Source organism: Gastrolobium bilobum, unplaced genomic scaffold (assembly GCF_033153095.1).
Source record: "Gastrolobium bilobum isolate Gb01-03AN ecotype WA unplaced genomic scaffold, APGP_CSIRO_Gbil_v1 utg15136, whole genome shotgun sequence".
In the NCBI taxonomy this organism is placed as follows: Eukaryota; Viridiplantae; Streptophyta; class Magnoliopsida; order Fabales; family Fabaceae; genus Gastrolobium; species Gastrolobium bilobum.
In genome coordinates this window covers 17,160-89,248 of record NW_026895502.1, presented here as the reverse complement: position 1 = coordinate 89,248, position 72,089 = coordinate 17,160, and the positions used below count along the sequence as shown (strand labels likewise).

Sequence of the window (72,089 nt, the reverse complement as noted above, 5' to 3'; positions counted from 1 at the left end):
AGAACACGATAAGAAACTTATTATTATTATTATTTTGTTTTACTTTGCAATTCATACGACGCCTACTTATATAGAATTTCAAAAATTGTGACGTACTTCCATGATACCAAATTTTAAGGAAGTAATTCCTAATTAGTGTACTATCGTATTTGTTAGAATTAGTGCTTGGATTTATGGAATAAAAATATGCATTGTGACTCTAGAAATTTCAAAATTAATTCCTAAAACTCCCTCTTAATTCTTAAAATTCGAGAACTCAAGTTATTCACAAAGTGAAAAAACTGATCCTGAGAAATTAGAATTGAGAAGACATTCGCAACCTAATCGCGGAAAAACTTTACCTACTGTTCCAGATGCCTCAAGTACTGGAGCCCAATCCTCAACCTTGTTCCGCGTCAGCCCTTAGGGCTGACGTGGACCCTCACGACCTCCAAGACTGTAGCACGTCCAAGAGATGCACCAAAATATCCCACTTTGGGACATTAACCACAAAAGGCAGTCGCCATAAGCACCGCAAAAGGAATCTGCCCCTTTGCTCAGTGCTGACATCGCCTGATGCAGTGGGTGCAACGCTGCCATTGTGGCAGCGCCAACCGCGCCTAACACTGCCATCAAGGGAGCACATCCCAAGGAGGGTTGACCCCCACCTCACCAACCCACACCATTTTTCTTATAAATAGCCCTCATGGGCACGGCAAAATCTTTTCTTTTATGTACTGTTATTATACCCGTTTATCTTAAGTCATATACTTGTTATCCACCATTAATATTTGCTTGCTTATACTTGGAGCAATACCCTCTAGCCTGGTCATTACCTCAGCTAGGGGTACCATCCATACAGTAACATTATCCTCAAAGGGTACATAGTAGGCTTATAGATTCCAACGGTACATTGGCGCCGTCTGTGGGAAGCTATAAACTTCTATTCCCATTCTCTTACCAAAGATCCATCTGACGGATTATTTCCATTTTTACTACCAAACAATCGCCGGACGCTTCTTGCAACTCTACATGGTTGTCATCACCAGGAGAGCGGAGCACGCCAGAGCCATGACGTCAGAAGGACACGTACAGACAGTACAACCAAGCTCCCCTCCATCCATGCAGTCAGCCCCAGCCGAGCAGGCCGCTGGAGAGGTCCAACCTCCTATACTACAAACCATAGGCCCACAGTTGCCAACGACTGATGCTAGGATCGCCCTGCAACATCATCAAGTACCCATGTGAGATGCAGGGCGAAAATGTAGTCCTAAACCAGCCATCACCCCCCGGAGTTCATTTTGGAATGCTATAACACCTCACAATTTTAAATCAAGTAATTAAAATATTAAGTGAGCAATCAAGTGATGGATTAGTGAAAATCCTAAAGATTATGCCAAAATACAAAGAAAGGGCAAAACAGTAATTAGCCAACACGCAACCCTAAGAGGATAAAAAAATTGAGTAGAAGGTCTCAGATGATAAAAATAACCCTGGAAATGGATTCAGAACGAAAAATTGAGTTGACAGGCAAGTTTCAGAAAAATCAGTGAATAGTGTTTTTCGCGGGTAAAAATATCGCGTTACGATTGCACCGTAAAATGTGCCAGTTGAATTTGAGCTCTAGGTTTCAAATATGAGTTATAAATGGTCTATAAAACTAGGAAATATGATTTCTGATAATATTTGGTATAATTAAGTCTGTTTGGGGAAGCGTGTCAATCGCGCACGCAACAGCTTAAAACAGTGTTTTCTCCGAACGACCGGAAAACTCCGGATTCATCTGATCAAGTATAATAAAAGGACAATGGTTAATGTTAAAAATTAGAGTTTCTAAATAAGTTTTGAATTTATGGACGTTTAGTGAAATCAGAGGAAAATTCAAATGAGTTTGAAATCGCGTGAGGTGGCGATGGGATCCACCTCACTTAAACCACTTAAGCCACATCACCCTACCACTATTCATCATCACCCTTCCCTCCCCTTCTCATGCCAAAACCGTGCTCCTCCCCCCAAATAACCCCATTTTTCATTCAAATTTCAATTCCTTCTAAATCCATCATTTCTTAACCAAATCAAGCGATTTTTGTGTTGAAATTTGTTGGAAACAACTTTCCAAACACATTGGTGGTATCCATTAACCTTGAAACCCTCTCATTGGTGAGTTATGGGCAGTTTTCAGTCACGAATTTGGTGGGAGTTTTGATGTTCATGGAGTTGTTTGGAGCTCCAATGGTTTAGGATAGCTTGGAGGAGTCTTGTGCCAAGCTTTTGAGTAAGTTTCTTCACCATTTTAACAGTTTAATTCTTGGATTGAATTCATGAACCCTAAGGGGGAATTTGATGATTTGTGTTGTTAGAGAGCTCAATTTGAAAATGTGTATTAGATGATAATGTGTTAGAATGATGTATTAGAGCTAGAAATGCGATGAAATTTATTGGTAAAAATTGATGAATTTAACTTAGAAAAATTTGATGATCATGATTTTGGACTTGTGAATTTTGGTGTTGAGACTTGTTTGATGAATTGTGGCATGATGGTATGATGATATAATAGGTTGTATGAAGGTTGGAGTGATTAAAATTGAATGGAAATTCCTTGGAATGTCATAGGGCAAGATTCGAACCTTTGAGGAAAAATGAGTGAAATGATGTTGAAAAATGATTTGGATGATGATTTGTGTAGTTATATGATGCTTAGATGGGTTGTGTTGTGATTGGCAAGTGTTTGAATCAATGGGAAAATTAAATTGTGTTTAGAGACCTAAATGAGCCCAAAGTGAAATATTTCGCAAAACGATGCGTAAATGTCGTAAAATGGAAAAACGACGGTTGAACTAGCCTCTAAACAACCTAAAGGAGTGTAATAAAATGAGAAAGAAAATTTAGAAAAAATAAATCCCCAATTAACACATGCTTGGCCGAACCTCCAAGGGAAAAGGGGGGATTTTGCGGTTTTCGCGTTCTGATGTAATCCGACGCGAAAATGACGAACCAGCACTTGAACTGGCCTATTGACAACCTTATTAGACGTAACAAAATGAGAAAGAAAATTTAGAAAAATAAATCTCAAAATAACACTTCATTGGCCGAACCATCAAGGGAGGATGGGGAGGATTTTTGTGATTTTGCGTTTTGTTGATATTTGACGCGTATTGATGGATGTACGTAATTGTATAGGTTGCCGTACATTGACTTGAATCCCGAAACGTGAATCTGGGAGTTACCCTTGGTCTTGGACCAAGTGGATTGAGGTATGTATTTAGTTCAAGGCATGTATAATTATAAATTAGCATGTATTGTTTGAATTATAAGAGATTGGGAATGTCCTCTATGTAGGCATTTCACTGTGTACCAAGTTGTGGGATAAGCTGTTGCAAAGCTAGTGAGGAAATTACTTAAGGTAACCTCTTGGTACTGGGGCTTGTTCCCCTTTTTTGTTCCACCTTGCCAGTTGATGGCAACGGTAGGAAGTGTGTATGAATAGTATAGAACACATGAGCATGCATGCATTATTGCTATGGGTACTGCGGTACCGAGTCTCTGGCCAGTAGACAGTTTTATTAGCCTTCGGGCATTTTCGGACTTCCGCTGGATAGGTCTCCAGGAGGGAGTTCCAGTTGACTGCGTGTCATGGTGTGTGATCCGGGTAGGAGCACACTAGGAATGTCTTTGGCGTTTTGGTTGGTTTGGGCATCATGGTTGTGGTTTCTGTGAACACACCTTGGATGATACCCATAGGCTTATATATGCCCAGGGCGTACGTGGAATTGGAGTTACCATCCCGTATCGTTGTAGTTTGTTTCTTTATATTCCACATTTCTCTAAATCCCTTGCTATATCCCGTTTTCAAAGTGGTTGTTTTATTCTATTGATATGCATCGAAGTGAACCATTGGGTGGAGTTTTCTCCAGAACCTCTTGGTTACTGAGATATATTCGTATATCTCACCCCGTCTCGGGGCATTTATTTCAGGATGTACCTGTAGCGTTGGAGCAGCGGGCAAGAGGCCCGCAGAGTGATAGAGGAACATTTTCAGTATTTGGCATATTGTTCATGTTGGCATGCCTAGGTCTAGCAGTTTGTATCATTTAAATTTATGTTTAAATTTGTAATTGGTGTTGTAATATTGTAAGAGGCAATTTGAAGTTAAAGTCGTAAGTTGTAATATTTAAGTGTATGTTGTAAATGTAAGAGAGGCATGATGTAAAAAATGGAAGGATTTTAGGCCTATGTTAGAGTTATGATTACATGATTATATTGTGAAACTACATGTGAATGGGACCTATGTGATTGAAACAAGTAAGAAATATAATGTGAGCTCTATTGTATAAACTGTGTAATGACTATAAACTGGATTGGGTTGTAAGTGCCCCAAGGCGTTGTTGGTCCTTGTGTGTGCCACCCATTGGATTATTACCGTATTATCATGTGTTTATTAGGTACATTTAAGGTTTAAATGATCGTTTACAATTTTGGGATTATTGGAAAAACAAAGGAAACTCTGGCGAAATTTCTGTAGAATTGGAAGATTTTAGGCGAACTTCGGGAGAGCATATCTCCCTCCATAGAGGTCCAATAGGGACGTGCCATACGCCATTTTGAAGGTTGAGATGTCCTCTACCTTGTGTCAAAATTTGAGGAAATTCTGGATTGATCTTCGGCCTGAAAAAAATAGAGAAACACGGACTGCTCATGTGCCCCTGCACCTGAGGCAGATTCTGGACCGGATTTGGGAAATTAATTCCCGCTTCGTTTCTCAGTCAAATTAAGCGTGTGATATATCAAAATGAAGTTTGAGATGTCTAGTTTGTAGGATAAAAATTTGAGAGCAAATGGTTGAATGGATTGAGTGAAGTAAATCGAGTAAGGTGAGTGGTTTGGAGCTGTTTTTGGGGTTGTTTGGCTATTTGCTGATCCAACTTCAAACGGCGATAACGGGAGATAATGAGCTCCGAATTGAGCATATGATAGCTTGTTGAAAAGGGAACTAAGTAAGACAAAGATCTAATCCGAGAAGAAGGTTTGGTTGCGAGCGGTGTGGTCGCAGAAAAATTAAGAGTGAAACATGTCCGAATAGGTAAAAACGTAAAGTTTGGAATTTGGCTAAGTGAGTTTATGGGAACTCCTTAGTAACTTATAATAAGTAAAGTAAGTTATACAAATAGTTTAAATAAGTCTTCCGCAAGATTTTACGGTTACGGTCACATCTTTTAATTATTACGCTTTTTATGTTTTAAATGCTCGCGTAATAATCGAAAAAAGTTTATTCGCATTTTTATAAATGAATTGCTGTGATTGTAACTGCGCTTAATATCATAATTAATGTTAACAATACCGGTGTACAACGGGCTGTTATAAATGCTATTTCCAGCAGTTGTCCCACGACATGCATATCTCGCCCGTCCTCCGTTACCAGCCCAAAGTCAACCACTGCCAGTATACAATGACCGCCAGGTACCCATGGTCGCCCCATACCTTCCTAGGCCATACACGCATAACATGGCTATTCCTTTTCAGCTACCTCACCAAGCTGGTTTCCCTTTCCATGGTTACGTCATGCAACCCCATAACGCAGCCATTCCACAACCTCAGGCATCTTGTCCGAATCCTAACCAACAACCATATGGCGCTCAACAAGCTTTCCACCAAGCTCCAGCCCTCTCATACTTCGTTGAAGCCCCACAAATACCTCGTCCACAACAAGAACAACATATCAGAATAACGCCTGCTCACACGTCAGGGCGTAACAAGCCTTTGACCGATAGCCTGAGGCTAACTCCCATACCCCTCGATTTCAAGGGTCCCTCTAACATCACCATATATGTTGGCGATACCAATCCGTTTGAGTGGATCCAGAAATTTGAAGCAGCAATGACACTCCACGGCGAAACGGATATACTCATGTGCAGAACTTTCCCAACATTGTTGGGAGGGAGAGCCCTTACTTGGTACACCACCCTGCCAACAGGAAGCATTGCATCATGGGACGATTTAACAAGCAAGTTTCAGTCCCATTTTGCAACTAGTCGCCCCGTGCCCAAATCTGTGCACGCCCTTGAAAAGGTCCGGCAGCATTCTAGCGAGACCCACCGGTCCTTCCTAGATCGTTTTGATAAAGAGGCCTTACAAGTGCAAGGCCTAGACCCCAAAGTACAGGTACATATACTCTTGTCAGGCTTGCGACAAGGAGAGTTCGCTTACGAGCTCGCACGACATGAAATTACTGACTTAGAGGAAGTCAAGAAAAAGGCGCAAGAATTTATGAGAATTGAAGAATACAAAGGGAGTTGAGCTAGTGACTCCTACAGTAAAGAAAAGGCGACCAACAAGGGAAGGAACCACGTTGATGAAAGTAGGAAAGGATACCAAGCATCCTTACGTTCCACTCGCCATTCGAGGCGAGACACATCCGAACGACGGTCACACAGTGTCTTACAAACAGACTACAAAGAGGATCCCAAAAGCAGCCAACGGTCCCAGCAGCCAAGCAAAGAGGTCGCGCCATACTGCAAGTTTCATCGCAGTAGTGGCCACAGCACAGAAGAATGCAGGCGCCTCAAGGATGAGATTGACGAACTCATCAAAGGCGGTACGCAAAAATGCGGAGGAGATAATACTCGCTCCTCCAGATCAGGCGGGCGATACCGTGACCGAAGCAAGTCGCCAGAAAGGAGGAAAACCAATCAGTCCAACACTCGGTCCTGCCAAGAACGAGGCCACAGAGAAGACTCACCTCAAAGAACCAGAACACAGGCAAGCCCGAGCCGAGGAGGAAGGCGCGTTGAAGAAGAAGAAGACTCTGCAGCCATCAAGCACGGAGTAATTAATATGATCTCTGGAGGATTAAGCGGCAGGGGCGAAACACCTAACACCAGGAAGAAGCATCTAAAACAATGCCTGGCGGTTGCAGGAAAGGTGATCAGCAAGGATAAAGGGCACCCTGGACCACCCAGGCCAAACATAGTTTGGGATAGTAGCGAGTTGGGGGACGTTCTCCCCGGGCATGACGACCCACTTGTCATCCAAGCGATAATCGCCAATTATGGCGTCAACCGTGTATTTGTTGACCACGACAGCTCAGCCGATATTTTATTCTTGCCATGTTTCGAAGCATTAGGTTTCACAATTAACGATTTAACTCCTGTCGCAGGTGAACTTTCAGGTTTCAATGCTACCACCACCAAGCCTTTGGGGGTGATAAACTTGCGTCTCTCGCTTGGAACGCCGCCAACGTCACGATCTGCAGACATCCAATTCCTAGTGTTGGATACACCATCCGCTTACAACGTCATCCTAGGCAGGAGGATGTTTGCAGCCTTTGAGGCGAGCGTATCACACCCCCACCTGGCAATGAAGTTCATAGCCAGAGATAATAACATAGCCACTGTGCGAGGAGATCAAATTGTTGCCCAAAGTTGTTACAACATTTCTTTGCGGCCAATGACAAAGGTTACCTTCAAAGAAGAAGTGACACCCCAGCAGAAGGAGATATCCCCAGCGGAAGAAAATCCCGGCAGAAGGGGGAAAGAACACAACCAGTGCTTCTTGGTAGATTTTGACGCCAGGGACGATCCTAGAGTGGAGCACGCCAGACCCACACCTGACGGAGCGCTAGAACATGTGGTGTTAGGTGAGGCAGATCACCAGACGACAACAGTCGGGGCCACCATCGACCCGAAGGTCAAAGACAAGCTGATCCAGCTGTTAAAAGCAAATAAAGATTTGTTCGCCTGGAAACCATCGGATATGCCAGGCATTGACCCAAACATATGCTGCCACCGTTTGTCAGTGGATCCTAAAGCAAAACCAGTTTCGCAAAAGAAAAGGAAATTTAGCTTCGACCGCCAGAAAGTCATCGATGAAGAAATCAAGAGGCTCCATGACGCCGGATTCATAAGGGAAATCAAATACACAACGTGGTTGTCCAATCCAGTGTTAGTGAAGAAATTAAATGGTGCATGGCGAATGTGCGTTGACTACACTGACCTCAACAAAGTCTGTCCCAAGGACGCCTATCCTTTCCCGAGCATCGACCAGTTGGTTGACAACGCCTCAGGTTTCCAAATGTTGTCTTTTATGGACGCATATTCAGGATATAATCAAATTCCGTTGCTGGAGGAAGATCAAGACAAAACGGCGTTCATTACTCAGAACGTCAACTATTGTTATACAATGATGCCCTTTGGTTTGAAAAACGCGGGCGCCACGTATCAAAGGATGATGAATGAGGTGTTCAGAGATCTGATCGGCAATTGCATCGAAGTTTACATTGATGACATGATCGTCAAATCCAAAACGCCAGACCAGCATTTAGCAGATCTCCAGGGCGTCTTCGGAAGACTGAGAAAGTTTAACATGCGCCTCAACCCCAGCAAGTGCGCTTTTGGGGTTCCTGCGGGAAAATTCCTAGGCTTCATGCTTACGGAGCGAGGCATAGAGGTCAACCCAGACAAGTGTAAGGCGATCATTGAAATGTGAAGCCCGCGAACCATCAAGGAGGTTCAACAACTGACTGGAAGGTTAGTAGCCCTCACCCGTTTTCTGGCAAACTCGGCACACAAATCTCTCCCCCTTTTTAGCTTGCTTAAGAAGGGGACCGCCTTTCAGTGGTCAAAAAAATGTGAGAGCGCCTTTCAAGAATTCAAAAGGGCTCTCTCATGCCCACCAGTACTCACCAAACCAGACCACGGCGAGATGTTGTATTTGTACCTCGCCGTTAGAACCGAAGCGATCAGCGCAGCTCTAGTCAAAGAGTCAAAACAAGGACAAAGGCCTGTCTATTTTATTAGCAAAGTTTTGCAAGGAGCCGAGCTTCGGTACCAACAAGTTGAAAAGGTGGCATTGACACTCATTTTTGCTGCAAGGCGATTAAGGCCATATTTTCAGTGCCATCCAATCACTGTCAGAACAAATCAGCCAATCTGTCAAGTTTTACATAAGCCAGACTTGGCTGGAAGAATGATTTCCTGGGCGATAGAACTGTCAGAATACCAAATCGCCTATGAACCGAGGACAGCCATTAAGGCTCAAGCCTTGACAGATTTCCTCGCAGAAATGACGCAAAGCCCCCCCTTGAGAATCATGCAACAGAAACGCCTTCAGCCGGAGTCTGGAAACTATATGTCGATGGCTCATTCAACGCCAAAGGATCGGGTGCAGGAATGATAATTGAAAACCCAGTTGGTGTAGCACTCGAACATTCTCTGTCTTTTGACTTCAACGCCACAAACAACCAAGCATAATATGAGGTCATGATAGCTGGCCTGCTCCAAGCAAAAGAAATGGGCGCCAGACACCTCAAAGTCTTCACTGACTCGCAGCTAGTGACCTTTCAAATCTCAGGTGAATACCAAACCAAAGGACCATTGATGTGCAGGTACCTAGAGAAGGTCAAAGAATTGATTGAAAGCTTTGAAGCCGTTGAAGTGGAGCATATAAGGCGAGCTGAGAATACCCGGGCAGATATCCTCGCCAAATTGGCCAGCACCAAAAGCCCAGGAAACAACCGATCAGTAATCCAGCATAACATGCCAAGCCCATACATCGTAATGAGCATTTCAAACTCGCCAGCGGAGGTCGCCGAAGAAACCTGGACAACACCAATCATCAACTACTTGGCTGAAGGAGCGTTACCCCAAGATAGAAAAGAAGGTCGAAAGCTAGTACGACGATGCGCACATTTCTGCCTAGTGAAAGGATGCTTATACAAGTGTGGACTATCTTCCCCACTCCTGAAATGTTTGAATCCTAGTGATGTGCAATACGTGATAGAAGAAATCCATGAAGGGATTAACGACCACCACATGGGCGGTCACTCGTTAGTAAAAAAGGCACTAAAAGCATGATTTTACTGGCCCACCATGGAGCATGACGCCCACGAGCATGTCAGGAAGTGCGAGAAGTGTCAGAGATTCGCAGATGTATACAGAGCACCACCAGAAGAGCTGACGTCAATCACCTCGCCATGGCCCTTCTACAAATGGGGAATTGACATTCTGGGCCCTTTCCCCATGGCGGTTGGTCGAGTCCAATGGTTGATAGTCGCCATTGACTACTTCACCAAATGGGTAGAAGCGGAACCCCTAGCCACGATTACGTCCCAAAAAGCAAGGAGATTCTTCTGGAGAAGCTTTGTCTACCGATTCGGCATCCCCGGAGAAGTCATCACAGATAACGGTACTCAATATACCGATGCCAAATTCCAGGAGCTGATGAGCAGCCTACAGATCCGACATCATTACTCCGTAGTAGAACACCCACAATCCAATGGCTTGGTGGAGTCGGCCAACAAAATGTTGGGAAAGGGAATCAAGAAGAGAGTGGAAGCACAGAAAGGAGCTTGGTTAGACAACCTCGACAACGTCCTATGGGGATACAGGACAACCGTCCAGTCTGCCACCAACGAAACGCCTTTCAGGCTGACCTACGGTACCGAAGCTATGATTCCGGTAGAAATTGGTGAACCCTCTTGGCGACGCGAGAACGTGACCGAGGTCGCCAACACTCAAAATTTGCGGGAAGCTTTGGACTTGCTAGACGAGATTAGAGGATATGCCGCCAAGTCCGATCACCAGACGAAAGAAAGATCAGCTACTAAACACAACAAGAAGGTCATTTCGCGAAGGTTTGAAGAAAAAGACCTAGTTCTCAGAAGGGCAGACATTGGAAACAAGAACGCCCAAGAAGGAAAGCTCGCCCCAAACTGGGAAGGTCCTTATCGGGTTGCAAACAAACTAGGAAAAAGAGCTTACTCCATCGAGACACTAGAAGGAAAGGAAATCCCAAGGGCATGGAACGCGGACAAACTCAAGAAGTATTATAGTTGAATTGACATGTAACATGGACTGCACTCTTTTCCTTCCCTATGTTTTTATCCCAATGGGTTTTACTAGGGAAGGTTTTTAACGAGACATGGATTTCCAATAAATTTAAATGTCAGTCTCCCTACAATATCTTTGTCAAAATAACTTGATCAACTAACGGGATGGTTCTCACCCCCGCCACAACTGGGATGGTGGGATGGTGGTCTCACCCCCAGCCAACGCCCAACAAGCGAGATGGTTCTCACCCTCGCCGCAGTTGGACTGGGATGGTCCTCACCCCCAGCCACCGCCCAATAAGCGAGATGGTTCTCACCCTCGCCGCAGTTGGACTGTGATGGTCCTCACCCCCAGCCACCGCCCAACAAGCGAGATGGTTCTCACCCTCGCCGCAGTTGGACTGGGATGGTCCTCACCCCCAGCCAACGCCCAACAAGCGAGATGGTTCTCACCCTCGTCGCAGCTGGACTGGGATGGTCCTCACCCCCAGACAACGCCCAACAACCGAGATGGTTCTAACCCCCGCCGCGGGTGGACTGGGATGATCCTCACCCCAGCCAACGCCCTAAAATCAGACTTAGTTCTCAGGAAAAACAAGAAAAGATAAAGTGGTCCTTTAAATAAAGCTGGAAAGACGACAAGTGCAAAGAAAATCCATTCGTTGATATTGATAGTTTTTATACATTAAAGGTCGCGGTTGACATACCAACCGCGCCAAGAAAAAAAAGAAGAAGTCTTAAGTCCTAAGGGAATGTCGCTAGAACATCTCAAACATCCTGCGTCTGAACGGTCGAATCCTCTTCAACTGCTGAGGCAACCACCACTGGCGCCTGATCATTCTCAACCTGCTCAGCAGTCACGTCATCGGTACCGCCGCCATTCACAACAAGATTGGCTGACGTAACACGCCCATCATCATCTCGCGTATGATCACTATCCGTGTCAGTCATAGGAAGCACGCCGCGCGCTCCTTCATCGTCATCAGTCTCTGGCGCCGTTTCAATCACCTTCACAACATCGCCTTCAAGGCGCTTTACAATCTGGCCATCCTCAACATTGTAAGACGGATCCAGGCCAGTCAAGTCAGCACCAGGATACCTAACGGCAACCTGTTGAAGGGCGTTGTTGAAAGAATCATACATCAGATCGGCCAGAGCCTTTTCCAACTTTTCCACTTGCCCAGAAGCCTTCTTATAATCATCATCCCTGGCGTGGAGGCTCCCGTGCGCAGCAAATAAATCTGAAGATAATTGATCTCTCTCTGCTTGAAGAATGTCTTTTTCCTTCTTCAAATCCTCCACTGATTGGCTCAGATTGCTTTTATCGACGGTTAATAGTTTCACCGCATCCTCTGCCGTCTTTAACATCGCAAACAGAGACTTTGAAGAAGCTTTCCCATCAGCAACTTCTTTGCCAAGGCGCCCTACGTCAGCGGTCAAGCTATCAACCTGCCGTTCCAAATCAACAAGACGATCCTCTTGTTGGGAACACCGTTCATCAAAATCCAGCGCAATCTCCTGTTGGCCTAGGATACAGCCAATAATCACTTTGGTGCAGTCCATATACTGCTGGCGGTCGAAACGCGCAGGCACTACCATCTTGGGACGCCTGATATTGGGGAATCCGTGGATAAGGTCCCTCTCCGACAGGCTGAGCGCCCTGCTCACAGGAATTTCAGAAAGAGGAGGTGAACCTACAGCCTCAGATGGCCCACGAGGGTCGTCATCCCCTCCATCGCCTGAAGCATTGTTAATTTCCTGGTCACTTTCAGGAGCGTCGTCCCGAGTCAGACTGTCCCCAGAAGGCTCAGTGCGTCTCGTCTGGAAAGATCTGGGAGGAGTCAAGCTTGCTGCCGCACCTCCTAATCCAGACCCAAATGTTGATTCACTGGCAGAAGAATGGCCAGTCACGCCAATGGATTCTTTAATAATGGGGTGATTAGCCCGTTTCTGAAGTTCACCAGCTGGGATGTCAGCAGCATAACAAACTTTCTTCTTTTTTGGTCTCACCTCTTTGTCCTTCCCCTTGTCCACGCCTTTCCTTTTAGAAGGAAGGATGGTTTGAAGCTGAGGTGCCACCCCCTACTTGGCTCTCAACTTAGCAGCCGCGTCGCGAGCAAGCTTCAACGCATCAAGCGCCATGCTTCCAACTGCAAACAGAGAAAAAAGTTAGCACTAAACAATTACAAACAAGTGAAGAAAATCTAGATCATTGCAAAGGAAAGTAAAACTCAGAACGCCTTCACACCTCCATGACACAACACCTGCTTCGTAGGCCACCGGTCCAAAAACCCTTTCACTTCCACAAACCAATCAACCATCTTCACCTCCTCAGGAGTCAAACTCCTAAAAGTAGAAGAGTACTGACTGGCGGGTATCTCGTAATGGGCCTTAGTCCAGTACAAGGGAAACTGGCACTCTCCACTCGCCGAATCTACGAAAAAGGAAGCTCTCTCTCGCCCAACGTGGGTTCAATCCAGAAAAATGTGTGTTTCCAGTTCTTGTACGAATTGGCGTATTGAGAAAAAATCACTCCTAGCGCAGTTCCCGCCTTCAACGACACCCATCCAAGTTTCTTCTTTGAAGGTGATACCTGGAATAAGTAAAAGAAGAGTCGTACAGAGATCGACCATCCAAAATACTGACATATGCTTTCAAAGACCCGAACGAACGCCCATGCATTTGAATGAAGCTGAGAGGGTGCAACCTGCAAGTGGGATAATACCCCCATCTCAAACTCAGTAAGCGAAAATCTCACTTTCTGGTCAGTAAAGTGAGTCTTGTAAACCATGAAACGCCACCGACGCTTCGCCACGTGGCTAGGTTCGTCACAGGCCCGGCGATCACCCGTAACCGCGAACGGCTGCCACATCGCCTCATGAACACCATCTTCAGTGATCACAAAGCTAGGCTCAGTTTTGTAGTGACGGAACAAGATGTCACGATCTGCATAACTGGATGACGAAGTCGCAATCTCCGGGTCAACCCAGTCCCTCGCCTCGAGGCGGCCTGACGGTTGAACAATCTCTATTAGTCAAGAAGAATCCCACCTGGGAGTGATAAACACAGTCAATCCACAAGTTTACCAACGCCAGAAGACCACTGCGAAGAGAAACCGGACGGCCCACTTCACCCCACCAACACTCCCATCACCACCAATACCTCCCCCACGCCAAAAAAAAAAACTCAGGATTGAAGGCCATCACGGTTAACTCACCATCAGAGTCCGAAGTGTCTGAAGAACTCGAACAGTAAAAATCTGAATAGCTCAGGTTTGAAGGCCACCAAGCAGGCGGTATCTTATATAGCCCTATGTCTTCAAATATGGCGTCCCACACGCCATCCCTTATCAGGCGACCATCCTCTGGGTGGTATCTACCTAAGCGGTTCTCTGTAGACTCGTAATACATACGACGATGGAAAGATTTGGAGATGGGAGGAATTTGACCGTAAGGCTTTCGAGGGGCGACCGAAGAATGGCTAGGGCGGAAATAATACTCTAAGGGACGGTTCTGACGCAGGCGATTAATGTTGGATACCGGTCGAATAAGTCCCCCGGCCCCAAGCTCAGAACGCCGCGAAATGCAACGATGAGAAGCAATTCGTGAATTTCGCGAATCACCAGATGACCTAAAATGATCCCTCAGTGAAGAGGAAAGGCTGGCCCCCTCGATTGTCTCTCCTGAACGCCCGCCTGGTCTATAATTTCCCTCCCCAACTGCTTCACGGCGTCCACTATGAGGGTTAGAACAAGACGCCTTGCCAACATAAGGGAGGACAGGCCCTAAAGCTCTCTCGGGAAGGAGATTCTGAATCTCATCTTCACTAAAACCCAGAAGTTCGGGTACCTTGCTGTGGGGCAATTTCTCAACCCTAGGAACCAAAGGACGACTGGGGGCACGACTAGCAAGATATTCTCGCATGGCTGGCCCTACAGCATCGTCTCTCATTGCCTCAAAGGCTTCATCAAACTCCTCTTCCTTAATTTCTACTTCTGGTTCAGGAAGTATGAGACCAGGGATGGGTTCAGTAAGCCTAACCATCAACCTCCACCAGAAGGACAACAGAAGAGAACCAAAAAGAAACAAGGAAAGCAAAGAAGAAGCAACACTATACCTGTAATCGCAGAAAAGGAGAAGAAAGAAGACCGGCACAATCACGCTAGACCGAGTAGGAAATAAGCAGGAAGAAGGAGAGCACAACAATATGGTTCGCGTAAAGAAGGACCCAAACGAAGGGTCTCCCCCTTTTTTAAAGAAAAAGGGGTCATGCACGTGCACGTGCAAGCTCCCCTCACTCAACCATTGATGACAGTCATCACACAATGGGCGGTGAGATGAAGGACATAACGACGAATGAAGAGGACATGTCACTTATCAAAGGGTCATTTCGTTCGTACACGTGTAAACCCTCACCACTCAACCGTGAGATGACACTCTCATCGTGCAATGGGCGGTTGGGATGAGGGGGTAAAGGGTCATTTCAAGAAAACACGTCACCCATCACTTCGCATTAATGCGCCATAAATAATGACGTTTAGATACTTGCAAATGGTAATGATGGACGCAGCTCATCATGACAACTCCTCGAAAAATGAAAAGCCTCCTAAGAGTGCCAGAAGTGGCAGCCTTTTCACTTACATCACCAACCAATCACTGTCACCAAGAAGAAGTTACAACTGTCACCAAAAGGAATCGCTCGCGCTCAAGTGTTTCACATCGCCAAACAAGGCGTTGTCAAATCCTACTTACCTTGGCATCAACCTATGCTTGTTACCAGGCTGAGGGGCTCCTGGCGCCACGGCGATAAGAGGCTTTGTAGTAATTTCACTCTTGGAGGACGCCCAATTAGAACGCCAGTCATTCCAGAAGAATGAAAACCTAAAATACCCTTGGAAGAGCTGAAGACAAACTGTCACTCGTCCAACACCAGTCCAGAGAACGCCCCCGCACCAGATTTGATAGACCCCAAGATCTTTCAGTAGGCGACACCACCTATATGTCGAACGACAAAGCCTATCAATCAAGGTGATCGCCCTAAAGGTAACACCCAAAGCCTTTAACTTGGCACCATCCTACGGTTGCTGTCAAGCTGGGGGGGCTCCTGTTTCGGATGGCCCAAGCACTGGAGCGGCCCAGCTGCTCAGGCCCAATCCTCAGCCTTGTTCCGCGTCAGCTCTTAGGGCTGACGTGGACCCTCACGACCTCCAAGACTGCAGCACGTCCAAGAGATGCACCAAAATGTCCCACCTTGGGACATTAACCACAAAAGGCAATCGCCATAAGCACCGCAAAAGGAATCTACCCCTTTGCTCAGTGCTAACATCGCCTGATGCAGTGGGTGCAGCGCTGCCATTGTGGCAGCGCCTACCGCGCCTAACACTACCATCAAGGGAGCGCATCCCAAGGAGGGTTGACCCCCACCTCACCAACCCATACCATTTTCCTTATAAATAGCCCTCATGGGCACGGCAAAATCTTATCGTTTATGTACTGTTATTATGCCCGTTTATCTTAAGCCATATACTTGTTATCCACCATTGATATTTGCTTGCTTATACTTGGAGCAATACCCTCTAGCCTGGTCATTACCTCAGCTAGGGGTACCATCCATACAGTAACATTATCCTCAAAGGGTACATAGAAGGCTTATAGATTCCAACGGTACAGGTCGAAATTGCAAATTGATTGCAATCAATTTGCACAAACGGTGTAGCAACGCTGAAACGCGTAAAGCTACAGTATGAATAACAAATCCTTCGGCCTATAATTATAAGGCTAAGGTCTGATAATATAAGGCCTGATTGAATTTTAATACTATCTAGCGTTTGACACGGTATTGTATAAAATAAAATATTGTATAAAATAATATCATCTAATATTTGGTAATGCACTGTATAATACTATATAGGATAAAAATAAATATTTTTAATAAAAATATCCTTTAATAAAGAATTTATATAATTCTTCAAAAAATGTCATATGATATTAATTTTTATAAAAATTTATTGATCATTGTGTCGAAAATATAAATTATTTTTTATAAAATTAAAAATATTCAATATTTTAAAAATTAATATATGGAAAATTAATTTTTATTTTAATAAATTAATATTAAAATAATATATTAATTTTTGAGAATTACATTGGTCAAAAATGTTAATACATCAATCTTTTATCAGGCCTTATCCCTCACCTTTGGCCGGATTAAGTTATAAATCGTTTTGATGTATTAAGGAATTATGCTGTATAAGCTTATACTATACGATGGTCACACCAAACAACTGAAAATGTGATAACATATAGTATAAGCTTATACTATCATTCTTTATACGTCATATCAAACAGGCCCTAACTCATGTCTTGTTGTTTTAAGCATCCCCAAATTTCAAAATCTCAAGTTCAAGAGTTTTTCTTGATATCCCAATTTAGTGAGAAAAAACCAGATATCTCGAGCGTTATTTCCAATAATGTGTATTTTTTAATATAAGAGAAATTAATCTATAAATATTTATTCTAACAAATATGTTAGGAGAGAGATTATAATTTCTTTCCTATAATAAAAATCTTCCTTGATTTTATTCGTTGTTTTTCTCAATTGAGTCTTTTATGTAAATCTTGCGTATCATTTCAATTGATGTACTTATCTATCTCTTGATTGATGAAATTAAAATAAAATTAATTGCATCGTTAATATCTAAAAAAGTGAATGATTATTTAATTAATCACAATTATATAACACGGAAGGAAAGGCTCTTAATGAATTTACACTCACTTGGTTGATTGATATAATTATTAATGTTTTAAAATTTTGATTTTTTTTAGCTCTATTTTAACTGCTTGTGTTAAATAACATTATCCACAAGTTAAAGTTAATCCAAACATTAAATTACTCCAACATGTTCATAATGAAAAATTATCTTACATGGTTTATTGGGCTCTACGAATCATATGAAATGAGTGACAGAAGTGGATGATGATAAAGAACAAAGCACGTGCACTTCAAATTTTGTCTTCGTTATAAGTGTATTGGGGCAATTTGGACCGCTCAACAGCATATTTGAGTAAATAAATATGTCCAATAGTTTTTTACTTAAATATATGAATCCGATTAATTTGTTATGTTATTATTTTTATGGAATTGATATTTCTTATATTATAAAAGATAATTTTATCTCCTATACACACATAAAATTATGTGGAAAAATATAAATCTTACAAACTTTTATATATGTAAAAAAATAAAATTTATCCCCTATGTGAAAAATATTATTCTCTATTTTTATATATGAAAATGATACTGTTATTATAGTATCAACTGTCATAATGACCAACAAAAATGATAACGCTATCGGTTGTTGTCAGTGATTCATATTCGATGACGCTACTGTGATTTGATTTGTTTGACTTACTAGTCACTTGGTCAGTAGAAATTCAGATAAGACCCTCGAAATCCTTTTTAATTTGTTGCCTCTTTTTGTTACACGTAGCTTAATATTAATCACAATGTGTGTTAATTTTTTTTTGCCACTTTATCATTTAATTTTGTGTTGGGTACATTATCCAAAGAGTTTGATATTGTGGTTAAACTTTTTTTTTTTTGGCTAGGTTGTAGTTAAACTTTTAAAATAGTGCAAGAACACATGATTAAATGAACTTGTAACAAAACTTTTGAAAACTGATCCCTGGCATATCAAATAAGAGTATATATTAATAAGAGTTCGTTTTTTCTGTCGTCATTACTGATAAGTAATCTGCAGTGTGTCCAATACAATGTTGTTTGAGATGAAAATTATAATATTTTTGTAATTTTAATTTATTTCAGAGTTATAATAATCTTTATATTTTAATTTATTGAGGAAATAAATACAAATAAGTTATCTCTGGAGAAACATTTTTCTATTAACTAAATTCTCATAATGATTTTTGAGGTTCTCCCCAGTTAATTTGTCATATACTTTCTTATAAGTATCACTCACGAAAACAAGAATTGATTCAAGTGCTGAGGAGAGCAACCATGTCAGACAGAAAAGTTATCCTAACCATGGTAGATGAATCAAGGGCAAGTCCAGGATCTATCCTTGAAGTTTTACTACAAAGTTTCAAATCTGGTGAAGGTACCCAAAGATTGTTGAATCACTTGGTGATCATAACCATGGACCCCCAAGCTTTTGAGTATTGCAGGGCCTTGCATCCCCTTTGCACATTATTTTACCACCAAAAGACAATCCAACACAACCCAGGATCATAATGCATATAGTTGGAGAAGAAACAATGTTTTGTTAGAAGTGGTTGAATTGGGTTATAACATAATTTTCACGGTGAGGGTTCTGATTCTGATCAGCTTGAATTAGAAAATGATGGATGAAGGGTTATTAATATTAATCAACTTTGAATTTCATGTGACTTTTTGTTTTGTAGGACGCGGATGTATTGTGGCTTAGAAGTCCATTTTTACACTTCAATCCAGTGTATGAACTCACAATTTCATGTAATTTCTCAAGTGATGGACAAAGTGGAGGTTACATGCATGATGGGGGAATCTTCTACTTGAAGGCAAATATCATATCGTTTGAATTCTTCAAGTACTGGAAATTAACCAATATTCTGTATCCAAACTCTCTTGATGAAGATTCCTTATGTACAACTATAATGCAAAGTGAAGATGTTAAAGCTCTTGGCTTCCGTGTTAAGCTTGTAAATTCAACTTATTTTGGTGGATTTTGTCAGCTAAATAAGGATATGTTGAGGGAGGCTTATACCATCCATGCCAACTGTTGCAATGACCTCAGAAGCAAAGTTCATGACATGAGGATTGTTCTTGATGATTGGATCCGCTTTAGAAACCGTGTATCAGGGGACAATGCTTCGGACAAAATGGCTTTGAGGTGGCCACAGAAGTGCTTGAGATGAAAATATACTTAGAACCACATATAGTTCTCAAGTGTCTAGAAAGAATTAATATTTTAAAAAGCATAAAAAAACCATTTATCAATTTTGTTTGGTTTAGACAATTTTTCTTTGCATTTGGTGATAGAAGTGATGAAATCTCCCACCTTATCAATGTACTCTCCATAAGTCTGAACTTGAGGCTGATTCAGAACTACCTGATGATCCTACTTCTTCCAAATTTTCTTCCCTTAAGCACAGCTACATAGCAGTTAAAACTAACCTATAGGCTCAAGCTATTAACATAACAATTTTCTTCCTTTCCAATTAAAAAGCATATTGTTTCCTCTGAAACCCAAACATATTTTCACACCACCTGCCTTGGTTCTTCATGAATCATGACTAAGCTTTTTGGTCACTGACAAACAACCTAGATGCTGATAATAACTCACTATGTCCTAGCTTGAATACCCTGTGTCTCACCCTTATATCATTCAGTCTAGTTCCAATGAAGTCAAGGATTTCAGTAACTCCATAGGAGAAGAAACCTAAGTTCCCAATAATTAGTGTTGAATGATAGTATGATCAGTTAATTAACCCCGTTCTGAATAACTTCAGTATATGTCCAGCTCATGTTGATGAAAAAGCCAAGCATGGAGAGAAACCATAGACATAAAAAGAAATTAAAAAAATAAAATAAAAGGCTGAGGAGTTAATCACTAAAACAAACAAACAGCATTCACAATTACAGCCACAGGCACGGATATACTCCAAAGTCCAAACAAAAGCAAAATTCAAAACAATTGGCTTTTCTAATTTCCATCGCCTTTGAACAGGTTACCCTCTCTCCTTTTGAAGATGCTTCACTAGTGAATTCAATACCAAGAATAATTCACTGTCATAGAAGAGACATTTTCTCCTAACACAAATTACCCTACTAAGCAACTCTTACTTATTTTTCTTATCTGACAAGAAACTTTTACATGACTGGTAAATTCAACATCATAAAGGGATTCTAAATTGAGGCAAGAGGAGAGAAAAGCAAAAACAAAAACAGGACAGCAGCAAAGATTTTAGCAAATCAAGGGCGGAACAAAATTTTGATGCACAAATGAACAAATTCCATAATATCAAATGAAATGTAAATTGAACAATACACTTATTGTGTCCAAAAAACTAATTTTACTTAACCAAACTTACAAGCAGAAAAAATCTCTCACAGCAAAATGTGAAGAATCGTACAGAATGTAGGGCATCATTTTAGTCAAATGTTTAAACTGTCTCCTTCAGGCATATCCCAGTTATCAACATCGTCTTCCTTCTTGGTTGTTGGAACATCTTGCTTGTTCTGCATTGGAGATCTCAACTGAGGGCGCCTGAAAATAATTTAAGCCAGACAAGTGTCAAATAATCTTTGTCAAGGGAACTATCTAATCTCAGAACACATAAGACAATATAACTTTGAAACTAAATAAATTCGCATCATGCTTTTAGATAATATAATACCATAGATTTGATAAAAAGTAAAATTAATTACTTAATTTCAAAAAGAGCATATAAAAACATGGTCTCGAATTTAAAGTTGTAACATATGGTGGGGGGCACTTTCATAGTATCATCCCATTATAACCAAGATTCAATTACAGTCATGACTACTATCTTATGTGCAATACCCTTATAAAAATAAAAACCTTAAAGTATTAAAGTTACTCTCATAACTCAAAACAAGAGAAACATAAGAATTATTGGTCATGTTTCACAAAAACCACTTATCTTACTGAACTAAAGGCTATTTAATTAGTGTCAGGTAACCAAAAGAAAAGGGATGAATGAGTAGCCTCCAATTTATTATGTATTAAAAGTTAAAATGAGCATGAAACTAATTTAAAAATAACCAAAAGATGTGAGAAGTGTAACTAAAGTATTTTCTTACTACCAGTAATATTCTCATATTTTGCAGGTATTTTCAGTTTAATAAAAAGGTAAATTAGAGAGCTCAAATTGTAAAGCTCAAGTGGATTTGTTTTGAATTTTTGAATCATATAAATTAGGGATGTGTATGGTTTGGTTATTGTCAAAAACCAAACCAAACCTTTTTAAACGGTTTGGATTTTAAACCGAACCATTTTTATTTTAAAAACCGATTTTTAATTTGTCCAAACCGGTTTTAAAACCGGTAAAACCGGTTATGAACCATAAACCATTTTTTAACAAATTCAAAATCGATTTTTGATGGATTGTACTATTTTTATAAGTAATCGTTTGTTTCTCCCGGTTATAGGTAGTTGACCAACTATTTCTTGCAAGAATCTTTATTGTTTTGGAACTCTCAGGACGAAATGATTCTTATAGAAATTGTTCACGTTGTTTTTACAAAAACATATATGTAAACAAATTGGACGAAAATTTTTTTTTGTCGAATTTTTTTACGAAATATAAATTTCGTCAAAATATTTCACAAAAAAACATATTCATCGAAATTTCTGACGAAAAAATATTTCTATCAAAATTTTTCTCGTAATACATTTCCTTCGAAAAAATTTTGACGGAAATTTTTTTTATCAAAATTGTTTACAGAATTCAAATTTCGTCAAAAATTTTCGACAGAAACATTTTCGTTAAACTTTTTGACAAAAAAATTTCCGTCGAAATTTTTAATGAAACACATTTCCATCGAAAATTTTCGTTGAAAATATTTTCGTCAAGTTTTTTGATAAAAAACATTTCCATCAAAATTTTCAATAGAGCATATTTCTATGAAAAATTTGCGTAAAAATTTTATGACCAACAATATTTCGATAAACATTTTTGACAAAAATGTTTTTCGTCAAAATGTTTTATAAAAATATTTTTCGTCAAAAAAATTGAGGGAAATGATTGTAGGGAATTTAGATTCCGTAAAGAACTTTGACAAAAAAAATTTCTGTCGAAATTTTTTATAGAAATATTTTCCAACAAAAAATTTTTTTGAAATATTTTTCGTCAAAATTTTTTTCGTAAATATTTTTCGTCAAAATTTTTGCTGTAAATGTGTTTTGTTGGAAATATTTTTCGTCGAAAATTTGGACGGAAATTTTTTCCGTAAAAAAATTTGACATAATTATTTTCTGTCAATATTTTTTATGAAAATGTGTTCCGTCAAATTTTTATACACAATCATTTTTCGTTGAAAAGTTTAACAGAATTGTTTTTGTCGAAAGTTCCGACAGAATTTAGATTCTATCAAGAATTTTGATTGAAATATTTTTTCCCTAAAAAATTTATGTCAGTGATTATGACAAAATCTTGTTCCGTCTTTAGTTTCTATGAAATTTTTGTCGTCTCTATTTTCTAAGTAATATGATTTTTGTCAAAAATTTTGACGGAATATTTTTCTTAGATAAATTTTGTTAGTATTGCTTACCAAAAAAAAATGTGTTAGTATTTGAGACATATTTATGTAATTTTCATATTTTGTTAGTATTGCTTACCAAATTTTGTTAGTATTTGATTCATATTTATGTAATTTTCATATTTTAATGTTAAGGATAAAAGATAATACTTATTTGTTCTTTAATTTTAAAATAGTTTGGTTATGGATAACCATGGATAACCAATTATTTTTATGGTTTGGTAAATAACCAGTTTATAAAACAAAATGCAGTTTCATATGAAACCGGTTTTTAAAAATAACCGGTTTTTAAGATGTGGAGCAGTTTGGTTATGGATCGGTTTGGTTCTTTTGCACATCCCTACATATAATTGATTGAATATCTTATTGAATACTCTATTGAATATTTTTAAGGAAAGTTTTCCTACAAATATAAAAGGAAAGATTTTAAGGATTTGATTGGGAGGTTCTAAGAAAACTTTTTCCTCAATATAAAGATGAAAGTTTGGAAGCAAAATTGATTCTTGCACATTCTGAAGAAAAGGAACGCAGAGACCAGAGGAAGAATCCTATTTTTTAGAGCTCAAGATGAAGATTGAAGGAAGATCAAAGCTTTGCAGTGGCGATCAACCATCATGCTTTCCTTATTTGCATCATCTATTTTAATTTTTTTCTCGTTTTGTTTAAGCCAGATATGTCTGGCTAATTTCCTAAGTCCAGTATGATAGGGGGTATAAAAGGATGCACTCTCTTTGGGATCACTTGCTGGTTCATTTGGAGAGAAAGAAATAGTTTAGTTTTTGAAAACAAGAGCTCCACAGTGGAAGGGACGGTCAGAGCAGCTCGTACATACCTGCTGAATTTTGTAGATGCAAAAGAGTTGCTCAAGGGTACTGGTCTTCAGGTCCAGCCTCGGGTTGAGAGGTTTATTCATTGGCATCCTCCTCCTTCTGGGTCCATAAAGGTTAATACTGATGGGTCTGCACTGAGAGGTAATAGGCAGAGTGACTGTGGGGGGGTCTTAAGGGACGATTCGGGTCACTGGATACTGGGATTTGCAAGGAATCTGGGAGCTGGAAGTTCTATTAAGGCAGAGCTCTGGGGTATTGGGGCTTCAAACTTCTTGGAACAAGGGATTCAGAAGAGTGATTATTGAAGGAGATTTCAAAGTTGCACTGGATATGATCACAGCTGGATGCCCCCCATGTCATCCTCATGCTGGCCTAATTAGGAAGATTATACAGATGACTAATTTAGATTGGCAAATTAATTTTGTTCATACTTTTAGGGAAGGAAATGGTGTTGCCGATTGGCTTGTGGGTTTTTCTCATACATTAGGATGAGAGACTGTTTTGTTAGAGGCTCCTCCTCAAGGGTGTATTGGGGTTTGGGAGAATGACTTTAGGGGCGTTTCTTGGCCCCGTTTGATTAGAGATTTGTAGTTTTGCTTTCCACATTTATACAAAAAAAGGGATATGAATCCGACATGAATCCTTGTTTTGGTTTAATTTCTTTTCAATAATAATCTGTCTCAAGTTATTTGTGTTTACTTTGATTTATATTTTTAAATTCTTGTATACCTGATCAATCATATAGGAATAAAGAGGATTAGGATTCACAATAGACATATTGAGATTTTAATCTAGACGGGGGTAGAACACCAATTCCTGCATGTTTTAGACATAGACTTGTAGGAATTGCAAATTTGTGTAATTCATCGCGCTTAAGGCTTAATTTAAAGGGTTTTTTAAGACATTAGGATTCTCATTGGGTTAAAGAGTTAAAGAACAAAGACATCAGGATTTAATCAATTAATTCTTAGATGGTGAATTATTTGAAACAATTGGGATAGAAAGTTATTGAATTGGGTTAAACCAATTAAGGGGGACTGAAGGTGAAGTAAATCTAACTGCATTTTTATTCATAATTTCAAGTTCATCTTTTAAATTAATTTCTTTAGTTTGCATATTTAATTAAATTTTTAATTAAAAATTGGTTACCAGTTGAAATCACTTTTGAATTGTCCAACTTAGATAAAAGCGATGAATTATTTCTTGCCTTTAGTCCTTGTGGGAATGATTCCCACTCATCACTTTATTACTTGGAAAAACTGGTATACTTGTTGTGTTCACAACAATGAACATGAAAGGGATGCTAATAAGGTACCTGCTTTTGCTTTTACGCTTAGCAGCCTCATGAGACTTGTGCTTTTTCTCATCCTATTTATTCTCAAAGAACTTTCTCCTTTTGCACTCTTGTATGACACCAGCTTTCATGACGTCTCTTCAAAACCCGTTGAGAAGCTCTCCTCTAGCTCGTTGCCATCCATAACCACCTGCACAATGTAAGCTGATCGAAAAAAGAGGGTATTTGCATGTACAAATAAGGGGCATGTCACATAGGACAAGTTTAATGAAGCAATAATAGTAGCAGAAATTGAAGAGTGATCATCAAGTTGGGGAACCAATGGCACCAAGTTGTCACTGAATTTCTGTTTATGAGATGGAAAACAAGTGAAGTAAGGAGATAGAGTAATTTGGGGGGGGGGGGGTTGTGGCTTTGGTGGTAAGAAAAAAGAGAAAAGGTTGGTGAAGGAAGATGAGGTAGCCATGGATCGATGGTGGAAATGTGAGGTGAGAAGTTGGGCTTTTTTGAGTTTTGGTTATAGGGGATGTACTTTCTCATGTTGTTGGAGAAAGTATTTCCACCTACATCGATTTACGTGTTTTAATTTTTTTTTTTTTAAATTTCTTAACGATGGGATCCACCTCAAACATGTGTCTGTAAGAAAATTTATCCTCTCATGTTTAAGGAGAAAAACAATGTCCTTAGTTTTAATATCATAAAGTTGCAATTGGGTAGGTTCTAATTGACCCAATGAATTTGTTTTTGGACAAACCACATGCTCGACCATATTTGAGTTTTAATGTAATGGATCCTTTGACGTGCACTGTTGAACCCACGCAAATTATCGAGCTTAGCTTTGTAGTGATAGGGCAACTTGGATCGTCTCCCAAAGAACCTGCTAGAAATCAAAAATGTTCTGTAAAATAAAATATAAAAAGGGAAAGGAGAATTTTGTTGATTTGAAATTTAAATAAAAATAGCTTTAATGCAAGAAGTTTCCTACAGGACTGCAATTCATTGTTGTCTAGTAAGGCATGGCATTTGGAAAAAGCTCATGGTTTTAATTTCTTTCCCGGCACCCAAAGGTATTTATGTTTTTTTCTTTATTTTCTTATTTTTTGTTTATTCATTTATTTTTAGTATTTATTATTTCTCAATTTCTTTATTCATGCATGAAAATCTTCCTTTTTCGTCATTCTCGGAATTACTATCTTATTGCATTTCAGCTTTATATTTATGTAGAACCTAAACATTAGATATAGTTTTTGTCCACTTCAAGTACTTGAGTTCTTGAATGTTTCATTACACTTTTTGGTTACTTTGAAGAGCACGTACGTACACCTTACTATGTCATCATGCTCATTGCTAACCTTTTTTTTAGGTGCGAGTTCACAGACTTATCTACAACTCATGAATCATATAGTTGTTTGTTTGTGTGTGTATGGGTGTATCGGATCTTTTAGCTTTTAATTAAGTGTGGGGTGGGGTGAGAGCATATCCAGATTGTTGGTCCCACATGAACTCAAGAGGGGGGGGGTGAATTGAGTTTATAAAATAATTCGCTAATTAAAAATTAACTCAAAGCAATAAATCAAGATAAGGGTAGAGAGATATTAACACAATAGTTTTTACGTGGAAAACCCAAAAGGGAAGAAAAATCACGGGCCCTAAAATCGAATACTGAAATTCGACGGGCAACTCAACTATGAAACTTGTGTACAAAAAGTTCTCTAGTATCCTAGTTTTCTAGTCTACCCCTTACACAAATTCCCAAACTGATATCCTAGTTTCCCAGTACGAAACCCTAACCCTTTAGGATTCCGAAACCCTATCACACAAGGGTTCTCAACTTACTCTCAATTTCTAAGAAAAAGAGACATGCTGGTATCCCAGTTTCCCAGCACAAGAGCTGGTATCCAAGTTTCCCAGTATAGACCTTCAAAAAGATCAAGAAGAAATTTATAATTAAATGACTTACCTCAGTACTTCTTTTTCTTAAGCATATAGGTAATCTGAATTCCTATGGAGAAATATTCACTTTGCCAAAGGATGAATGTATGAATGAATGTTCTTGAGAAAGCTCTTCAATTGATGCACAAGAAAGAATCCTAATTTTGAAAAACTAACTCTCTTTTTTCTTTCTTGTATATTCTTCTCTCTTTTCTCTCTTGTACTTTTTCCTCTTGTTTTTTCTCCTCACTGAAATAATATGCAATGAGCCCTATTTATAATAATAACATCTTAATCTATTATCCAATGCAATCCTAATCAAATCTTTGGCAAAGAATATTTTATTTCTCTTACATGAAATCTAAAAAGATAAAATCTTTCCTAATCTATACTTGATTCCATACTTTTATATATCTTCATGATATCTTCCATATCTTCTCCAATCTGCATGCAATCTTTAATTATCTTGAATAATGATCCTATGTTTTTTTCTCTCTTCATGATATCTTCCATATCTTTTTCAATCTTCATGCAATCTTCAATTATCTTGAATACTATTTCAAATCAGAATAAATATTATTCTGAAATCTCAAACAATCAGCTCATTAGTAATTTCAAGACAATAAAATATTATTAATTAAATTAACATTAAATTGATTGTAATCATCAAAACATATTTTAAATCAATTAAACAATTGGGGTATAACAAATATCCAACACAGATGTCTAGTTACACCTATGAAACATAATCACTGAATCAGGAATATAATGTCGTATAGTACATGAAAGATAATACTCTTACATATTATAGGACCTATCGCCGTGATTCATGTATTTTGTTTCTTACTATAATATATGAACGGATATGTGGACCAAGTGGGAGAATGTTAGTGTGCCTTTATTCTCGGTAACAAATTGAGGAATAACTCAAAGATGTGGTCCACTGATTTTCAGCAATAGTATCCATCCACTTCCACACTTTTTCAGCAACATTCATTTACAACGGCTAAAAAATCCCAATAACCCATATTTTGAGCCCATCACTATTAATTGACAGCTTGGTGGTAAGAGTCTATATATGTTGTAGCTTTAGACTTTGGGGTCCCTGAACTGACCTTTGAATTATTGTTATATATCATCTGTGCCTAAGAGCTAGAGTTTAGAAGATTCACAAAAACTCACCAAACTACTTCAACCTATTTTTGGAGCAATCAAAGAAAGCAATAGAGGGAGGTATTTATAACTTATTTTTTTCACACTTAATCTAATTGCTTCTGTTATATATGAACATGATTAGATCATCGGCTATGTTAGATTTGCACGTGTCTTAAGCAACATATTTCTTCTATTTAATATAATTGCTTTTCTACAGAGTCTAGCAGAAAGGAACTAGCTAGCTGGAAGTGAATAGAACTAACTGTATTAGCAGCTAGCAAGTCAAGTTTATCCTCATTTGTTTGTTTTTCTATATGTATCCCTAGATGTAGAGTAGAATTCCTAAGCCTTAAAACAATCCATGTCGTTGTTGAAATAATTTAGCAAATCTTATGTTTTATGGGTATGAAAGAAACCATCCATATTTTTACTTCTTCGGTATTGGGTCTTTCCACCGATATATTTCTCATCCATGTGTGTTAATGTTAGATAGTTAATTCAAATTGCTTGTCGCCCCTGCATTACAATGCAATATCATAGAAGCACAGCCATTTGGAATACCAAAACAAATAACCTAAGATACTTCATTACTTGTGTAATTGTAACGCCCGGCCACTTCAAGAATCAATGACTATCCCCACATACTAACATGAGACTTTTCAGTGTGTTTTTCCTCACTCGCACACTTCCTGGGAAAACTTCCCAGGAGGTCACCCATCCAAGAATTGCTCCAAGTCAAGCACGCTTAACTGTGGAGTTCTTCCGTTCCAGGCTACTGAAAAGCAGATGCATATTGTTAGTATAGGTAGTACCAATTAATTCTTATAAGCTATCCCAAACTGTGCAGTCTCATACCTGCATAGTCATTGGAATCCCTCTCTTTCGGGTGTCGATTCGATACATTCATGCATGTAACTCCCCGCTGGAAGCCTGTCAGGAGCCGCTCCTTGCCCATTCCCTTTTGCACCGGCGATCACTCCCCTCCCACGTCAGAGCTTGGAATGTTACATGCCCACCAACTTCCACTTGGTTCGTCCTCGAACCGCACCGTACTGGAAGAGAGGCCTGCTCTGATACCATTGTAACGCCTAACAACTTGCAAGGATCAACAATTGTCCCCACACACTAACACGAGACTTTTCAGCGTGCTTTGTCCTCACTCGCACACTTCCCAAGAAAACTTCCCAGGAGGTCACCCGTCCCAAAATTGCCCCAAGTCAAGCACACTTAACTATGGAGTTCTTCCGTTCTAAGATACAGTGGTATCAGAGCAGGGCCTCTCTTCCAGTACGGTGTGGTTCGAGGACGAACCACACGGAAGCTGGAGGGCATGTAACATCCTGGGCGCTGACGAGGGCAGGGAGTGATCGCTGGTGCGAAAGGGCATGGACAAAGAGCGGCTCCTGACAGGCTTCCAGCGACGGGGGTACATGAATGAATCGAATCAACACTCGAAAGAGAGGGATTCCAGAGACTGTGCTGGTATGAGATGGTAAAATTGGGAATAGCTTATAAGAATTAATTGGTACTATCCATACTAACAAGATACATCTACTTTTCGGTAGTCCAGAACGGAAGAACTCTATAGTTAAGTGTGCTTGACTTGGGGTAATTCTGGGACAGGTGACCTCCTGGGAAGTTTTCCTGGAAAGTGTGCGAGCGAGGACAAAGCACGCTGAAAAGTCTCGTGTTAGTATGTGAGGACAATCGTTTATCCTTGCAAGTTGTCAGGCGTTACAGTAATTGTTCATTAGATAATCTTCAACAAATATAACTTATATTGATCTCAGTGTTAGGCCAATTATATGACATTTGTTTCTTACAACTTGATGCTTCCTAAGATTTAGTTCAAGTGTTAAATTGACGATTAAAAAATGAAAGAACAACATTATACACTATGTCCTTGGCGTTGTACCCCATAATGTAGTCAGCACGAGCATAGTCCTTGATGAATTGGACACTTAGCTTATCCACATCATGGAACTTAAGTATATCAAGCAAATTCTGAACGTCACGAACATCAGAAAGTGCATCTTGGCCACCGTAACTAATGAAAAGAGGAAGGTCATGGGGAATATTGGAAAGGTTATAAATTGGAGGGATTAATTCTCCATAATGCACAATATTATAATCTGGTCTCACATAATTGAATTTTGCCACAACCCCACGTCTAACAACTGCAAATTTATAACATCACGTTAGAAGCTTCTTTGTTCAGTTATAAAAGTAGTTAAATGCATTACACCATTAATGAGTTAAGTAGCTAGCTAGATGGGAAAATCTTACTCTGAGCCAAGTGCACCAAGTTCTTTTTTGATGTTGACTGAGGTTCATTCATCAAGAATAGATCAACGGTTGACGAATTGAGGCAGCAATTTTTACCTGAAAAGTTCAGAAACCTTGGATAGTTTATTTATGTAAAAATGTGTCCAGTGCTTAAAATCAAACTTTAATAAGTCATATAGTTTGGCCAAAGACTTTAGACCAGTTAGTGCAGTAAGCAAGTCATAGCAGCCTATCCCAGGTTGAGCGTAAAGAGTCTTGAGAAAGGCATGAACAGGTAACCTATTCAAAGGAATTATTAAAAAATGTTAGAAAGATATAACATAAAATTATGAAAGGTCTATCCCATAATAGCTTAAGCTATTAGGTTGAAATGATTTCTTGTCATGACATCAGAGCCTATGTGACAATGGGTTCACGAATTCGATACTCACTGCCCCCACTTTCTAGTGAAATTAAGTTAGTACAAGGTAGAATAAAAAAATGAGATTGTACAATATCCACACTTCAGTTCAAAAAGACTATTGCGTGAAGGGTTACTTATTAAAAAAACGCATTAAATTGTATATTAGAATCATAATATGGGTAAGGTAAGGAGAGACAGCTTGTTATATTATAGAGTAAGTTTTATGTACTTACTATCTGGGATTAAATTCTGCCAGACCAAATAAGGTAGTGATCTGTTTGGCAAAGAAAAAAGTTTTACCCTGAATCAACAAATGCCTCTACTTCTCTCTGTGTGTAAAGCATATTATTTAGAGTAACAAGAGCTAGTGTTATGTACCTCCCCAAGAAAGGACTTGGTTGCAACCACTCCAAGTGCGGTGTTCATGTGGCTCAAATAGGCAATGAGGCTCAACAATGCTGCTGATTTCAACTGGTTAACCAATTTCCTTTCGGAGAAGGAAGCTGTTAGGTCCTGGATAGACCGTATTGCTATACCGTAGGGTATGCGCTCAGAGATAGTGTATATCAACTGTATACTAGGCTTATAGCCGAGGTTCTAATCACTGCACACAAGCAATAGGCTTATAGCCAAGAGGTAGGTGTGTGCACAGCGTGGGCAGAAGTAGTAAATGAGTTCTGAGTCCTTACCTGGGGTCCTTAGGCTCTTATTTATAGGATTACCTTCCTAGCCTTGGGCCTTTTGAGATTCCCCAATTGTAGTAGGATTCAACTCCCCTTCTGTTGGGATGTGATCCTTATCTTGTGCTATTTGGTTGTTTGGAGTTGTTGAGATGTTGATGACTCTGTATCTCACCAGATATTCTGATAGGTAGTTGGGATATATTCATATCCATAACAGTTGCCCCCCCAGCTCGGTATTCTGAGGTTCAGGATGTCGAGGTGCTATTGTGTTACCTCGGATTAAGTTTTGTCCGAGTTCATTGATCTCGGGTTTGGAATTTTGAGTTTTTGAAGTCTGTGCTCTAACTCAGAGTTGCTTTCGTCAAGATCGTAGTTATGCCCCTTGATCTTCCTTGATGTTTGTATGTATATTCGAGTGGGGGCATGTCGGATGCGACTTGAGCTCATTTTGAGATTTTGGATATCATTGTTCCAAGTTTTAATTTCATTGTGCTGGACCGAGTTGAAATTCTCGGGCATGTTGCGACCTTTGCCTATGATCTTTTGGTTGACCTTTTATTTGATTTGAGACTTCATGGCGCCATTGGAGCTCGGAAGTCGGGGCTTGGCCTCATCACATCTGCCTGACCTTTCGCGTCACGCCTGCTGTGATGGTTACGATGATCCACGCGTTTTACAATCGTTGGTGGTTCGTGCATCGTGCAGAGTGTGCTATGCTGAGCCTTGTGTAGGTCATGATTGAGCACATTGAATGCGTGCAGAAGTGATTTCGCTATTTTGCCCCTGGCTACTCGAACGGTTTGCAGCCTTTCCCTATTCGCGCCTATGACTTTACTTCTTCTTTAAATACCAGCTTTTCAACTGCTATACGATTTTCGTTTCTCCTGGGCTCTCTTCTTCCTTTTCTGGTTCTGTGCCTTCAAAACTTTCTTGGAGCTCTTGTCAATTTCAGTGAAGGTTTTCGCGTGTTTGAGTTTAGTCCTCATCATCTTCACTTCCATATTCAGGTACCCTCACGTTCCTTCACTTTTATAATTTTGTTTTACGCTTGGTTTAAGTTGAATTTAATAGCTGTCCTCATTGGAAGCGATGGTGGTTTTTACGTTCCGTCCTTTCGAATCCCCAGTTTCCTGTTTCCCTCTTCGGAGTGTTGTTTGGGGTGCGTGATGAGTGCCCCTAGCTCTTCTTCTGGCCAGGCTTCTGGCCGAGGTGATGAAGTGAGGGAGGAGGTAGTGAGGCGATTTCCTAGGTTGATCCAATACTGGCTTTTTGGTAAAGAGTATACTGAGGAGGAGAAGCTTCAACAACATCTCCGTGGTCATAGGGGAAGTCGTCGGAGATCCCGAGGTGGTCTTGGTAGGAGAGGGAGAGGTCGGGTAGGAGGAGGTCGTCAAAGCCAACTTAGTTTTTCCACCAACCAGCCTCCTTTAGCGGATCCTTCACTGCCTAGGATGAGTTCCTCACCCGAGCCCGTCCCTTTGTCCTACATACTGCCGTCCTCCCAGGTGGCTGCGGGTTCGAGATCCGTTCTAGATCGGATTCCTTCCCTTGGTTTGAGCGATAGCTCCTCCAGTCTTTCTTCGACCGAGCTAGGTTTTCCTGAATCAGTCGTCCTTTCTTGCTTCGATGACTCTACTGCAAGTCGGGTACCATTTGTTGACCTCGTCAGCAGTTCTGAAAGCTCCATCCCGTTTTCGTGGAGTCCATGCTCATTGATGTCACATCTCGAAAGTCCTAGATCGGATTTGGATGATTTTTGTACTGATCCTCACCCTTCGTGTTCTACGACCACGGCAATGGAGGAGTCCGACGTCCAGAATTGGGTCACTCACGAGGTCCTAAGCCTGCGGTCCACGATGTCTCCTGCTGACGTGGCCCAGCTTTGGGTTGGAGACCCCAGTGGGGAGGATATGCTCCCAGCGGGTGATTATCCGGTGTGCGCGTGGCCTATTTTAGACGAGCCCCACTTCTTTTTTCTTTGTAGAGATCTGATCACTAGGTTAGGGATTCGGTTTCTTTTCACCGAGTTCCAGATGGCTGTAATTCGTAGACTTCAGGTTGCGCCTTCCCAACTCCATCCCAACTCCTGGGCCTTCATCCAGGGTTTTGAACAAGTTTGCGCCTACCTCTGTCTTCCTTGTACAGTTTGCCTCTTTCTATACTTTTTTGATGTGTATACAGCCCGGACTGGGGCCGAGGCTAAGGAGAGAAAGGGTTGGGTGACTTTTCGAGGCACTCCAAATCGGGGTATTTTTATCCCCTACTCCCAATCTTTTAAGAGTTTTAAGGACGCCTACTTCAGGGTAGTAGCTCGTTCGGACTACTTACCGTGGTTTCCCTCGTCTTGGAGAGACGATGGGGACCTGGCGAGTCGGTTCGAGCTTTACTGGACGCAGAGTCACTATCAACGGCGTCCTAGGGACTACGCTACTCCTGGAGATGCCCTTTCCGACTCGGAGAGACTGGCGGCGTCTGTCCTGGTTAGTTATGCCAGGAAATTCAGCATTATCGATTTGAGTCGGATTGTCGATAAATTTGGAGAGGACCTCCTTTGTGAGCTTGGTATGTCGCTTTCTTTTACGACTTTTGTCCGATATGTGTTGTGATTTGAGTTCTAACATTTGAAAAATCCTTTGCAGTTAGCATCATGAGCGAGGAATACAAGAAATTTTTGCCCAAGCCAAAGAATTCCAAAGGGAAAGCTAAAGTAGATCTTTCCTCCGAGGTTGAGTCTACCAAGGGACGACGGATTGATGCTGGACAGGGCAATAGTTCGGCCACTGACGAGGTTATTTTAACCGATGTTTCAGCTTCCCTCTTTACATCTTCGCAATCTTCACTTCCTCCTCCTCCTTCCATTCCTCAGGGAGACCTGATTGTCTTGGAACCTGGAGAGTTGTGGAAGGTCGGTGTCTCAGACCGACTTAGGGCTGTGCTGAAGCCTCCTCAACAATTTATGGGCTCTTCGTCCTTTACTTCCGAGATGAGGAACACATTAATCCGTCTGGAAGAGGATTCTCTGAAGGCGTCTTCCTTGCTCAAGTCGTTCCAAGACCTTCATCAAAGACTCGATTTGTCCTCAGCCTCCAACTCGTCCCTTGCTCTTAGGGTGGAGGGGATGTTGGGAGAGAAATCCGAGTTGGAGAAGTGGGTTCATGAATTGAATTGGAGCTGGAGGCGGCAAAGAAAATTGCAGAGTCGGCCAATGCTATGGCGGAAGAGCTAAAGGTAGATAAAGATGCTCTTTCCAAGTCTGTGATCGACAAGGATGCCCAGATCCATAAGCTGCAGACCGACTTTGACGAGGCTAAGGCCATAATCATGAACGCAGCTACTGGGGCCTTTGCCAATGCCATTGCTCAAGCCCTGGTTCTGAACCCTGGTCTTATTATTGACGGAATGGACGTTTCTTATGGTGTGAAGGACGATGCTATCATTCCTGGGACTCCGGGTTCAGATTCTGATGATGAAGAGACCGAAGCCGAGGTTAATGAAGCTGTTTCTCCTCACATGAGTTGATGAAGGGGTCGGAATGCTGACTTTCATTTTGTAACCTTGTTATGGGGCCCTTGAGCCCCTTTATTTTCTTGCCTGAACATAATTGCCGCTTTGGGTCGGCTTTACAACTTATGTTTTAATTTTCTTTTGCCGAGATCGTTGCTTACTTCTCTTTACTTATATGTTTGAAGTTCCATTATGATCTCGTCATATTCGACTTATGAATCGCCGAGGTTTTTTGTTAGACGATCTAGGATTACTTTTCGTTCGTCAACAAAATTTTTATTCCTTTTCAGTCGCGAAGCTCCTGAGGCTTCAATTACTTGCGTGGAAATCAATATGCATAAACGACAGGAATTAAATAACTGCTCATTTTATTTTCATTTCCAACGACATCTCTTTACAACAGCTGAGCTTAGAAGCTCATTTTATTTGCTTCGAAATAAATCTACCTACTGACTGAGCTTAATAGCTCGTCTTATTTACGTAGAAATAATTCTAACTATTGTAGGCTTTCAGCTTGTCCGCGTTCCAAGTTCTTTTTACTGGTTTCTTGGAGATAGTTTCCAAGGTGTTGGCCTATTCTTCCCAGATTATCCTTGATCTTATAAGGGCCTTCCCAGTTTGCAGCGAGCTTCCCATCTCTGGCGTTTTTGTTGCCGATGTCTGCTTTCCTTAAGACTAAATCGCCGGCCTGGAATGACCGAGGTCTGACCTTCTTATTGAATCTAGCAGTTACTAGCCGCTTTGCCATCATATTCTTGTATGTGGCATTTTCCCTGCATTCATCAAGTAGGTCAAGTTCTACTAGGAGTGCTTCCTTGTTTTGGTCTTCGGTTCCTTGTAACCTCTGCACCCTCCTCCAGGACGGCTCACCGATTTCAACCGGGATCATGGCCTCGCACCCATTTGTCAGCTTGAAGGGGGTTTCTTCCGTGGCAGATTGGGCACTGGTCCTGTAACTCCATAGGACGAGGTGTAGTTGCTGAACCCAATTGCCTTTGGCTTCAAAGAGCCTTTTCTTTAGACCGTTGATGATCACCTTGTTGGCAGACTCGGCTTGTCCGTTAGTCTGAGGGTGCTCAACTGATGCAAACCGATGTGTGATTTTGAAGTCGGTCATTAACTCTTGGAACTTTTTGTCAGCAAACTGTGTTCCGTTATCTATGATGATCTCAGCAGGAAGCCCAAATCGGCTGATGAGGTTTCTTTCAAAGAATCTCCGTATCCTTGTCGAGGTAATGGTGGTGAGGGGTTCAGCCTCGATCCACTTGGTGAAGTAGTCGACAGCCACGATCAACCACTAGAGTTGTCCTTCAGCCGCAGTAAAAGGTCCTAGTAGGTCCATTCCCCATTTGAAGAACGGCCATGGTGCCGTGATAGTTTGCAGCTCTTCTGGGAGTGCGCGAAGGATCAGCGCATGCTTCTGACATTGTTCGCATCTTTTGACATGCTCCTTCGCTTCCGCCTCCATAGTTGGCCAGTAGTATCCTGCCCTTAGTGCCTTTCTGGCCAAGGCTTTTCCTCCCATGTGATGCCCATTTATGCCCTCATGAATCTCGGCCAGCACGTACTAGACCTCGTTCTTGCCTAGGCACTTCAGCATGGGTGTGTAGAAATCCTTCTTGTAGAGTTTCCCCTCTACTATGGTGAAACAGGCCGAGTTTCTTACGAGTTTTCTGGCCTCTTGTGTTTCGTCTGGCAGGATTCCTTTTTCCAGGTAGGCCATTATTGGCCTTCTCCAATCCTCAGTCTCGGTTATCACCATGACACACTTCGGCTCCAGGATGCTCTGTTGTATCACAGTGCGATGATTTCTTGAGCCCTTTGAGCTGGCGAGTTTGGATAGGACGTCGCCCTATTATTTTGGCATGTGTTCTTTCGCTTGTACGATCCCGGCAATGAACGCCTCATACTCACCTTGGTTGTTGGAGGTCGGAAATGCCAGGTGAAGTGAATGCTCTATGGACCCTCCTTCCGGGGTCTCAACGATCACCCCAGCTCCACTCCCCTTAGAGTTCGAGGATCCATCAACATGTATTGTCCAGAGATCTTCATTCCCTTTTCCCTTTTCATTGGATAGGGTTAGCTCCAAGATGAAGTCGGCCAGTGCTTGAAACTTGATCGCCTGCCGAGGCTCATATGATATGTCGAACTCAGAGAGCTCGACAGCCCAGTTGATCATTCTTCCAGCTAGGTCCGGCTTGTGAAGTACTTGCCTGATGGGCTGATTTGTTCGCACAATGACTCGGTGACCCTGGAAGTAAGGTCGGAGCCTCCTTGCTGTGCTAAGCAGCGCAAATGCGACTTTTTCGAGCTTCTGATAACGAAGCTCAGATCCTTGCAAGGTTCGACTTACAAAGTAGATCAGCTGTTGTGCTTTGTCTGTCTCCCGTACCAAGGCGGCACTGATGGCCTCTTCCCCCACTAATAAGTACAAGATCAACGTTTCTCCGGGCTCTGGTTTCAACAGTACAGGAGGTGTGGCCAGGCAACTGTTAATATTTTCGAATGCATTTTTGCATTCTTCTCCCCATCCGAGCTCGGCTTCCTTTTTGAGGAGCTTGAAGAAAGGCAAAGCCTTCTTTGCCGATTTAGGCAAAAATCTGGTCAGGGCCGCAAGACGTCCTGTGAGCTGTTGGATTTCTTTCTTGCTTTCGGGCCGCTTCATTTCAAGGACGACCCTACATTTGTCGGGGTTCACTTCTATTCCTCGGTTGGTAAGCATGAAGCCCAGAAATTTTCCAGCTGGTACCCCAAAAGCTCATTTCGCCGGGTTCAGCCTGATCTTGCGAGCTCTCAGTTGCTCAAAAGTTTCCCTGAGGTCGGTTATGTGTGCCGATATGTGCAACGACTTGACAATCATGTCGTCGATGTATACATCTAGGTTTCTCCCAATTTGCCCTTGAAAAACGTTGAGAGCTTGTGGCAGCAGAAAGTTGGGTCTATCCCTGGGATCTCCGAGGCTTTCCACGCAAATACGTCGCGGTTTTACTTTAAGAAGGAAACCAGTTCCTCTTTGAAGTCAGCATCTAGGCCTTTTCCTAGCTTGGTGTGCCCTTTGTCGTTCTCCGCAAAATCGACATCCTCCAGCTCTCCTTGGGGTTCTGGACGAGGTGCTAGGAGCTCCTCTCTCACGTCGAGTTCCACCAAGTTGACCTCGCTTCCACATGCCTTCAGTGATTGGTCCTTAACTCCTTCCTCTTTAAGCCGAGGTGGAGATGATGGACCTCCATGATCGACTCGTAGAGTCTCATAGTAGCACTTTCTTGATTCTTCTTGATCACCTCTTGTGGTGACGATCTCGTTGTTCATCCCATGCATTTTCAATGCTTGATGTCTAGTGGAGATCAGCATATCCCATTCATGGATTGTAGGCCAGCCAATGATCTCGTTGTAGGAAGACGAGGTGTCCACCACGACGAAACGAACCCTTCCAGCTCGAAACGAGTCCTTCGTGCCCAAGGTCAACTTTAGGTCGATGTAGCCTTTTGGAGGGGACGCCGCTCCGTTGAACCCGACCAGCTCGGTGACACATGGTTTCAAGTCTTTCTCATCCAGGTTCATCCTCTCGAAAGCATCCCAGAGAATTATGTCAGCTGAGCTTCCGTGGTCAATAAATATTCTCTTCACTCGGCAATTGACTAGCACTCCAGTGATCGCCAATCCGTTAGTGTGTCCGGGTACGACCATTGCTAGTTCCTCCTGAGTGAAGAACGGTCTTGGTGGTGCAGGTTTGCTGTCTTCCCCTTTGAAGGTCGGCTTGTCTCTTACAGACATGACCTCCTTTAGGTACATTCTTCTGGCGTTAGCCGAGTCTCCTCCCCAACCTAGAGCTTCACTTATCACGTTGCATTCGAATTCGGCTTCGGGAAAGGCCTCGTCCTTATCATCGACCTCTTTGCCTTTGGCAGGTCGGTCTTGTCTTTGATCCTTTCTGTCTTCTCTCTTCGGGCTTCGACTTCTGCTTCGGCTTCTTTGCCGTCGCTTATTATTTTTCTTTCCCTGTGTTCGGATGATATATTGCTTCAACTTCCCCTCTCTGACGTGCTTTTCAATAGCATCTCGAAGGTCCCAGCAGTCGTCCGTGATGTGACCGTTTTGATCATGGAAAGCGCAGTATTTGTTTCTGTCCATCCCGCTCTTGGCTTTGAGTGGTCGAGGTCTCTCGACGTTGCGCATCTCGGTCTGGGCCACCTCTTTCCATATCCTAGATCTGGACATGTTCAGGGGTGTGGAATCATCATACTTCCTTCTTGGAGATCGATCGTCCGACCTCTTATCGTGAGAATCCTTCCCTTTTTTGGATCCTTTCTGGTCCCGTTCTTTGTTATTTTTCTTACTCGGACTCCGACGTGTCGGACTACGTCCTCGAGACTCGACGTAGACCTTTTGCATATCTTCCACATCAATGTATTTATCCGACCTTCGTCGGAACCCCTCCAGATCATTCACCGGGTTCTTATAGATTGATCTCGCAAGTGGAGAGTCACCATCTAATCCCGAGATGATTAAGTGAAGGTGCACCGCTACAGTTAAACCTCAGACCTTGAGGGCGGCATCCTTGAACCTGTCGAGGTACTTCCTCAGCGATTCATTCTCTTTCTGCCGAATTCTTCCCAGAGCGTAGGCCGGCATTGGATGCACCTTGCTTGTTGCAAAGTTCAGTCGGAAAGTCCGGGCTACGTCCTCAAACGAGTCGATTGAGTTCCTGGGGAGCCTGGTTATCCAGGTCATCGCCTGACCAGTCATTGTTGTCTCAAAGATTCTGGCCTTAATAGGTCCAGTGATCCCGTTGAACAACATTTCGGTCTTGAAAGCCGCTAAATGGGCTTCTGGGTCCTGACTTCCGTCGTACTGAGGTATTCTGGTGCTCTTGAATCTTGGAGGTATAGCCAGGTTCATGAGCCTCTCAGTGAATGGGCTATCATTAGCCTCCTCATCATCTAGGTAGTTCTCGTCATGGTTGTCGTTCGGGCCTCCACCATTCTGGTCGTTGTCGAAGTTTGGGATCTGCACATTCTGTGCGTGTCCTTCAGTTGTGGCCGCGTTCTGATGTCGCGGGCCACCATCAACAGCACGACCATCTCTTCCAGGTTGGCCTTCAGCATTCTGATGTCGGAGGTCTTCAGCATTCTGGTGTTGGACGCCTTCAGCATTCTGATGCCGAGGTCCGTCGCTTGCGACCTGACCGGTTCCTCCGGGTTGGCCTTCCACGTTGTGATTTCTCAGTTCGGCCTCGAATGTCATTCTTTGGGAATCTAGTCGCTATTGGGTCAGGAATCTATTCTCCATCTCTTGCAACCTTTGAAGGATTGTATTCATGGCCATCGTGGTCACGTCTCGCGATGGCTCACTGTGTGGAGGTGGGTGAACTGAGGCCGCTGTCGTATTGAGTTGGGTTCTGGGGGTTGGTCCCTGAGTGCCGACCTCGCCGACCTGCACCTCTACCAGCACCGGGTTCGTGTCCAATTGGAGCTGTTCCAATGCAGATTGGTGTTGAGGCATGCCATAGGGTTGAGACTGAGATTGATGCGGCGTTATTTGGGCGGTGTTAGATGTCGAACGGGTGTTCGTCATCGTGGAATGGGGGTCGAAATTTATTGTTCCCACAGACGGCGCCAATGTTAGGTCCTGGATAGACCGTATTGCTATACCGTAGGGTATGCGCTCAGAGATAGTGTATATCAACTGAATACTAGGCTTATAGCCGAGGTTCCAATCACTGCGCACAAGCAATAGGCTTATAGCCAAGAGGTGGGTGAGTGCACAGCGTGGGCAGAAGTAGTAAATGAGTTCTGAGTCCTTACCTGGGGTGCTTAGGCTCTTATTTATAGGATTACCTTCCTAGGCTTGGGCCTTTTGAGATTTCCCAATTGTAGTAGGATTCAACTCCTCTTCTGTTGGGATGTGATCCTTATCTTGTGCTATTTGGCTGTTTGGAGTTGTTGAGATGTTGATGACTCTGTATCTCACCAGATATTCTGATAGGTAGTTGGGATATATTCATATCCATAACAGTTGCCCCCCAGCTCGGTATTCCGAGGTTCGGGATGTCGAGGTGCTATTGTGTTACCTCGGATTCAGTTTTGTCCGAGTTCATTGATCTCGGGTTTGGAATTTCGAGTTTTTGAAGTCTGCGCTCTAACTCGGAGTTGCTTTCGTCAAGATCGTACGCGTTATGCCCTTTGATCTTCCTTGATGTTTGTATGTATAGTCGAGTGGGGGCATGTCGGATGCGACTTGAGCTCATTTTGAGATTTTGGATATCGTTATTCTGAGTTTTAATTTCATTGTGCTGGACCGAGTTGACATTCTCGGTCATGTTGCGACCTTTGGCTATGATCTTTTGGTTGACCTTTTATTTGATTTGAGACTTCATGGCGCCATTGGAGCTCGAAAGTCGAGGCCTCATCACATCTGCCTGACCTTTCGTGTCACGCCTGCTGTGATGGTTACGACGATCCACGCGTTTTACGCTCGTTGGTGGTTCGTGCATCGTGCAGAGTGTGCTATGCTGAGCCTTGTGTAGGTCATGATTGAGCACATTGAATGCGTGCAGAAGTGATGGCTACTCGAACGGTTTGCATTTTTCCCCTGGCCTATGACTTTACTTTTTCTTTAAATACCAGCTTTTCAACTGGTATACGATTTTCGTTTCTCCTGGGCTCTCTTCTTCCTTTTCTGGTTCTGTGCCTTCGAAACTTTCTTGGAGCTCTTGTCAATTTCAGTGAAGGTTTTCGCGTGTTTGAGTTTAGTCTTCATCATCTTCACTTCCATATTCAGGTACCCTCACGTTCCTTCACTTTTATAAGTTTGTTTTTCGCTTGGTTTAAGTTGAATTTAATAGTTGTCCTCATTGGAAGCGAGGGTGGTTTTTACGTTCCGTCCTTTCGAATCCCCAGTTTCCTGTTTCCCTCTTCGGAGTGTTGTTTGGGGTTCGTGATGAGTGCCCCTAGCTCTTCTTCTGGCCAGGCTTCTGGCCGAGGTGATGAAGTGAGGGAAGAGGTAGTGAGGCGATTGCCTAGGTCGGTCCAGTACTGGCTTTTTGGTAAAGAGTATACTGAGGAGGAGAAGCTTCAACAGCTTCTCCGTGGTCATAGGGGAAGTCGTCGGAGATCCCGAGGTGGTCTTGGTAGGAGAGGGAGAGGTCGGGTAGGAGGAGGTCATCAAAGCCAACTTAGTTTTTCCACCAACCAGCCTCCTTTAGCGGATCCTTCACTGCCTAGGATGAGTTCCTCACCCGAGCCCGTCCCTTTGTCCTATATACTGCCGTCCTCCCAGGTGGCTCCGGGTTCGAGAACCGTTCTGGATCGGATTCCTCCCCTTGGTTTGAGCGATAGCTCCTCCAGTCTTTCTTCGATCGAGCTAGGTTTTCCTGAATCAGTCGTCCCTTCTTGCTTCGATGACTCTGCTGCAAGTCGGGTACCATTTGTTGACCTCGTCAGCAGTTCTGAAAGCTCCATCCCATTTTCGTGGAGTCCATGCTCATTGTCGTCACATCTCGAAAGTCCTAGATCGGATTTGGATGATTTTTGTACTGATCCTCACCCTTCGTGTTCCAGGACCACGGCAATGGAGGAGTCCGACGTCCAGAATTGGGTCACTCACGAGGTCCTAAGCCTGCGGTCCACGATGTCTCCTGCTGACGTGGCCCAGCTTCCGGTTGGAGACCCCAGTGGGGTGGATATGCTCCCAGCGGGTGATTATCCGGTGTGCGCGGGGCCTATTTTAGACGAGCCCCACTTCTTTTTTCTTTATAGAGATCTGATCACTAGGTTAGGGATTCGGTTTCTTTTCACCGAGTTCCAGATGGCTGTAATTCGTAGACTTCGGGTTGCGCCTTCCCAACTCCATCCCAACTCCTGGGCCTTCATCCGGGGTTTTGAACAAGTTTGCGCCTACCTCTGTCTTCCTTGTACAGTTTGCCTCTTTCTATACTTTTTTAATGTGTATACAGCCCTGACTGGGGTCGAGGCTAAGGAGAGAAAGGGTTGGGTGACTTTCCGAGGCGCTCCAAATCGGGGTATTTTTATCCCCTACTCCCAATCTTTTAAGGGTTTTAAGGACGCCTACTTCAGGGTAGTAGCTCGTTCGGACTACTTACCGTGGTTTGCCTCGTCTTGGGGAGACGATGGGGACCTGGCGAGTCGGTTCGAGCTTTACTGGACGCGGAGTCACTATCAACGGCGTCCTAGGGACTACGCTACTCCTGGAGTGGCCCTTTCCGACTCGGAGAGACTGGCGGCGTCTGTCCTGGTTAGTTATGCCAGGAAATTCGGCATTATCGATTTGAGTCGGATTGTCGATAAATTTGGAGAGGACCTCCTTTGTGAGCTTGGTATGTCGCTTTCTTTTACGGCTTTTGTCTGACATGTGTTGTGATTTGAGTTCCAACCTTTGAAAAATCCTTTGCAGTTAGCATCATGAGCGAGGAATACAAGAAATTTTTGCCCAAGCCAAAGAAGACTTCCAAAGGGAAAGCTAAAGTAGATCTTTCCTCCGAGGTTGAGTCTACCAAGAGACGACAGATTGATGTCGGACAGGGCGATAGTTCGGCCACTGACGAGGTTATTTTAACCGATGTTTCGGCTTCCCTCTTTACATCTTCGCCATCTTCACTTCCTTTTCCTCCTTCCATTCCTCAGGGAGACCTGATTGTCTTGGAACCTGGAGAGTTGTGGAAGGTCGGGGTCTCGGACCGACTTAGGGCTGTGCTGAAGCCTCCTCAACAATTTATGGGCTCTTCGTCCTTTACTTCCGAGATGAGGAGCACGTTAATCCGTCTGGAAGAGGATTCTCTGACGGCGTCTTCCTTGCTCCAGTCGTTCCAAGACCTTCATCAAAGGCTCGATTTGTCCTCAGCCTCCAACTCGTCCCTAACTCTTAGGGTGGAGGGGTTGTTGGGAGAGAAATCCGAGTTGGAGAAGAGGGTTCATGAATTGAATTTGGAGATGGAGGCGGCAAAGAAAACTCCAGAGTCGGCCAATACTAAGGCGGAAGAGCTGAAGGTAGATAAAGATGCTTTTTCCAAGTTTGTGATCGACAAGGATGCCCATATCCGCAAGCTGCAGACCGACTTTGACGAGGCTAAGGCCATAATCGTGAACGCAGCTACTAGGGCCTATGCCATTGCTCAACCCCTGGTTCTGAACCCTGGTCTTATTATTGATGGAATGGACGTTTCTTATAGTGTGAAGGACGACGCAATCATTCCTGGGACTCCGGGTTCAGATTCTGATGATGAAGAGACCGAAGCCGAGGTTAATGAAGCTGTTTCTCCTCACATGAGTTGATGAAGGGGTCGGAATGCCGACTTTCATTTTGTAACCTTGTTATGGGGCCCTTGAGCCCCTTTATTTTCTTGCCTGAACATAATTGCCGCTTTGGGTCGGCTTTACAAGTTATGTTTTAAATTTCTTTTGCTAGATCGTTGTTTACTTCTCTTTACTTATATGTTTGAAGTTCCATTATGATCTCGTCATATTCGACTTATGAATCGCCGAGGTTTTTTGTTAGCCGATCTAGGATTACTTTTCGTTCGTCAACAAAATTTTTATTCCTTTTCGGTCGCGAAGCTCCTGAGGCTTCAATTACTTTTGTGGAAATCAATATGCATAAACGACAGGAATTAAATAACTGCTCATTTTATTTGCATTTCCAACGACATCTATTTACAAGAGCTGAGCTTAGAAGCTCGTTTTATTTGCTTCGAAATAAATCTACCTACTGACTAAGCTTAATAGCTCGTCTTATTTACGTAGAAATAATTCTAACTATTGTAGGCCTTCAGCTTGTCCGCGTTCCAAGTTCTTTTTACTGGTTTCTTGGAGATAGTTTCCAAGGTGTTGGCCTATTCATCCCAGATCTTATAGGGGCCTTCCTAGTTTGCAGCGAGCTTCCCATCTCTGGCATTTTTGTTGCCGATGTCTGCTCTCCTTAAGACTAAATCGCCGGCCTGGAATGACCGAGGTCTGACCTTCTTATTGAATCTAGCAGTTACTAGCCGCTTTGCCATCATATTCTTGTATCTGACATTTTCCCTGCATTCATCAAGTAGGTCAAGTTCTACTAGGAGTGCTTCCTTGTTTTGGTCTTCGGTTCCTTGTAACCTCTGCACCCTCCTCCAGGACGGCTCACCGATCTCAACCGGGATCATGGCCTCGCACCCATTTGTCAGCTTGAAGGGGGTTTCTTCCGAGGCTGATTGGGCACTAGTCCTGTAACTCCATAGGACGAGGTGTAGTTGCTGGACCCAATTGCCTTTGGCTTCAAAGAGCCTTTTCTTTAGCCCGTTGATGATCACCTTGTTTGCAGACTCGGCTTGTCCGTTAGTCTGAGGGTGCTCAACTGATGCAAACCGATGTGTGATTTTGAGGTCGGTCATTAACTCTTGGAAATTTTTGTCAGCAAACTGTGTTCCGTTATCTGTGATGATCTCAGCAGGAAGCCCAAATCGGCTGATGAGGTTTCTTTCAAAGAATCTCCGTATCCTTGCCGAGGTAATGGTGGTGAGGGGTTCAGCCTCGATCCACTTGTTAAGTAGTCGACAGCCACTATCAACCACTTGAGTTGTCCTTCAGCCGCAGTAAAAGGTCCTAGTAGGTCCATTCCCCATTTGAAGAACGGCCATGGTGCCGTGATAGTTTGCAGCTCTTATGGGGGTGCGCGAAGGATCAACGCATGCTTCTGACATTGTTCACATCTTTTGACATGCTCCTTCGCATCCGCCTCCATAGTTGGCCAGTAGTATCCTGCCCTTAGTGCCTTTTTGGCCAAGGCTTTTCCTCCCATGTGATGCCCATTTATGCCCTCATGAATCTCGGCCAGCACGTACTCGACCTCGTTCTTGCCTAGGTACTTCAGCATGGGTGTGTTGAAACCCTTCTTGTAGAGTTTCCCCTCTACTATGGTGAAACAGGCCGAGTTTCTTACGAGTTTTCTGGCCTCTTGTGTTTCGTCTGGCAGAATTCCTTTTTCCAGGTAGGCCACTATTGGCCTTCTCCAATCCTCAGTCTCGGTTATCACCATGACGCACGTCGGCTCCAGGATGCTCTGTTGTATCACAATGCGATGATTTCTTGAGCCCTTTGAGCTGGCGAGTTTGGATAGGACGTCGGCCCTATTATTTTCGTTCCGAAGTATATATTGGATTACTACCTCGTCAAACTCGGCTAGCAGCTCCTTAACTTTGTGGAGGTACTTCATCATGAGGGGACCCTTGGCTTGATATTTTCCCTCAACTTGTGAGGTAACCAGCTGCGAGTCACTCATGATTTTTATCTTTCTAGCCCCGTGTTCTTTCGCTTGTACAATCCCGGCAATGAACGCCTCATACTCAGGTTGGTTGTTGGAGGTCGGAAATGCCAGGTGAAGTGAATGCTCAATGGACACTCCTTCCGGGGTCTCAACGATCACCCCAGCTCCACTCCCTTTAGAGTTCGAGCATCCATCAACATGTATTGTCCAGAGATCTTCATTCTCGTTTCCCTTTTCATTGGATGGGGTTAGCTCCAAGATGAAGTCGGCCAGTGCTTGAGACTTAATTGCCTGCCGAGGCTCATATGATATGTCGAACTCAGAGAGCTCGACGGCCCAGTTGATCATTCTTCCACCTAGGTCCGGCTTGTGAAGTACTTGTCAGATGGGCTGATTTGTTCACACAATGACTCGGTGACCCTGGAAGTAAGGTCGGAGCCTCCTTGCTGTGGTAAGCAGGGCAAATGCGACTTTTTCGAGCTTCTGATAACGAAGCTCAGATCCTTGCAAGGTTCGACTTACAAAGTAGATCGACTGTTGTGCTTTGTCTGTCTCCCGTACCAAGGCGGCACTGATGGCCTCTTCCCCCACTGATAAGTACAAGATCAATGTTTCTCCGGGCTCTGGTTTCGACAGTACAGGAGGGGTGGCCAGGCAACTCTTAATATTTTCGAATGCATTTTGGCATTCTTCTCCCCATCCGAACTCGGCTTCCTTTTTTAGGAGCTTGAAGAAAGGCAAAGCCTTCTCTGCCGATTTAGGCAAAAATCTGGTCAGGGCCGCAAGACGTCCTGTGAGCTGTTGGATTTCTTTCTTGTTTTCAGGACGCTTCATTTCAAGGACGACCCTGCATTTGTCGGGGTTCACTTTTATTCCTCGGTTGGTAAGCATGAAGCCCAGAAATTTTCCAGCTGGTACCCCAAAAGCACATTTCGCCGGGTTCAGCCTGATCTTGCGAGCTCTCAGTTGCTCAAAAGTTTCCCTGAGGTCGGTTATGTGTGCCGATATCTTCCACATCAATGTATTTATCCGACCTTCGTCGGAACTCCTCCAGATCATTCACCGGGTTCCTATAGATTGATCTCGCAAGTGGAGAGTCACCATCTAATCCCGAGATGATTAAGTGAAGGTGCACCGCTTCAGTTAAACCTCGGACCTTGAGGGTGGCATCCTTGAACCTGTCGAGGTACTTGGGAGCCATTTCAGGGTCTCAGAATTCTTGAGTACCTTGTTGGCAGACTCGGCTTGTCCGTTAGTCTGAGGGTGCTCAACTGATGCAAACCGATGTGTGATTTTGAGGTCGGTCATTAACTCTTGGAACTTTTTGTCAGCAAACTGTGTTCCGTTATCTGTGATGATCTCAGCAGGAAGCCCAAATCGGCTGATGAGGTTTCTTTCAAAGAATCTCTGTATCCTTGCCGAGGTAATGGTGGTGAGAGGTTCAGCCTCGATCCACTTGGTGAAGTAGTCGACAGCCACTATCAACCACTTGAGTTGTCCTTCAGCCGCAGTAAAAGGTCCTAGTAGGTCCATTCCCCATTTGAAGAACGGCCATGGTGCCGTGATAGTTTGCAGCTCTTCTGGGGGTGCGCGAAGGATCAGCGCATGCTTCTGACATTGTTCGCATCTTTTGACATGCTCCTTCGCATCCGCCTCCATAGTTGGCCAGTAGTATCCTGCCCTTAGTGCCTTTTTGGCCAAGGCTTTTCCTCCCATGTGATGCCTATTTATGCCCTCATGAATCTCGGCCAGCACGTACTCGACCTCGTTCTTGCCTAGGTACTTCAGCATGGGTGTGTAGAAACCCTTCTTGTAGAGTTTCCCCTCTACTATGGTGAAATAGGCCGAGTTTCTTACGAGTTTTCTGGCCTCTTGTGTTTCGTCTGGCAGGATTCCTTTTTCCAGGTAGGCCACTATTGACCTTCTCCAATCCTCAGTCTCGGTTATCACCATGACGCACGTCGGCTCCAGGATGCTCTGTTGTATCACAGTGCGATGATTTCCTGAGCCCTTTGAGCTGGCGAGTTTGGATAGGACGTCGGCCCTATTATTTTCGTTCCGAGGTATATATTGGATTACTACCTCGTCAAACTCGGCTAGCAGCTCCTTAACTTTGTGGAGGTATTTCATCATGAGGGGACCCTTGGCTTGATATTTTCCCTCAACTTGTGAGGTAACCAGCTGCGAGTCACTCATGATTTTTATCTTTCTAGCCACGTGTTCTTTCGCTTGTACGATCCCGGCAATGAACGCCTCGTACTCAGCTTGGTTGTTGGAGGTCGGAAATGCCAGGTGAAGTGAATGCTCAATGGAAACTCCTTCCGGGGTCTCAACGATCACCCCAGCTCCACTCCCCTTAGAGTTCGAGGATCCATCAACATGTATTGTCCAGAGATCTTCATTCTCTTTTCCCTTTTCATTGGATGGGGTTAGCTCCAAGATGAAGTCGGCCAGTGCTTGAGACTTAATCGCCTACCGAGGCTCATATGATATGTCGAACTCAGAGAGCTCGACAGCCTAGTTGATCATTCTTCAAGCTAGGTCCGGCTTGTGAAGTACTTGCCTGATGGGCTGATTTGTTCGCACAATGATTCGGTGACCCTGGAAGTAAGGTCGGAGCCTCCTTGCTGTGGTAAGCAAGGCAAATGCGACTTTTTCGAGCTTCTGATAACGAAGCTCAGATCCTTGCAAGGTTCGACTTACAAAGTAGATCGGCTGTTGTGCTTTGTCTGTCTCCCTTACCAAGGCGGCACTGATGGCCTCTTCCCCCACTGATAAGTACAAGATCAACGTTTCTCCGGGCTCTGGTTTCGACAATACAGGAAGGGTGGTCAGGCAACTCTTAATATTTTCGAATGCATTTTTGCATTCTTCTCCCCATCCGAACTCAGCTTCATTTTTTATGAGCTTGAAGAAAGGCAAAGCCTTCTCTGCCGATTTAGGCAAAAATCTGATCAGGGCCGCAAGACGTCCTGTGAGCTGTTGGATTTCTTTCTTGCTTTCAGGCCGCTTCATTTCAAGGACGACCCTGCATTTGTCGGGGTTCACTTCTATTCCTCGGTTGGTAAGCATGAAGCCCAGAAATTTTCCAGCTGGTACCCCAAAAGCACATTTCGCCGGGTTCAGCCTGATCTTGCGAGCTCTCAGTTGCTCAAAAGTTTCCCTGAGGTCGGTTATGTGTGCCGATATGTGCAACAACTTGACAATCATGTCGTTGATGTATACCTCTAGGTTTCTCCCAATTTTCCCTTGAAAAACGCGGTTCATCATCCGCTGATATGTCGCCCCTGCATTTTTGAGACCGAAAGGCAAGACGTTGTAGCAGAAATTTCCCTTCTCAAAGATGAAGGCAATTTTTTCGTGGTCGTCAGGGTGTAGTGGGATTTGGTTGTACCCAGAGTACGCGTCCATAAATGAGAGTAGTTGAAATTCTGACAAATTGTCAACTAGCTGGTTGATGCTCGGCATGGGGTATGAGTCTTTTGGGCAGACCATATTGAGGTCGGTGTAGTCCATGCATATCCTCCATTTCCCACTTGGTTTCTTTACCATCACCACGTTAGGCAGCCAAGTGGTATATTGTATTTCCCTGATGAATCCGGCTTCTAGCAACTCGTCGACGTGCTCATTCAAGGCTTGACGTCGGTCGGATCCTATCTTCCTCTTCTTTGGGACACTGGCTGTGATCCGGGGTACATGGAGAGCTTGTGGCAGTAGAAAGTTGGGTCTATTCCTGGGATCTCCGAGGCTTTCCACGCAAATACGTCGCGGTTTTCCTTTAAGAAGGAAACCAGTTCCTCTTTGAAGTCAGCATCTAGGCCTTTTCCTAGCTTGGTGTGCCCTTTGCCGTTCTCTGCAATATCGACATCCTCCAGCTATCCTTGGGGTTCTGGACGAGGTGCTAGGAGCTCCTTTCTCACGTCGAGTTCCACCCAGTTGACCTCGCTTCCACATGCCTTCAGTGATTGGTCCTTAACTCCTCCCTCTTTAAGCCGAGGTGGAGATGATGGACATCCATGATGGACTCGTAGAGTCTCATAGTAGCACTTTCTTGATTCTTCTTGATCACCTCTTATGACGATCTCGTTGTTCATCCCAGGCATTTTTAATGCTTGATGTTTAGTGGAGATCAGCATATCCCATTCATGGATTGTAGGCCGGCCAATGATCACGTTGTAGGAAGACGAGGTGTCCACCACGACGAAACGAACCCTTCCAGCTCGGAACGAGTCCTTCGTGCCCAAGGTCAACTTTAGGTTGATGTAGCCTTTTGGAGGGGATGCCGCTCTGTTGAACTCGACCAGCTCGGTGACACATGGTTTCAAGTCCTTCTCATCCAGGTTCATCCTCTGGAAAACATCCCAGAGAATTATGTCAGCTGAGCTTCCGTGGTCAATAAAGATTCTCTTCACTCGGCAATTGACTAGCACTCCAGTGATCGCCAATCCGTCAGTGTGTCCGGGTACGACCATTGCTAGTTCCTCCTGAGTGAAGAACAGTCTTGGGGGTGCAGGTTTGCTGTCTTCCCCTTTGAAGGTCGGCCTGTCTCTTACAGACATGACCTCCTTTAGGTACTTTCTTCTGGCGTTAACTGAGTCTCCTCCCCCACCTAGAGCTCCACTTATCACGTTGCATTCGAATTCGGCTTCGGGAAAGGCCTCGTCCTTAGCATCGACCTCTTTGCCTTTGGCAGGTCGGTCTTGTCTTTGATCCTTTCTGTCTTCTCTCTTCGGGCTTCGACTTCTGCTTCAGCTTCTTTGTCGTCGCTTATTATTTTTCTTTCCCTGTGTTCGGATGATATATTGCTTCAACTTCCCCTCTCTGACGTGCTTTTCAATAGCATCTCGAAGGTCCCAGCAGTCATCCGTGATGTGATCGTTTTGATCATGGAAAGCGCAGTATTTGTTTCTGTCCATCCCGCTCTTGGCTTTGAGTGGTCGAGGTCTCTCGACGTTCCGCATCTCGGTCTGGGCCACCTTTTTCCATATCCTGGATCTGGACATGTTCAGGGGTGTGTAATCATCATACTTTCTTCTTGGAGATCGATCGTCCGACCTCTTATCGTGAGAATCCTTCCCTTTTTTGGATCCTTTCTGGTCTCGTTCTTTGTTATTTTTCTTACTCGGGCTCCGACGTGTCGGACTTCGTCCTCGAGACTCGACGTAAACCTTTTGCATATCTTCCACATCAATGTATTTATCCGACCTTCGTCGGAACTCCTCCAGATCATTCACCGGGTTCTTATAGATTGATCTCGCAAGTGGAGAGTCACCATCTAATCCCGAGATGATTAAGTGAAGGTGCACCGCTTCAGTTAAACCTCGGACCTTGAGGGCGGCATCCTTGAACCTGTCGAGGTACTTCCTCAGCCATTCATTCTCTTTCTGCCGAATTCTTCCCAGAGCGTAGGGCGGCATTGGATGCACCTTGCTTGTTGCAAAGTTCAGTCGGAAAGTCCGGGCTAGGTCCTTAAACGAGTCGATTGAGTTCCTGGGGAGCCTGGTTATCCAGGTCATCGCCTGACCAGTCAATGTTGTCTTAAAGATTCTGGCCTTAATAGGTCCAGTGATCCCGTTGAACAACATTTCGGTCTTGAAAGCCGCTAAATGGGCTTCTGGGTCCTGACTTCCGTCGTACGGAGGTATTCTAGTGCTCTTGAATCTTGGAGGTATAGCCAGGTTCATGAGCCTCTCAGTGAATGGGCTATCATTAGCCTCCTCATCATCTAGGTAGTTCTCGTCATGGTTGTCGTTCGGGCCTCCACCATTCCGGTCGTTGTCGAAGTTTGGGATCTGCACATTCTGTGCGTGTCCTTCAGCTGTGGCCGCGTTCTGATGTCGCGGGCCACCATCAACAGCACGGCCATCTCTTCCAGGCTAGCCTTCAGCATTCTGATGGCGGAGGTCTTCAGCATTCTGATGCCGAGGTCCGTCGTTTGCGAACTGACCGGTTCCTCTGGGTTGGCCTCCCACGTTGCGATTTCTCAGTTCGGCCTCGAATGTCGCCATTCTTTGGGCATCTAGTCGCTATTGGGTCAGGAATCTAATCTCCATCTCTTGCAACCTTTGAAGGATTGCATTCATGGCCATCGTGGTCACGTCTCGCGGTGGCTCACTGTGTGGAGGTGGGTGACCTGAGGCCGCTGTCGTATTGAGTTGGGTTCTGGGGGTTGGTCCCTGAGTGCCGACCTGCACCTCTACCAGCACCGGGTTCGCGTCCAATTGGAGCTGTTCCAATGCAGATTGGTGTTGAGGCATGCCATAGGGCTGAGCTGAGATTGATGCGGCGACATTTGGGCGGTGCTAGATGTCTAACGGGTGTTCGTCATCGTGGAATGGGGGACGAAATTTATTGTTTCCACAGACGGCGCCAATGTTAGGTCCTGGATAGACCATATTGCTATACCGCAGGGTATGCCCTCAGAGATAGTGTATATCAACTGTATACTAGGATTATAACCGAGGTTCCAATCACTGCGCACAAGCAATAGGCTTATAGCCAAGAGGTGGGTGAGTGCACAGCGTGGGCAGAAGTAGTAAATGAGTTCTGAGTCCTTACCTGGGGTCCTTAGGCTCTTATTCATAGGATTACCTTCCTAGGCTTGGGCCTTTTGAGATTCCCCAATTGTAGTAGGATTCAACTCCCCTTCTGTTGGGATGTGATCCTTATCTTGTGCTATTTGGTTGTTTGGAGTTGTTGAGATGTTGATGACTCTGTATCTCACCAGATATTTTGATAGGTAGTTGGGATATGATATTCATATCCATAACAGAAGCCAAAAGCCAAAGCTATTAAAGTTCCCTGCCAAACATAGTCTTCCAGTTTCAGAGGAATTGTGCACTAAAGTTCATTTATATTTCCCAGATGTTGCTGGTAGTATGTTTGCTCAAAATAACTCAAGTTCTACTCTCTCTTTTTCTAAGTTAAACAAAAAATAAAATAAAATTGAAAAGAAAAATTGTTTGTTCTAAATTATGATTATTAGAACCAGTCTATTAATTTATAATAGGACTAATGATTAAAATTGATAAGGTAACTTTAAAATTATCCTCCCCTCAAAATGAACAAAATAAAGTATGTAATGCCGAACCAAAGAATGGCCAACGTAATTAATCTTCTGCCCAGTTTGGCTGAACACATAATTATTATGAGGCTTTAATAATTATAGTAAGTGGGTAATAATGCTGAAAGTCGCTTTTCAGAAGAAAAGTGCAGATACCGATTCTGCTAGTCGGTATAAATGTGTGCCGAAAAAGTATCCCGAAAAATTATAATAAGTGCAGGATAATTACTAGAATGATATGTAGGACTTGTAAAACGAGTTTCAAGTCCAAATAATGAGAACTGGTCCTAGAAACCGGTACTGGCTTGGAAGAGCGCGTACCGGAAAAGTGCTCAGAAAATTATAAGAAAAATATGATAATTCTTGTAAAAATGAGTAGGTTAAGAATCCTGTGTTTGGATTAAAATGCTAAGCGTAGAAATTAAAGTTAATACTGTGTGTTTTATGGCTAAGTGACTATATATATATGCATTTTAGCACATAACCCTAGGCATACCAGAATTCCTACGTGAAGCACTTGGTGGGCTGAGTGTGGTTTACTGTTCCATTGCCTCCTTTCACTATTTTTGAACTCAAGTTGTCACCTTTACTTGATTTCTTCCATCTTTGAGATTGTATACACTTAAGAACATGCAGGGTGAGGAAGTGTGAGGGTGTATTCTGAGTTTCCATCCTCTGTGTGTGGGTGAGGGTGCTGGTTTTGGGTGGTTTGGGTGTTGAAAGCCATAGTCATGGCATTTTGAGGTCCAAGTGGTGACCTTTGGTGAGAAAGAACCAACCTTTGTGAAGGCATTTTCGTTTTGGTGTCAAGTCAGAACTTTGGGAGCTGGTTGTAAGCTCCAAGAGCAGTCCTTGCCTCTGTTTTGAACCTTTGGTGAGTTGTCTAACCTTGATCATGTGTTTTGATGGGTTAAAGGTGGTATCTTTGCATGTTAATGGGTTAAGTAAGTAACCAACTGGTATGTAAACCTAAGAGGGTATAAAAATGCATGTTTTAACGTGTTTTATTGTTAAAAATGGAACCTTGGAAGGATATCTTCACGAAATGCAGTTTCTGCATTCTGTCGTGAAATATCGGGATATGTGCCTGAACAATATCCGGATATGTGATATCCGGATATGGGTTTTGAGTATCCGGATATTAGATATCCGGATATGGGATTCTGGATATCCAGATATTGTATATCCGGATATGTCCAGTGAGATATCCGGATATTGTATATCCGGATATGGTCCCGAGGAATATCCGGATATTCTGGGATTTCGAAGAACAGTGGCTGTGCTGTGTGTACAGTAGGCTATTTGGGGTTTGTGGACCCTAGATTGATGAAGTGGAACTTCTGTAATTAATGAACTAAGTCAGAATCGTTGTGATTAAGGACTTATGGCTTGGCATGGAGCCTTAAGACGTAGAACGTAAGGAAATGCGTTGTCTTTAATTTATATGCTTGTGTCGCATTATTATTTTTATAGTATTGGTCCATAACAGATTGTGAATCTGCTGTGTTTGGACTTTGAGCTGTGGACTCTTGGCCTTGGGTGTTAGCTTGCAAGGTAAGCTTTCGTGTCCTCGGTTTAGCCATGTTGTGGTTCCACCATGTCCCATGGGGGTGTGGTTATATGCATGCTGTGTTACATGCTTTGAATATTTGAAATGCTGATTGAGCTTTATATGTAATGGCTTTTAATATGCATGTGTTGTTTCATCTTGACGGTAAACGAGATGGTGATCCGGGGTGAATGCAAGTAGCATCTTGCACTAGTGTGGGTATTTGGTGTATGTAAATCCTGCATTTCTCTGGCCAGTAGAATAGAATTGACACACATGACATGATTATCTGTTGCATTGCACTATTTTAGAACTGATGATGATAAACTGCTTTTGAACTTATATTGCACATGTAAGTGAGCTTGGGGTGGAAGATCCTTGAGGACCCCTTGTCTTATTGAGATTTCTTGTTTAGAGATCTCACCCCACGTTTGGCGAATGCTTATTTCAGGTTCCGGTAGTTTGATGACTGATGCCTCTGGCGGCAGGAGGCCAGAGCTTAGTTGATGATATTATGTTGTTTGCTGCCATGACTGGTTATGGATGCTGTTTATGTTTTCCGTTATTTATGTTTACGTTGTTGTTGAGACTGATGTTGGGCGTGTTGCCTTATTTGAGTGAGCATGGGGATTGTCCATGACACTTTATGTTAGTGCTTTTGATTTGGAGTTGTATAAACTGTTAGATGGTCCGGTCTACGTTGTTGTAGTTCCGTGACTAGAGCCACACTTTTATTATCTATGATTATGAGATATTTCAGTTAGCTGTTTTATTGCAATTACATACAGGCGTTGTTTTATTAATTGATTAATAAGTAAGTTGGTAATGATAATGACATCACAATTGAAAAGAAAAAAATATTCCGCATTTTTAATTAAGCGCTGCTTAATACGATAGTATGATAACATTACCGGATATATACGGGGTGTTACACTTCACGTCTGACAGTAACCCGGACTTTGGGCTTCGAGATGTCATGAATGTTCTCATGCTCATGAAAGATCACATCTCGGCTTCTCACGCTCTTCTTATTGATTGGATCCCAAAGTCGGAACCCGAACTCGGATTTCGGTGAACCGAGATAGATGCATTCTTTTGTCTTCGCATCAAGTTTTTCCCTTTCATCTTTAGGGATATGCACGAAAGCTCGGCATCCAAACACCTTCAACTGATTGTAGGCCGCTTTCCGACCTGTCCAGACTTCTTCTGGAATTTCTCCTTCAAGTGGCCGTGATGGTGAGAGGTTGATCAAGTCAACAACAGTTTTGACGGCTTCTCCCCAGAATGATTTCAGCAATCCGACATTGGATAACATGCTTCAGACCTTCTCTTCAATGGTTCTATTCATCCGCTCAGCCAGTCCATTCAGCTGAGGTGTCTTGGGGGCGTCTTCTCAAGTCGAATCCCGACCGCTCTGCAATATGCATCAAAAGGGTCGCAATACTCACCACCATTATCAGATCGGACCACCTTCAATTTCTTGCCACTGATCTTTCCTTGCATAACGTACAAGGAGCCTTCCTTCTTACCTCGGGCCACGACCAAGTTTCCCTTGGCCAGCTTCCATCTAACACTACCGAAGTAGTTTACTAACCCGACATCATCAAGTTTGCCTACCGAGATTAGGTTCAAACGCATGTCAGGAACATGCCTTACATCGTCAACACAAGTCGGCATCCGACATCCGTGGTCAGAGTTACATCACCGACACCAACAATCTTGCTGGTCACTTGATTTCCCATCTTCACGACTCCAAAATCACCACCTCGGTAAGAGGAGAAAAAACCTTTGTGTGGAGTAACGTGGAAGGAGGCACCAGAGTCAACAATCCAGGTGCAGTCATCATATGCAACATTCAAATAATTATCCTCACCAAGGAGGAATATCTCGGCGTCCGGGTTGGCAGCCACCGCAGTGGTGCTCTTGTCTTCCCTCTTCTTGGGAATAATCTGATCCGGCTTCACAGAGCCGTTCTTCTCATCATTCTGCAGGGTCCAGCAGTCTGGCTTCTTATGGCCTGTCTTTCCACAGTAAAAGCACTTCAACTCGTATTTCGACTTTGACCGACCTCTGGACTTTTCTCGTCTGTCACGACCTCTACCCCTGCTTTTGCTTCTACCCCGGGAGTCAGATTTCCCTTTGTTTTCAGCAAAGTTGGCCTCAGACGTGCTCGGAGTACCTCATTCTCTTCTCCTGGATTCTTCGCCCAGGATGCTGTCTGTCACGACATCCATCTTCAATTTTCCATCTGGAGTCGAGTTATTCAGGGTCACCACCAGAGTATCCCAGCTTTCTGGCAGCGAGTTAAACAGCAACAATGCCTGCAATTCTTCATCAATTTTTATATCAGCCTTTGACAGCTGATTCACAATACCTTTGTAGGTGTTCAGGTGTTCAATCATGCTCATGTCGTCCTTGTATTCAAGCTTCACAAGTCGACGAACCAGGTATGCTTTATTCCTGGGAGTCTTCTTTTGAATCATGGACTCCAGCTTCGTCTACAACCCATACGCGTTCGTGAACTCGGACACGTGCTCAAAGAGGCTTTTATCAATATATTTCCTGATCGTGGCTATAGCTTTCTGACTCAGGATCTCACATTCCTTATCAGTTTTGCCTGCTGGTCTCTCATCAAGGATAATGGGCTCATGTAGATCTTTGCAGTAGAGATGATCTTCCATAATAGCTTAAGCTATTAGGTTGAAATGATTTCTTGTCATGACATCTGAGCCTATGTGACCATGGGTTCACGAATTCGATACTCACTGCCCCCACTTTCTAGTGATTAAGTTAGTACAAGGTAGAATAAAAAAATGAGATTGTACAATATCCACACTTCAGTTCAAAAAGACTCTTGCGTGAAGGGGTACTTATTAAAAAAAATGCATTAAATTGTACATTAGAATCATAATGTGGGTAAGGTAAGGAGAGACAGCTTGTTATATTATATAGTAAGTTCTATGTACTTACTATCTGGGATTAAATTCTGCCAGACCAAATAAGGTAGTGATCTGTTTGGAAAAGAAAAAAGTTTTACCCTGAATCAGCAAATGCCTCTACTTCTCTCTGTGTGTAAAGCATATTATTTAGAGTAACAAGAGCTAGTGTTATGTACCTCCCCAAGAAAAGACTTGGCTGCAACCACTCCAAGTGCGCTGTTCATGTGGCTCAAATAGGCAATGGGGCTCAACAATGCTGCTGATTTCAGCTGGTTAACCAATTTCCTTTCGGAGAAGGAAGCCAAAGCTATTAAAGTTCCCTGCCAAACATAGTCTTCCAGTTTCCAGAGGAATTGTGCACTGAAGTTCATTTATATTTCCCAGATGTTGCTGGTAGTATGTTTGCTCAAAATAACTCAAGTTCTACTCTCTCTTTTTCTAAGTTAAACAAAATAAAATAAAATTGAAAAGAAAAATCGTTTGTTCTAAATTATGATTATTAGTACCAGTCTATTAATTTATAATAGGACTAATGATTAAAATTGATAATGAAACTTTAAAATTATCCTACCTTCAAAATGAACAAAATAAAGTATGTAATGTAGTACCAAAGAATGGCCAACGTAATTAATCTTCTGCCTAGTTTGGCTGAACACATAATCAAACACATCAGGTAGATCATATGTAAACCAGTTCATCAAAAGACCAATTCCAAAAAGCCTGTAATATTTACATAAAAATGTTACTTTTGACAAATAAAAATAAAACCATGACACTATTAAAGCAAAAAACAAAGTGTTACTTTAACAGATGAAAATATAACCATGACATTATTAAAGCAAAAACACAATACAACCTCAAAAGAAAACTAAAAAACCAACCGGGTTAGAGGGGTCCAATGAGGTATGTCGGCGGCTATATCTGGTTCCTCTAGTGTTAACAATCCACACGTCGAAGCCATTATCAGCTAGAATCAATGGCAGGTCTTGTTCTGGAGGGTTCAGAAGCCATGTCATACTATCCTGCACTCACGTTGTTTATTGTTCAGCTAAAAATACTACATCTTGTACTTACTTGGGACAGTGTCGAGCTTCATTTACCTGTTTTTTAGGCGTTATTCTGCTTGACTTCCTCTTCCGCTTCCTGGGGAGATTCACAGCACTATCATCAGATGGTGAAACTAACATACATAAAGGAAGAAAGTCATCCAGTGCAAGGGGCGGGCGTTCAGATTCTCGATCAACAAAGTTAATAGCAAGATAAGACTTTAGAGTCTTTCTTGCCTTTTGAAGCAAAGGAACTTGATCAGGAAATAACACCTTCCATCTCTTCAGGCATTGAGAATCAGTGCGAGCCTAAGCCTGAGCCGACAGTGGTAATTTGGTTAATTTGCAGGGATCAGATATAAAACTCTCAACAAAACCACGCAAATTGGTGGCCATATTAGGAGATTGAGAAACAGGACATAATTCACCATCATCGGATGTGTCAGAGATCGAGCTGTTAATAATATCCCCATCAGCTGGTGTTCCCATTCCGCCTTCATGAGGACCTTCGTTGTAGGTGGAAAACCGATTAAAAATAGCACGGTCTGTCGCAGCAAAATCGTCCTCGCCGTCGATGGATGCTGTGGTCTTAGGGGGAAGATCAGAGTCGGAGTCGAAGCCAAAGCCATCGGTGACGGGTGCAATGGCGTCGCCGGCGGACAAGAGCGGGTCCTCGGCGTGAATTTGGTCAGAGTGAATGGTGAGATCACCGCAGGAGGTGAAATCGCCGTCACAGCGGGTCCCGGCAATGGTGCAAGCTCTGGCGAGCACGGCCATGTCCTCTTTGAGGCCTTCATCCACGTCGTCATCGTCTTCTTCGTCAGTGGCGAAGATGTTTTCTTGTTCATATTCATCGGCGCGAGGAGCCATTAGGGTTTTGTCTTTACTTTTTTCAGAGAGCGAATGAATGTTGTTGGGTGTTGAAGTTGAAGTTGAAGGCGGTGATTGGCACATTCAAAACCGTGCGTGCACACAAAGCAAATCAATAAAGCTTCCAAATATATATGTAAATATATATATATATATATACAGAGGTAGGATCCTTTGACACCAGTGTCAAATTTTAAATTTGACACCTCATCTTAGAGCCGTTAGATCAAAAAAGATCAACGACTCTGATTTGCAAGCATGTGACACCATTGATCTTTTTTGATCTAACGACTATTGATGAAGTGTCAAATTTAAAATTTGACACCGGTGTCAAAGGATCCTACCTCATATATATATATATATATATATATATATATATATATATATATATACTCCCTCGTGAGACCCGTTATTTTTCAAAGACTCTTTCAAATTTTGAAAACAAAATCACGTGCAATCCAACATTAATTACAGGGCAAATTTGACAAACTTGTGCGGGCCAAACTTAGGGGATCGTATTAGATTGAGATTTTAAAGAATTTTAATAGATTATTTTTGGATAAAAAATCCGTTGATATTTAATTAGAATTTTAATGGATTGAAAAAAAGTCACGTGATATTTGATTAGGATTTTAAAAGATTATTTTAGAATCCGTCCAAATCCATTGATATTCAATTAGGATTTTAAACAATGGAATCACAATCTCATGGTATTCAAAAATCCGATGATTTAAATGGATTTTCTATTGGTGTGGATTTCGTAAAACTTTTTAGTGAAGAATATAAATAGGATGCCTCCCTCACAATCTTACCATAACCTTTAGGATTTCTTTATATTTCTCTATTGCAGTGTTTTCTTCTTCCTTTGGCAAGGTTGACCCACTCAAAATCGGGTTTCGCCATGGGAGCTTCATCAAAACTCAAAAATAGCATATTTTTGAGCGATTTTCATTACAAAATCCAAAAACAACAAACCAACGAAATTTTAATATAATCTATCTCAAAAACAACATATTTTTGAGAAATTTTGACAGTTTAAAAAGTTATTTTTCAAATTATGGGTGACAATTTTTTCTTGGCACAAAAAAATGTGATATTTGTATTAAAAATAATATAAAATTGTGGGAAAATAACAGGGAACTAAGGGTCTGATTGATAGTGTTTTAGTTTTTTTGTTCTTAAAATAATTTTGTAAAATAGTTTATAAAAACTGTTTTTTAGGATAAAAGAAGGAAAAAATCAGTTTGATAAATTTGTTTTGAAAAGAGTTATAAAAATTAAAGAACAAAAAAATCTGCTTGGTGAATTTGTTCTCAAAACATGTTTTCAAAATAAAAAAATGAAAAAACTCGATTGATTGGTATTTTTTTTATTAACTTATTTTTCTGATTTCTATAATTATATGTAAAAACTCAGATATATTTCCATGAAATATATTTTTAAGATCAAAACAAATTATATTACAATTCTTTTTTAAACCAATGCAAATCATATTAAACAAGCCATATCAGCTTTCTCCCAATCCACAAATTGTGAAAAAGGCTATCTTAATAAAAACATCCAAGATGACGACTCACTGGCCCAGACCCATTCTCAAGGCCATTTGACCCTAGTAGGGAAATTTTAATAACCTTTCACCGGAATAGTTTCACGGTGAAATGAATTACCTATGTAATGCAGAACAACGCGTTATATAGAGTATCACGTTGAGAAGTGATTGTGAATAAACCGCGTCCTTTACAAGTTTTATGCCAAACCGGGTGATTGATGCATGGAACACGGTATGGACAGGAACATGTTTGTTGATTGATGGAGTTGAACGCGGCATGTACAGGATCATGTCTGTTGGTGATGAAAAACCAACCGCGTCCTTTACACATTTCACGACCTGATTGATGCATGGAACGCGGCACGCGCAGGGTCATGTTTTCTGATTGATGGACTGGAACGCGGCACGTACAGGATCATGTTTGTTGGTGATAGATGACAAACCACGTCCTTTACACATTTCACAACTAAACACGGAGATTGATGGGAATATTGCAGAAGGAACATGTAACCTGTCCAGTCGCGTCTAGAAACGATAGTCACGCAGACGCTTCTCGGTGTAGAAAGCCAATTTTCTGATGCAGCCACCGGTATAACATGTTCTCTAGCACACCGCGACCAAAACCTACATATACACCTTCCCAAAACTGCATTTTCATTTTCACTCTCCGAAGTTGTCTAAACGTTTCCTTCTTTCTGCATTTTACTTATGTTTCCCCGTTTTGTTAACAGAAAGCTGTGTTGTTGATTTATTACATATTTTCATTGTTCAGTGAAGGTTTGTACAATGTTATATTTGTTCGTTTAATTATTATTTTATTATGACATTACTAATTTTATTGCATTTATATTTTGTTTAACTATTTACAGGAAAAATGAGTTCAAATTTACAAACAATTCGTGCACTTATATACTATAATGGTAGGAAGGTGATTGGTCGTCATGGTGTAACATTTGAAGGTGAAAAGAGACAGATGCGTATTACACGGGGTACTACTTTTGAGGGCTTGAAAGCAAACATTCACCATAAATTGGGGTTACTAAGGAATCAACATATTTCTGAAATCACTGTAAGAGCTCTTGCTGGCAGTTCTGAATACACAGCAATATCAATTACAGATGATGATGATGTTGATATTATATTAGATATTTTTGTGGAACAAGCAGAAACGAGTACTGATCAAACCCATGCTAGAAAGTTTGTGGAGATATACGTAGATATTCAAAATACCGATGATTTGTCATTGCCGATTCAGTCAGTTGATGTGAATACAACACCACACATTGATATATTGAACAAGAATGCATCATCATCTGTGCTTCCAGTAGTGCCCAACGCTGCTATACTTGATGATGAAGACATTCCAACATATTATCAGAACGATGATGAACCAGAAGAAGAAGAAGACGAGGATGCGTGCCTGGCAGCTGAAAATAATGACGATGAGTCGAATAGTGAAGATGACGACGATGTGCCGATGAGATGCCACAACAACGTCAATGAAACCACATCGAGTATTGTTGGGTATGAAAATGTCGTTGAAGGTTAGTTGACAAGTGATTTAAATTAAAAAATCAAAAATATTTGCAACGTATTCAACTAACGATTTAGTTGTTTGTATGTTATATAGGTAACAATGTGACCCCTAATGTAGGTCCTAATATATCTCCATTTTGGAATGGAATACCACATTTCTCATACATTAATTATGAGTATCCCAATGAAGATCGAGAATACAACGAGAGAGAGTATCGTGGTGCATGGACCATTGGGGATGAGTTGTCTTTGAAACAAGAATTTGATTATAAGGAATCAATGCAAATGGCTGTGAAGTCATATTGTATGAAAATTAATAAAGAAGTTGTTGTTGTTGAGAGCACGACTATGAAGCTAGTTTTGAGGTGCAAGGACCATGGGTCGGGTTGTCCATGGCAAATGAGGGCAATGAAACCAAAAAATGGATTAATGTGGGTTGTGAGTAGATGGGAGGGACCTCACAATTGTGTCACTTGTAACCTGTCTCAAGATCACAGACAACTTGATTCCGCCTTCATTGCTTCAACTATATTAGGTGAGTGTATTTTGTCGAAATAAATTTGTGGTGTCTCTTGTGTTAATATTCACTTTCAATATACAATAATGTGCCATTGTGTATTGTGTTGACAGATTTGGTCAAGGAAGAACCACATGTATCGATCGGTTTGATACAAGAAAGAATTCGAAACAATTATGGGTTTACTATTTCATACAGGAAAGCTTGGAAGGCGAAACAAAAAGCCATGGCAAAAATCTATGGCAATTGGGACCAGTCTTATGCTTATTTGCCCAGATGGTTTAATTACATGCTGACATTTTTGGAGGGTTCTGTTTACCACATTCAAACAAATGACTACGTGGTAAACCATCGTGTTGTGAATGGCTACCGGGTTTTCCATAGAGTTTTCTGGACTTTCAAGCAATGTTGTGACGCGTTCAACTTCTGCAAACCTGTTATACAAGTTGATGGCACTCATTTATATGGGAAGTATAAAGGTACATTACTGATTGCCACAACGCAAGATGGAAACGATGAAGTATTACCTTTGGCATTTGCAGTCGTAGAAGGTGAGACGAATGAGTCATGGGAATATTTTTTGTCATGTATACGTTTGTATGTCACTCAAAAAACAGGCATATGCCTAATCTCAGATCGGCACTGTGGAATATTATCGGCTGTTGCAAACCCACATCTTGATTGGCAGCCTCCTAAGGCGTACCATGTTTTTTGCCTTAGACATGTTGGAAGTAACTTCAACCAAAGATTCAAGAATGAGGAATGGAAGCGTCAATTGAAGAATCTAGGTGCAAGAATAAGTTTTATAACATTTTAAGTAATATTATAACCAAATACAAAAAATGACGCTTCCATTGGTTGTTATATGCAGGTTATACTCCATCAAAGGTCAATTTTGATGTTAAGTTGGAGGAATTCCGGAGCAATAGCCCAGAGGTAGCAACGTGGATTGATAGCATTCCGAAGGAAAAATGGAGTCGTGCATATGACGTGGATGGACGTCGTTATGGTCATATGACGACAAATTTATCTGAATGCGTGAATAGCATTTTTAAGGGAGCTCGAGGGATGCCTATTACATCTATGGTGAAGCATACTTATAGTAAGCTTGTGCATTACTTTGTAAAGAGAGGTCACGAAGCTAGTCTAGATGCTGATGCGGGTATTAAGTTTTGCCATAATGCCAACAGAAGAATGGAGAGAGAAGCAATTGCAGCCTTGAGCCACATTGTGCGTGCATTCAATAGAGAATCAACCTTATTTGAGGTGGAAGAACCATACAACCCTATAACACAGAAAGGGGGTTATTCGTTGTCTCTGTACTTAAATGAAAGGAAGTGCCAATGTGGGAAATTCCAAGCATTTAAATATCCATGCAGCCATGTCAGGGCTGTTTGTTTGAAGATGGGGATGACTTATGATAATTTTGTGGACCCATGCTACTCCATACACAATATTAATAAGGTGTATGCATCACCATGGTTTCCGATCGGCAATGAGGAAGCAATTCCACCCTATAATGGATCGATTCTCCTGCCTGATGCAAACCGCGTGCGGGCAAAGGGTCGACCTAAGAGGACTCGCATTCATAACGAAATGGACCATATAGAATCCAGTTCAAGTCGTAGTAAGTGTGGTGTGTGTGGAAGGATTGGGCACAATAGATGGTCGTGTCCTGCACGTTTAAATGTTCAATGATTTAAATGCCTAGTGGGGGTTAATATCATTTCACGTGTATTGTCTTATGTTAAGTAATATTATGCAGTTGATATTTGCTAGTAAAACATCGTTACTAGAATGGTTGAAACATAACGGGGCCTGATTAATCACCATGCGTTTACACGATACAATAAACAACGTAATAAAAAGGACACGTTAAATACTAATCCATAAGAGCCTACCAAAGTAGAAAATACAATCCATCATACTTTACCAAACAAACAGACATACACAATAGTAGATAATACAGAACGCGGAATATGTAAAACATAGCATGAATGAAAACACTGCAAATTACACGATACATGAAAATGGTTATCTACGATCTGGGCGGCCATTGTCTCGACCTAGCATCCCTGTGAGGTAGCCTACGTGCCAGGGGTAATGACGATCCCGCATCCATTTGGGTTGTAAAATCAAATTCTTCAGTCGCCGCATCAAAGAAGTCATCGGATGCATCATTGTCATCCCTGACAAATGACCTAAGCGGCACATCCGGGGTGTGTTGTTCTGCTTGGTCATTGTGGCTAGTGCAATGGACATATGGATCAACAGACTCCCCAAATATGGAATTTATTATCTGCTGCTGGCTACTTGAACCTGCAGCGCCTGACATGTTCACCTGCGTTGCCCAATATGGTGTCTCGTTCGCGCTATCATGAGTCGGTGGTGGATATCCCCAATCCTGTGTGGCTGACGCATGTTGTGGATATACAAATTGCTGAAAAGAGTAATCACCATGTGGTTGTGGTTGTGGCTGTGGCCGAACCTGTGGAGTATAGTCAAATGGAACATACGCGCCTGTGGGATATCTAGGTGGTCTATAAGTCCCAGGCATCCGAGGTCCGGGCGGATCAAGACTGTATGGTTCGAAAGGGATGTGTTCACGACGGTGAGGAATTCCATGCCCTTCCCTAGCCCTGGGTGGGACCTCAATACTTGTATCTGGTTCCTCAGGTAATTGAGTACGAGGCGCCACAGGGCCAGGCTCGTTCACCCTACCATACTCAAGTAATGTAACAGCCCGTTACGTACCGGTATTGTTAACATTAATTATGATATTAAGCGCAGTTACAATCACAGCAGTTCATTTATAAAACGCGAATAAATTTTTTTCCGATTATTATGCGAGCATTTAAAACATAAAAAGGCGTAATAATTAAAAGCTGTGACCGTAACCGTAAACTCTTGCGGAAGACTTATTTAAACTATTTTTATCACTTACGTTACTTATTATAAGTCACTAAGGAGTTCCCATAAACTCACTTAGCCAATTTCCAACTTTACGTTTTTTACCAATTCGAACATGTTTCTCTCTAAGTTTTTCTGCGACCAAACCGATCACAACCAACCCTTTTTCTCAGATTATATCTTTGTGTTACTTAATTCCCTTTTTAACAAGCTAACATACGCTCAATTCGGAGCTCATTTGCTCCGGTTATCGCCGTTTGAAGTTGGATAAGCAATTAGCCCAAACAACCCCAAAAACAGCTCCAAACCACTCACATTGCTCGAATTACTGCACTCAATCCCCTCAACCAAGTACTCTCAAATTTGTATCCTACAAACTAGACATCTCAAACTTCATTTTGATATATCACACACTCAATTTGACAGAGAAACGAAGCGGGAATTAATTTCCCAAATCCGGTCCAGAATCTGCCTCAGGTGCAGGGGCACATGAGCAGTCCGCGTTTCTCTATTTATTTCAGGCCGATGATCAACCCAGATTTTCCTTAAATTTTGACACAAGGTAGAGGACATCTCAACCTTCAAAATGGCGTATTGCACGTCCCTAGGGGACCTCTATGGAGGGAGATATGCTCTCCCGAAGTTTGCCTAAAATCTGCCAATTCTACAGAAAATTCGCCAGAGTTTCCTTTGTTTTTCCAATAATCCCAAATTTGTAAAAGATCATTTAAACCTCAAATGTACCTAATAAACACATGATAATACAGTAATAATCCATTGGGTGGCACACACAAGGACCAACAACGCCTTGGGGCACTTACAACCCAATCCAGTTTATAGTTATTAAACATAGAGTCCATATTAATCATTCTTAAGTAGTTGCAATCACTAACACCTTTTTATGCATATTTCCATCATACATATTATCATAACCTAAAATAGGCCTAAGGCCCTTCCATCATAATTAGACATGCATCAATACTATTACAATATGGCTTTACAAATTACAACTTGAAACTAAAACTTCAAATTACATTCTTCTAAAATTTCAACTTAATTTAAAAGACAACATAACCAAATACATCACTACTAGACTTAGGCAAAATGGCATGAACAAGATGCTAATGAAGCTACTAATAAATACAAATGACATGTTCATGCCCTAAGTCTAGCCTAGGCCACACGGCCAACAAAATGCAAAATAAGAAACGCTCCATCGCTCACTCTGCGGGCCTCTTGCCCGAGGCTCCTGCTCGACTGCTACCTCCTGAAATAAATGCCCCGAGACGGGGTGAGATATACGAATATATCTCAGTAACCAAGAGGTTCTGGAGAAAACTCCACCCAATAGTTCACTTTGATGCATATCAATAGAATACAACAACCACTTTGAAAACGGGATATAGCAAGGGATTTAAAGAATGGGGAATATAAAGAAAACAAAATACGACGATACAGGATGGTAACCCCAATTCCACGTACGCCCTCGGCATATATAAGCCTATGGGTATCATCCAAGGTGTGTTCACAGAAACCACAACCATGATGCCCAAACCAACCAAAACGCCAAAGACATTCCTAGTGTGCTCCTACCCGGATCACACACCATGACACGCAGTCAACTAGAACTCCCTCCTGGAGACCTATCCAGCGGAAGTCCGAAAATTCCCGAAGGCTAATAAAACTGTCTACTGGCCAGAGACTCGGTACATAAGTACCCATAGCAATAATGCATGCATCCTCATGTGTTATATACTATTCATACACACTTCCTACCGTTACCATCAACTGGCAAGGTGGAACAGAAAAGGGGAACAAGCCCCAGTACCAAGAGGTTACCTTAATTCGTGTTTCCACAAGCTCCGCAGCAGCTTATCCCTCAACTCGGTACACAGCGGAATGCCTACACAGAGGACATTCCCAATCACTCTCAGTTCAACCCATACATGTTAATTTATAATTACACATGCAATGAACCAATTTCTTACCTCAATCCACTTGGTCCCGGACCAAGGGCAATTCACTGATTCAAGATTCGGGATTCAGGTCGACGTACGGCAACCTATACAATAACATACATCCATCAGTACTCGTCAAATAGTGTCAAAACGCAAAAACACAAAAATCCTCCCCATCCTCCCTTGATGGTTCGGCCATTGTAGTGTAAATGTGAGATTTATTTTTCTAAATTTTCTTTCTCATTTTGTTACGTCTCATTAGGTTGTCAATAGGCCAGTTCAAGTGCCGGTTCGTCATTTTCGCGTCGAATTACATCAAAACGCGAAAATCGCCAAATCACCCATTTTCCCCTTGGAGGTTCGGCCATGTAGGTGTAAATTTGAGATTTATTTTCCTAATTTTTTTTCTCATTTTATAACACTCCCTTAGGTTGTTTAGAGGCTAGTTCAATCGTCGTTTTTCCGTTTTCCGACATTTACGCATCGTTTTGCGAAATATTTCATTCTGGGCTCATTTAGGTCTCTAACACAATTCATTTTTTCCATTGATTCAAGCACTCTCCAAGCACAACACAACCCATCTAAGCACCATATAACTACACAAATCATCATCCAAATCATTTTTCAACATCAATTCCTCAATCTTTCCTCAAAGAATCGAATTTTACCCTATGGCATTCCAAGGAATTTCCATACAACTTTAATCATTCCACACCTCATACAATCCTATTATATCAACATACAATCATACAACAACTCATCAATCCAATCCTAACACATTTTCAAAACTCAAAGTCATGACAACCTCAAAATTTTCTAAGTTAAAAATTCACATTTTTCATCAATAATTTTTATTGCATTTATGGCTACTACACATCATTCTAAGACACATTCATGTACAAACATTTTCCAATTGAGCTCTCTAAACACATCAATCCAACAAGCCCTCTTTAGGGTTCATAAATTCAACCACAAAATTAAACCATTGGAACACAAGGAAACTCACCCAAAAGCTTGGCACAAGGCTCCTCATAAACATACTCCACCATTGGAGCATCAATCAACACCATTTTCACAAATCTAAAGGAAAGGGCCGCAGCTTTGGGGAGGGTTTTTCTCAAAATCTAGTGGCTTTCAAGGCTTGGGAGTACCACCAATGGATTTAGAAGGCCATTTCCATCAAATTTCAAGACAAGAATCAATGGATTTGGTGAAGAAATGGCTAAGTTATGGTGAAATGAAATCTTGGAGGGGAAGGGCTATGGTGGCTGCGGGTTTGAGCAAGAAGAGGGAGGAAAGTGATGCATGAATAGTGCCAAGCACATGTGGCTTAAGTCACTTAAGTGGGGTGGGTCCCACCGCCACCTCACGCGATTTAAAACTAATCCGAATTTTCCTCCGATTCCACTAAACGTCCGTAAATTCACAACCTATTTAGAAACTCAAATTTTTAAAATTAACTATTACCCTTTAATTAGGCTTGATCAGATAAATTAAGAGTCCTCCATTCGTTCGGAGAAAACACTGTTTTAAGCTATTATGCGCGCCATTGGCACGCTTCCCCAAACTGTCTTAATTTCATCGAATATTATAAGAAATCATATTTCCTAACTCATTAGACCATTTTTAACTCATATTTGAAACCTAGAGCTCAAAACTCAATCGGCACGTTTTACGGTGCAATCATACCGCGGTATTTTTACCCGCGAAAAACACTATTCACTGATTTTTCTGAAACTTGCCTGTCCACTCAATTTTTCGTTCTGAACCCATTTCCAGGGTTATTTTTACCATCTGAGACTTTCTACTCAATTTTTATCTTCCTAGGGTTGCGTGTTGGCTAATTACCGTTTTGCCCTTTCGTTGTATTTTGGCCTAATCTTTTGGATTTTCACTAATCCATCACTTGATTGCTCACTTAATATTTTAATTACTTGATTTAAAATTGTGAGGTGTTATAAGTAACATATTAAGCAGTCTGCCGATAACGCCCTGAACATCATATTTTGTTGCTGGGTCATCCTCGTCTGCCATCCACCATGCCATCTCCGCCGCATCAACCTACAGATTAATTACATGCAGGTTAATTAAAAATGTATCATAGTTGAGGAGGGTAAATGAAAATTATAGCAACTCACCATGTGACCGGTCCGGGCAGCCTTGTACGTCATATATCGTCTAGTGCGAGGCCGATACCATTTCATGTACTCATGGTTAGGTGATATCCATTCGCTTCCTCCAGTGTTTCCAACAACCACCCTTTGATTACGCGTCTCCCACTTGGCAAGAAATGGTTGCAACTTAACTCCCCAATTCTCAGTGTGTTTCCCGCGCAAAGTCACATCATGAACGCCTCCAAGTCTAGCAGGTGGACCTGGGATGCATGGTTCGAAACCAAACTGACGCATAACCCTATCTGGCTGATGAGCTTCCACAATATGGAAGCTAATAAGTGGGCTCACGGATCGCCACAACATCTGACTCTCCAAAGATGCACCAAGAAAATGGTAATGAATATATGGCTGCCAATTTACCTGCGACAAAACAAACAAGTTAATGAACAAATGATAATATAACATAACCGACAAAAACTATAGTTATTTGCAAATGTATACATCGGTCCGTCCCATTGTGTCAAGTGTCGATCTATAGTGTTGTAAATCCTTTGGCCGAATCCGATGCTGAAAATTGTTAAATCTGAAAATAAAAACCCAAAACGATTAAGGATTGGGCATTAATTGCGTCGTTATGGTCTCGTGTTAATGGTCAGTTTTGTGGTTCAAGACACAAAAGTCATCATACCTGCGTCCATAATGATCATTTGGATCAGTCACAGGTGGTATAAACGGCGAAATGGGTGGGAATCTGGCCCATGCCCATATTTGCAATAAGGCCAGGCAACCGGATATAATGTTTTGGGCTGGGTTTGTCGCCATGCATAATTCCCTGTACAGGAGTGCCAACAGGGCTGCGCCCCAGCTATAGGAGGTCGTATCCGAAAAATCTCCATGTAGAAATGGCAAAAATCGTATGCCAACCTTATTTCCAGACTTATCAGCAAACAGAAATCCACCGATGAGGCGCATTATATAAGCTCGTGTGTAGAAGAGTTCATTATCAGGATTGCCTTGGTGCTGCACCCAATGTCCGTAGTGTCGATCTATATAAGACATTCGCAAATAGCTTCCCTCTATCTCATGCGGATCAGGACGGTATCCCAGCATTTGATCTACGACATTACTCCAATTACCGGAAGTTGGACCGATAAGTGGTTCTCCATCTGATGACAAACCAAGAATAGCAGCAACATCTTGAAGAGTTATTGTCACCTCTCCCTGTGGCATGTGAAACGTGTGTGTTTCAGGGCGCCAACGCTCCACTAAAGCACTAATGAGTGCATGATCGATCTGCAATACATTTTATACACATAAAAATAGTCATTGCCCAATAAATCAATTGCAAGTAATTGATATCACCATTAAAAGCACTAACCGGCAAATGTGCCATGCGTGCAACATGATAAAATCCTGCACGCCTAAGATGCTCTGCCACTGGCTCCGGAATGTTATCTGGATTATGTGGATCTGCTTCCATCCCTTGCGTTGCTCTACGAACTTTGAGAACCCTCTTCAAACCCGAGCTCCATACAGCCTGAGACACGTGCGTTTCTTGTACATCCAACCTCAACACACTATATTCTTCGGGACCCGGATTAATCACCTCACGCGCCAT

General features: G+C 42.3%; 3 protein-coding genes and 2 pseudogenes across 3 annotated transcripts in view; 3 read left to right on the top strand and 2 right to left on the bottom strand.

Annotated features, from left to right (window-relative positions):
- LOC133314173 (NAD(P)H-dependent 6'-deoxychalcone synthase-like) overlaps nt 1-148 on the top strand; it is a 10,761-nt gene extending 10,613 nt beyond the window's left edge. Inside the window, exon 4 of the mRNA XM_061515620.1 lies at nt 1-148. This exon is cut by the window's left edge and continues 303 nt beyond it. The gene's annotated coding sequence lies outside the window, so the exon portion shown is untranslated.
- An 18,696-nt stretch (nt 149-18,844) lies between these two features.
- LOC133314229 (uncharacterized protein At4g15970-like) lies at nt 18,845-19,713 on the top strand. The gene is made up of 2 exons (XM_061515670.1): nt 18,845-18,943; nt 19,222-19,713. Exons 1-2 carry the CDS (start codon nt 18,845-18,847, stop codon nt 19,711-19,713), a joined length of 591 nt encoding a protein of 196 aa, XP_061371654.1.
- A 378-nt stretch (nt 19,714-20,091) lies between these two features.
- On the bottom strand, nt 20,092-25,670 carry LOC133314219 (small ribosomal subunit protein bS21c-like; annotated as a pseudogene).
- Nucleotides 25,671-30,133: 4,463 nt separating this feature from the next.
- Nucleotides 30,134-59,382, bottom strand: LOC133314191 (triacylglycerol lipase 2-like; annotated as a pseudogene).
- Nucleotides 59,383-62,310: 2,928 nt separating this feature from the next.
- On the top strand, nt 62,311-65,187 carry LOC133314212 (uncharacterized). Its single transcript, XM_061515659.1, has 5 exons — nt 62,311-62,980; nt 63,067-63,507; nt 63,603-64,040; nt 64,107-64,277; nt 64,361-65,187. The coding sequence occupies exons 1-5, from the start codon at nt 62,311-62,313 to the stop codon at nt 65,185-65,187; spliced, it is 2,547 nt and encodes an 848-aa protein (XP_061371643.1).
- Nucleotides 65,188-72,089: the final 6,902 nt, after the last annotated feature.

Excerpts from the sequence above, each read along its gene's own strand:
- LOC133314229 (XM_061515670.1), top strand. The coding sequence starts at position 18,845 with ATGGTAGATGAATCAAGGGCAAGTCCAGGATCTATCCTTGAAGTTTTA. Across the intron at positions 18,944-19,221 it reads AAAGATTGTTGAATCACTTG|GACGCGGATGTATTGTGGCT; the intron begins GTGATCATAACC and ends TTTGTTTTGTAG.
- LOC133314212 (XM_061515659.1), top strand. The coding sequence starts at position 62,311 with ATGAGTTCAAATTTACAAACAATTCGTGCACTTATATACTATAATGGT. Across the intron at positions 63,508-63,602 it reads CATTGCTTCAACTATATTAG|ATTTGGTCAAGGAAGAACCA; the intron begins GTGAGTGTATTT and ends TTGTGTTGACAG. Across the intron at positions 64,278-64,360 it reads GCGTCAATTGAAGAATCTAG|GTTATACTCCATCAAAGGTC; the intron begins GTGCAAGAATAA and ends TGTTATATGCAG.